Here is a 72,089-nt window from a genome sequence, read left to right as displayed (position 1 = left end):
CAGACCTTATTAGGCATCACTTTTTTTAATGTAAAAAATAATAATATTAAAACAAATTGTAATATATTTCCCACAAAATTAAGAGTTACATTACAGCTTTGTCCACCGCCATAACACCACACTAAACAATCACTAAAATCCTCAATCCCCCATCACTCTCATGTTAGCTTGCAAAATACCCTCAATAGACACCTAACTACCTATTTGGTTTTGGTTTTCAGTCAATATATCCCATCCACAGACACATCTGCGATGATCACATTAAAATATCCTGTTCTTCAATAAAACAGAAAAAAGAGACGAAATTACGTCAAGTGTGTGTGTGTGTGTGTATGATTCCTTTGATTATTCGCCAATGGTATGTGAGGTGTTGTTAACCCAAGCCTCTATTGGTATATTCCTTCCTTCCTTCCTTCCTTCCTTCCTTCCTTCCTTCCTTCCTTCCTTCCTTCCTTATTATGCACCAGTGAGATCCAGCAGAGTGATCAACAGGCCAGTGTAACAAACTGATTTGCTCAGCTTCTCCCAGTTGGGTTATCATTTCAACGTCAGCCTCAAACTGTCGACCAAGCAGGATGAGTTTGCAAATGTATGCAAATCAGATCCTCCTAACTGAGGGTCCATGTTGCGTGTGGGCTCAAGGCACCCCCCCCCAACCTTAAGGGGGTGGTGGATTGAGCCCGGCCCATGCGATGGCCCCACGATCACACCACAGCCTATTGGCCAATCAGATTGGTGGTGAGATCGTGGGGGCATATAAAAGGCGGTGGCGCTTGACTGGGGCCTCATCTAGTTTTGTGCTGCCGAACACCCTCCCTCCCGCCCTGTATTTTATGTGCTTGCTTTGGCCTTGCTCTGGACTTTGATTGGTTGCCTGTTTTGGAACAGGGGCCAAATTGGCACTGGCCATTTGGTTTTCGCCTACCTCTTAGCAATCGTCACAACTTTTGTAAGGTTTGGTGGTTAGGCATTGGCTTATTGTGGTGTGGGGGAGGGGAGGTGTGGCCATCACCTGCCCCTCCAGGTACAAGGGTATTTCGGTAAGGGAATCCGCGGGTCTGGATCTTGTCTGAAGTCCACTTGAGTGCCTGGGGCCATGACAGGATCCAGCGGGAACCCCGGGGTGAGCTTCAGTTGGTTGCCATCGATCCTTCATTTGGTTGTTTACCCTTCCAGACTTCCTGCAAGGCAGGCAGGAGTCAGATATAGCTATTGCCAATGCCTAAGCCAATACCACTCACATTGCTGTAATCAATAAAGTTGTGGCCTAAATTTTTGCCCTTTAAACTAAATTTCTGTGTCAGTGTGTATTTATTTATCCTTGGGGGTGCACCAGTGTCTTGACTCGCAAGTATTCTTTAATTGGAAAGCAGGAGAGAATACCATATTTTTCGCTCTATAGGACACACTTTTCCCCCTCCAAAAATGAAGGGGAAATGTGTGTGCGTCCTATGGAGCGAATGCAGGCTTTCCCTGAAGCCTGGAGAGCGAGAGGGGTCAGTGCGCACCAACCTCTCTTGCTCTCCAGGCTTCAGGCAGCTATACGCAAGCCTTCGGAGTGCTCCGAAGGCTTGCGGATAGCAGCCTGCAGCCCAGGGAGCGCAGCGCCAACTCCCACTGCGCTCCCTGGGCTTCGGGCAGCTATCCGCAAGCCTTCGGAGCCCGGCGGGAGTTCCTGTCGGGCTCCGAAGGCTTGCGGATAGCAGCCTGTTCTGGGGTCTGGGGAAGTCAGGCTTCCCCCGCCCACAGCCCCGCAAGCTCCGGGAGCAGCAGCGAGGTTGCGCGCAATCTTGCCGCCGCTCCTGGACCTGTTCTGGGGGCTGGGGTCGGGGGAAGCTCGGGTTTCCCCCACCCCAGCCCCGTGGCTAAAAACGAAGCCAAGACAGCCAGCGGGATGGATCCCACTCACTGTCTTGGCTTCTTTACTCTTTGGGGCTGGGAGGGGGAATAATAAAAAATGTCTTTATTCCCCCCCCCAAAAAAACTGGGTGCGCCCTATGGTCCGGTGCGCCCTATGGAGCGAAAAATACGGTACTTCATTTTAAATGTCTTTCAAACTAGTTTAGTGTTTTTGGTGTGAGGGAATCCTAGATGTGGCACTTAGCTCATAGCCATGTACAGCCCCTAAGTTTCCTGGTGATTCTGTTTCCAGGGGAGGGTGAATCATGTGATAAAAAGTGTACAATCAAACGTCTGAGCTGCTGCTACTAAGCCCCACATTTTCCAGTTGAACCTTTTCATGAAGGCAATGATGCAGTTTTGTAACGCTTCCGACTATGCCCATTTGAAGTTGGTGAGATTTGCTTCTGAATAAGCGTTGTGTTCACATTTATATATTTATTTTTGAGGCAATTATCTGCTGGAAAATCTCCAAACCAATTATGACATAATAAAATAAACAATATACATAGGACTATGCGTATTAAAACAGAGATACTAAAGCAGGGGGGGAAATCCACACTAAAAAACAAAAACCCACATGAAATCAAAGGAATAATTAAAACTGCAAACCAGGAGAACATAAGAAAACAGAAATAATCCAAACCAAAGAGGCAATAAAACAACATGGTTTTAACTGATTGTCAGAAAGTCAATAAAGGGGGGGTGGTCAGACTGGTCTCTCAGGTAAGAGACTCCAGAGCAGGGCTCAGCAAACTTTTTCAGCAGGGGGCCAGTCCACTGTCCCTCAGACCTTGTGGGGGGCCGGACTATATTTCGAAAAAATGATAATGAATGAATTCCTATGCCCCACAAATAACCCAGAGATGCATTTTAAATAAAAGGACACATTCTACTCATGTAAAAACATGCTGATTCCCAGACCATCCGTGGGATTGAGAAGGCTATTGGGACGGATCTGGCCCCCGGGCCTTAGTTTGCCTACCCATGCTCCAGAGTCTATTAACCACAACCGAAAAGGCCCCATCTTGTGTCCTCACCAAGCACAAATATAATAGACTGGATCCAGGGCTGGTCTTCTGATAGGATTAGTTTGTGTATGTGCTAAATACCGTATCAAGTGTTTTGTGGCTAATGCTATGTATAATAGAAACAACAGATGACAGGCTTTTCATGGTGGTATTGCTGAAGGTTCATTTCTTTTAATCTCTGTTTATTTGTTCAGCTGCATAAATATGGATTTGGGAGGTTGAATTTCATCAACTTCTTTGTCCATATGTTTATGTGGCTCAGAGATCAAAGCTAACTAAGATGGTCCATTAAATCCATGTCTGGGTCACAACAATCTGAAATTAATATGCTGCATTAATTAAAAATAACAATGTAACTGAAAACCTTCACAAATTTAGCATTTTATAGGTGGTACTACTGTACCAGTTCATTCATTATATTTTTATGTGAAATAGCATGCACCCATTTTTTTAAAAGTCCCAAGTATTTTGTACATTTTCAGAAGCAGTAACAAAAATGTAGTTAATCCCTACAAATATGTTACATTTCACTCACTTATAGCCTTGTATAGAAAAAAAAATAGTTGTGGAGTAATAGTCAAAGCATAGTGCAATTTCAAATTAGTGTGAATTTAATACAATAAAGAACCATCGCTGAAAGGTACAGACACCTTCCATTTCCAGGGACATAGAGATGCTATTTAAAAAATGTGTGAGTGGGGGGGTATATATATTAAAATATAATATTTGCTGCAAGAAAGAGCCAAAATCATTCCTCTCATTTTTTTTGAGATGATACTTTATTTCTGTTCTGCATTGTGATATATCCTTTGTTGAGGGGGGATTATTTGATGCTAAGTAAATGCTAATCTTTAAAGTTTTTACTCTCTTGGTTTGCATTCAGGGTCATTTCACGTGTCAGCCCTTTCCATTTCCACCCTACCCCGTTCCGGGACTGAAAGTCACACACACACGTGTCAGTTGCGCGTCAATTGGACACGCACAAAATGGTCTCCACCGTGTGTGTGTGTGTGTGTGTGTATTATATAACACAAAAAACAAGAAATATGAATGTTTGCAGAAATGTCTCAGAATATTCTCTACTGGGAATAATGCTAGGTCTATAGAACTGATGGAGAAATGTTGACCAGGCTATCAACACAACTGTAGTTGCTATGATTTCAGTGGAAGGAAGGAAGGAAGGAAGGAAGGAAGGAAGGAAGGAAGGAAGGAAGGAAGGAAAAGAAAGCTGTGCTACTCTCACTATTAACAATAAGCTCATCTCAAGAAAGTGCAGGAGAATTTCTCCTGCCTCTGGAGAAATTCAGTGAAATGGCCTCTTTAGTTTCACTGTTCAAGAATAGGGTGAAGAATTTCAAGAAGTCATTTGTGCACAGCTGTATTCCCCAAAGCTGAAACGAATCAGGTTCGCCAAGATGCTGCCCAGCACCAGAAGCATGGAGACCACCATGCTTATTGCTCACAGCTCCACATCCCTTACTAGAGAGACATAAGATTTGTCAAGGCCCAGGAAATACAGAGGAATGACTTGAGCAGAGAGCATGGTTTTAGCACAAGAGCATCAGTGTCAAATCAGGTCCTGTATATGTGTGTGTATATATTGATATATGTATCTATATCTCAACAAACATCAATCAATCAATCAATCAATCAATCAATGCCTACTAATGAAATCAGGTTTTAGAGAATGTGCATAGGTTTAGGAATGGTAAGAAAATCATTTCCCCCCCCAGGAAATCGGGTGCTACCATTGGAATGCAAGGTGGGTGTCTGTTTGAATGAGCTATTGCCCCTCTTTCCCTCCATATTACCTTGCCAATATTTTGTTGTGATCTTGCAGCCTTTTCCCCAAGCCCAGTTTCTTGCCACCAAGAGTTCTGTTGGCCTTTCAGAAAGGATATTGGTCTGGGCAGAACTTGGGACTTTATGTTTTGTTTACTGAGATGGAGACATCTGTGTAAGTTTGGGAAAACCTGTTTTATAACGGGACTTTCATTTGCCAGGATGTTTTGTAGAACTTGGAAACGGTGTGGACTTCTGTGGGAAAGAAGAAATAGCCCTTTTGGTAGTTTGTTTTGAATGTATACAGCACACAGTGCTCTGCAGTGTTTGCTTCTTCCTCACTATTTAGAAAGGAAGAAAGTGAGCATTAATGTTTCATGTTGGGGTGTCTCCTTCTATTTTATTTTTGAGCTGCCACCTAATTGCATCTAAAGGGCCTTGTCTTCCAGAACAGAGAGTTCCAGAACTGGTTACCATCATAGAGAAGACCTTGTCCTATGTCCTAATCCTCTGAATCTTACAAGACAGGAGAAAACTGAGTAGGACATCCTCCTCTTATGTCCACCTTCTGCAGTCAGGGTCCCTCAGATATCTTAGTTCCTACTGTCTATACACACACACACACACACACACACACACACGAATGCATGTGTGAGTGTCTGTATACTCCAACTAAGGTCAACATTGATGAAGTAGTCTCTAGTCCTCAAGAGTGTATGCCAGAATGAATACATTAAAGATGCCATAAGATTCTGTTTTCTTTTGCTGTGGTAAACTAACATGACCCCCTTCTTGCACTGAAATAGCTTTCCAGAACCACTTGTATTTACTTCTCAGGAAATGGAACTTATTTGCACAGGCAAAGTCCCGATTTTTACAGAAATGATTTTTACAGTGTCAGGAAAAAAGGCTAACCTGGGTGAAATAGACTCTTGCCCTTCATAAGCTCAATTATTGTTAAGTCTTCCTTCCCATCTTGTTTTCCTCTGTTTCTGGACCTGGAAAGATATTTCTACTTTGGTGCTTGAGCAGAAGATCTGTACAAAGGAAAACAATACACACTTCACATTCAAGGTTGTATTGACCCTTACGGAACACACACCGGATAAGATGACTGCACAATGCCATTTAAGTGCCAATCCTAAGGCTGTAGAAAACCTACTGGTAATTGGCAGGTCTCTGTATTTCACTCCCTTCTGCTATGCATCACTTTTATCTTCATCTGCATACAGCTGTTAAGAAAAGATTTCCCAGCGTTCTGTTTAGGTATTAACATATGAAAGGGCTGACATACATTCTGTTCTCACAAACCTCGCCTCCCCTACAGAGATACTATGGTTTTATAATTTTTAGCTATTCCAACTGAAAGCATTCAGGCACTAAAACAAAAACTTCAGTACATAACAAAAACAAGTAAAGCCATCGTCCTGTACTGAAAACAAATGCAATTTTAAAACACCCAACCAAGCTGGTACTTAACTTCAGTAAACTGGAACCTGGGCTGTATCCTTTGGGAAAATTGCAATAACTTGCCTGCTCCACTGTATTGGAATGTTATTATGTACTATGTGGATCATCAAAATAAATGCATCATCCTTAGGCACTCTCTATATAATGCATACCTAAAAGAAGCAAAAAAGGTTTTGCAGAGCGTTATTGTAAACAAGCATTTAAGCAAACTGGTAAATCCATAATTGCAGAATTTTTTTTAGATGCTTGAAATGTGAAAGAAAATTTGAATCTCTCATTCACTGAATGGCAGTGACGGGGGAGGGAATGCCTTTATAATTTTTCTGTTCCTTCCTTGCCCAACGCTGATATTTTTCTTGTAATGGTGTTCAGTGAGTGGCCAGTTTAGGAGTGTTTTGCCATGGGGTAGTCTACTTATTCTCCCTGAAACCAGCACATGGGATAGAAATCCATGGGAACTGTTATGTACTGAAGTTCTCACCCTGGGCCAGCAGGGGGATACTGTAGATAGTTTTCACTCAGGTCCACATATGCAAATAAGGGATTGAAAGTGACATTCAGTGATTGGATAGTTACAGAAAGCTGTTACAGTTGTGTGGTTCTGGAGCTCTATATAAGCAGGCTGGCTGAACCCTTCAGTTCAGTTCTGTTCTGGCCTGTGAATAAACAAGAGCTGTTTGAAGAATCGCTGTGTCGTCTGATATGTTCACCCACAACTTAACAGGAACATTTTTAGCGATGGGACATCAGCTCCGCCCAAGGCATGACAGATAACAGCAACAACCGGGGGAAAGAAAGACATAATATCTTACAAGGACAGGAAGAAACACCACAGACAGAATAATTGCCACACACAGGAAGAACAAGGATATAGTTTGAGTTCCTCACTTGTAGCTTTAGAAATCATTTCATGTGTCAACACGAATAGAAGTTATTAATATTGCAGTTGTATAAGGGATTATTATTATGACTGGATTGTAATGGAAATTAATAAGATTTTGGAATGCAGAAATAAAGAAAATATCCAATCTCGCATGCGGGGGCAACTTTATCTAAATTATATAATTTGGTATTTGAACGATTGGTATTAATAACTGTATTGTTATAATGAGCCTATTATTGGATTGTAATTGAAAACTGATAAAAATTATTATATATATAAATAAAAGAATTCCCTGGGAACATTTAAAACCCTTTCAGTCCAACTTTAGCTGTCATGCCAATGGACAGGGAAGAATTCATTTGTAAACAATCTTTTTGACACCATTTACTCTGAATTATTCCTAACTATGTGGTTTAGACTGCAGCCCTATATTCCTATAGTAAATTGCCATCTCTTGCCAACAACTGTCGGCCAACTGAACTCAGCGGTATTTCTGAGTAGATATTATAGGATTGTACTGTTAAAGTCCTAAATGCATTTATCTAGATTCTAGAAGTAGGTTCCAGGGCTGCTTCCAGGTAAATATATTTAAGATCACGGTGTGAGGCACTTTTAACAGTTTCCAGCTGCCAATAAATAAACTATGTGAGCTATACTTTTCTCTCAGTAGATTTCTACTGGACTTTTGTATTAACATCCTTACTTTGCTCAGTAGACTGCTTATAATTATATTAACTGTTAAAATAATTGGTGGGAGTTCATTGTATGTTGTCTATTAGTTAAAGGAGAAGAAGGCTGTATGACTTCTCTAATTACCGTTACCCAAAATGCCATGTATTATTGCAGTGCAAATCTATGGCTACGTTAGGGCTGCCATATGGCTGCCAGAAATAACTGGGATTCGGCCGCTGAAAACAGTGTCCCTGGCAGAAAATGCTCCAATGTCAGGGAAAATCCAGCCATATAGCAACCCATGTCGGAAGATTTTGGTAGCTCAAAAACTTCCCCTTTTTTAGATGTAGCAAAAAGAAGGGGGAAAAGCAAGCCTTATAACTTTGGGCAACAACTTTTGTGTCCGGATTTTCGCTTTTTGAAATATGACAACCCTAGGTGATGCAGACATTTGTCGATTAAAACTCAGCAAGGTCAATTTCTCCTATTGCATTTCAAGGCGTATTTGCACGTTGTTGTACACACCAAAGAGAGGGTAGGGCTTTAAAGGTAAAGGGACCCCTGACCATTAAGTCCAGTCATGGCTGACTCTGGGGTTGCGGTGCTCATCTCGCTTTATTGGTCAAGGGAGCTGGCATACAGCTTCCAGGTCATGTGGCCAGCATGACTAAGCCGCTTCTGGCAAACCAGAGCAGAGCACGGAAACGCCGTTTACCTTCCCGCCAGAGTGGTACCTATTTATCTACTTGCACTACGACGTGCTTTCAAACTGCTAGGTTGGCAGGAGCAGGGACTGAGCAACGGGAGCTCACCCCGTTGTGGAGATTCGAACCGCTGACCTTCTGATCGGCAAGTCCTAGGCTCTGTAGTTTAACCCACAGTGCTACTCATGTCCCTTCAGGGGTCTCTTTACCTGATGCATATTCCTCTTTGATTTCTGTGCATTTGCAACCCCCCTGAGCCCCTATTCATGAAGTTGTAGTCTGCACAAGCACTGTCATCTGTGTACTCACAATAGCTCAAAGGTTCACACCTCAGCTCAATTCTGAAGCGAATGTGGCTTATGTTTTCAATTTGCATAGAAGCTGGTTTGAGAGAACACACATCAAACAGAAGTAGTTCTCAAGAAACTACAGCGTTGATATGGATTGTGGCTACCGTCATGTGTCCATGGCTTCAAACACCAGCAGTGGGAGAACACTGAAGCCAGAGTAAATAGGAATGTGTGCACAGCCTAAATCGCTTTGAATCAGATTCACACAACTGAAAATATACTACATATGGAACACCAAACTTTATTGGTCCAAAGATGTGCCATTCTAATGCTTTGTTTACCCTACCAGTGAATATTAGTTTTATTCCACTTTAAATATCAGGGCCCCCCAAAGAATGCTGGGAACTGTAATTTGGAGAAATGCTGAGGGATTTCTCTGTTACTTGTTCCTAGCAGACAATCCCACCTATCACAAATGTTCCCAGATCTTCCTGCGAAGATGGAAAGACTATTAAACACATTTTAATCTATTGTTATGTACTGAGTTGAATAGGATTCAAAATGCAGCAGTCTGATTGGACCTAGAACAATAGGATCCAAAATGCAGCAGTCTGATTGGACCTAGAACAATAGGATTCAGAATGCAGCAGTCTGATTGGTCCTAGAACAATAGGATCCAAAATGCAGCAGTCTGATTGGTCCTAGAACAATAGGATCCAAAATGCAGCAGTCTGATTGGACCTAGAACAATAGGATTCAGAATGCAGTAGTCTGATTGGTCCTAGAACAATAGGATCCAAAATGCAGCAGTCTGATTGGTCCTAGAACAATGCAGGAGTATGATTGGTCTGCAGGAGCCACCCAATCCAGCTCCAGATGGAAGTGAATCCACAACCTGATTGGCCTACAGGAGAATTCCGGAATTAGCCAATCACATGCAGCCCATTGAGTAAATAATGAATATAAAGCAGATACTTTGGGGGGACTTTCATTCCTCCTCACCACCATGAGCTGAATAAAGAGCATGAAATCCATTCTCAACTCTGAGTATATTTAATCTATAGTGTAACTATACTCTTAAGCTTGCTTAGAAAGAAGCACAGTGTCTTCTTACACAGTAAAATGTGCACAAGCTTGTCCCAGCAGTGACATATGCAAAGAAGGCACTATGGAAAATTTAATTCTCAAGTGTAAAAGGTGAAATCACCACCACCATTTTCTCACCTTAATTTGACTGCCTAAAAGAGGTACAAGGGCTGGAGGCTTTTGCAATTCTAGGAGGAAATCTGGTAAATATACAGTAATTAAAAAGGAGATTATGGTATTTTAGAAACTTGCTTGCCAAGCTGTTAATGAAAAGTCAGGCTTCCCACACCTAAGGCATCTGCCAGTATAATCAGTGTAAGAATGCAGTTCCTGATTGCAATGCTTCCATATTGGTTAGACCTAGTAATATCTAGCTGGATCTGAACTTTAGGCTAGAAACATAGAATGCAGAAAACCATACCAGTGGCGGTAAAATAAGGAAATGGGTGTTATGCTCAAGAGACAAACATCTTTTAAATCCTACTAAGCTGGATTTAAAAATGATGTACTCCCTGTAATTACCAGGACTTTCAAAAAGAATTCATCACTCCTTATTGCATTTTATCTTGAAAATTGTCAATAAAAATATTTTAAAAAGAACTCATCACTTTAAGCACAAGGTCATGTTTCAAAATTGACATCGTTTGGCTCATTTCCCTTTTGCCTGCTAATAAGAAGGGACGTTTTGTTAAAGGCTTTTCTGTCTCTATAAAGCAGCCAGCTTCCAAAATATTCTTGCAAGTGCCTGTTGTTTTTGTTGTTGCATATTTTCACAAGAAGAAGTTGAGTCATAGGCAGGTTATACAACTGTGTCCAGTAGGGGAAAGCTAGTGACTTCTTCAAGGGTATTCAAGAAGGAAGTGGTAGAATTTGCTTTAGATCCCATGCCTTTGGCTGGCTCCCAGTTTCATGCTAAGTCAAAACTCCGACACTGCCCTTCTGGCAAACACAGAAGTGCCTTGTTCAACCTATAGGTGTTTCCTTTTACTTGTCAAGAGAACAAATACAGTATTCAATGTAAGAGAGACATGAAGTATTTGGAAAGGGTAATATTTCACTAACAAAAGCCGGTACAATTACATAGCACATCTTCTATAAATCAACCAGCATTGCAACAGTTTTGTAGTTGTGCATTGCAAAGATAATGGGACTTTTTAGGTTTCTTCAGTTCTATCACTATAACCTGTGCTTATATACAGTAAGTTGGAGCTAATTCTTTATTAGCAAAAGCAGGATCTGCACAAGAGTGTCAGGCCTAATGAGCTCAGCAACTCATCTCCAGTTGGTCTTGCCTCCATGAAGCAGTTGCTGAGACTGAGGACACTGAGGTCCAGCTCTGAGGGCATTCTGGTGGTTCCCTCACTCTGAGAAGTGACGTTACAGGGAACCAGGCACAGGGCCTTCTCGGTAGTGGCTCCCGCCCTGTGGAATGCCCTCCCATCAAATGTCAAGGAAATAAACAACTATCTGACTTTTAGAAGATATCTGAAGGCAGCCCTGTTTAAAAGGTAAAGGTAAAGGGACCCCTGACCATTAGGTCCAGTCGTGGCCGACTCTGGGGTTGTGGCGCTCATCTTGCTTTACTGGCTGAGGGAGCAAGCGTACAGCTTCCGGGTCATGTGGCCAGCATGACTAAGCCGCTTCTGGCAAACCAGAGCAGCGCACGGAAACACTGTTTACCTTCCCGCCGGAGCGGTACCTATTTATCTACTTGCACTTTGACATGCTTTCGAACTGCTAGGTTGGCAGGAACCGGGACCCAGCAATCGGAGCTCACACCGTTGCGGGGATTTGAACCGCTGACCTTCTGATCGGCAAGTCCTAGGCTCTATGGTTTAACCCACAGCGAAGTTTTTAATGTTTGATGTTTTATCGCATTTTTAATATTCTGTTGGAAGCCACCCAGTCTGTTGGGAAACCTAGTCAGATGGGAGGGGTATAAATAAATAAATTATTATTATTATTATTATTGGTTCCCGTCTCTCTACGGCTGCCTAAATCTTTTCTTTTCCAGGATTTCCCCCAAGCAATACAAGACTGTGCCCGTGCGGGTATCCTTCTGTTCTCATAAAGCAACTTAAGGGACACTGGTGGCGCTGTGGTCTAAACCACTGAGGCTCTTGGACTTGCTGATCAGAAGGTCGGTGGTTTGAATCCCCACAACGGAGTGAGCTCCCATTGCTCTGTCCCAGCTCCTGCCAATCTAGCAGTTCAAAAGCATGCCAATGCAAGTAGATAAATAGGTACTACTGCGACGGGAAGATAAACGGCGTTTCTGTGCGCTCTGGCTTCCATCATGGTATCCCGTTGCCAGAAGTGGTTCAGTCGTACTGGCCACATGACCCGGAAAGCTGTCTGTGGGGAAACGCCGGCTCCCTTAGTCTGAAAGCGAGATGAGTGCTGCAACCCCATAGTTGCCTTTGACTGTACTTAGCCATCCAGGGGTCCTTTTCCTTTTCCTTTACCTGAAAGCAACTTACTCAGGCTGATTCCTCTCAATATGAGCAACTTGCTCAGTTATGGACTAAGTTGCTCTTGAACCAAACTTGCTTAACTCCTCTAGACTACCAGCCTTGATGGTGATATTGCAAACCAATCCTTAAAAGCATTACACAAATTAACGCTATATGTAGTAAAGAATGAATTGAATTCCTCTTGTTACATTCTGTGGTTTCACTCTTCCCTATGTTCCATTGCCTTTCCTTTTTCTGCTGTGTGTCATCATCAATATGTACACACGCTTGTGTGCACCAGGAAAAGACACAAATGAACAGAAGGAACTGAACACTGCAGCAAAAAGAGAATACACCAACTGAAAATAATTTTAGCTTTTCCCAGTCTTAGCCAGAACCATGATAGACCCATTGAAATTAATGGACATAATTTAGTTGAATTCATTCATTTACTCTGTGTTGTACTTAGTTAGCTATTAGTTATTAATGGGAAAATGTAGAACCCTAATGTCTATTAAATTAATGGTGCACGGGGGAGTTACTATCATCTGATCAATTTGTGTAAATTTATCATCAGATAGATAAATCATTGCATGCAAATTGTGCAATGAAGTTGGGGAATGAGCTGTATAGGTATTTAAAAACAACGTATGAAGCTGAGCAAACAGAAAGGGGCTACCATTTGATCCAGTGCTGGGCCTGTAAAAGCATTTAAATAGAAGCTCGGTGCATCTTATTGAAGTGACATGACTGAAGATCTCTGCCCTGAAAAAAGCTCATTTGGAGCGTGGTGGTGAAAAGTTAAAAAGGAAGCAGCAGAAGAAACTAGAGAGCCAGTGTGGTGTAGTGGTTAAGAGCGGTACACTCATAATCTGGTGAACCAGGTTCGCTTCCTCGGTCCTCCACATGCAGCTGCTGGGTGACCTTGGGCCAGTCACACTTCTCTGAAGTCTCTCAGCCTCACTCACCTCACAGAGTGTTTGTTGTGGGGGAGGAAGGGAAAGGAGAATGTTAGCCGCTTTGAGACTCCTTTAGGTAGTGATAAAGCTGGATATCAAATCCAAACTCTTCTTCTTCTTCTAATCTGCAAACATTAATATTTGCCTTCGCGCTATTCCTCTCACTAAAATGGGGCTCATCTCTTTTGTGTGTGCGCTTCTGCTGAGCTTAACAAACCTTTTATTTTATAATGTAAACCATTTAAAAGGAGAACATTATATCAAATTCAGTCATACCTCGGGTTGAATGTGCTTCGAGATGAGCACGTTCGAGTTGCGCTCCGCAGCAACCTGGAAGTAACAGAGTGCGTTACTTCCAGGTTTTGCCGCTTGCGCATGCGCAGACACTCAAAATGACATCACACGCATGCGCAGAAGTGCCGAATCGTGACCCGCGCACGCACAGACGCACGGACATGGGTTACGTTTGCTTCCAGATGCGAACGGGGCTCCGGAACAGATCCCGTTCGCATCTAGAGGTACCACTGTAACAATTTTATTAGGTGTGTTGTCAGCGTCTGGTCTTTAATGGTGAGAAAGGCAGTACTACCCTTGACTTTTTTAAGATGACGCCGTTGGAATAAAAGATGGCACAACTTGTTCTCTGTCCACCCTCAAAAACGGGGGAATCATTTGAACAGTTAATCCTGCTACAACTGATTATACTTTCATCAGAGGAACCCAAAGTACAGTCGTACCTTGGTTCTTGAATTTAATTCGTTCCGGGAGTCCATTCGACTCCCGAAACGGTTTGAAAACCAAGGCGTGGTTTCCGATTGGTTGCAGGAGCTTCCTGCAGCCAATCGGAAGCCACATTGGACGTTCGGCTTCCAAAAAAGGTTCTTAAGCCAGAACACCCACTTCCGGGTTTGTGACATTTGGGAGCCGATTTGTTCGACAACTAAGGCATTTGACTACCAAGGTTCGACTGTATAGGAAGCCAGCTGAACTTACACTGACTTAAATACAACTTAAGTTGGTGTAAGTTACATTTTCCCTGCTCCCCCCCCCCTGCCCCGTGAGCAGGGCTGCTGTCAGCTAAGACTGCCTAAGCTTGACAGAGAGAAAATAAGCTTATCAAAAAGAGTTTGATTTACACCATCCTTTTTTGCTGGTGTATTTTCCACTGCGTTGTCAGGTCCCGTGACATGACTGAGCCGAAACAGATTTGGAATAGGTATAAGTCTCAGCTTGTCCCACCACTGCCACACCCTTTTGGGGGACTTAAGATTCCACCAGCTGAGTCAGTTCAGTCTCATTTGGACCCCATTATGTTTGTTTAAAAAAAGGGCTATCCAAGGTATCTAACTGTTGGAGATGCAATAGGGATAATGCTTCTCTAAAACATGTTTTTTCATTGTCCTGTATTGAAAGATTTTTGGCAGAAGGTAACTGAAACTATCAACAGAACTGTACGGAACAACCTTACAGTTTCAGAGCAAAATATCCTCTTGAACTATATACCCAGCACATGGAACCTTACTAAAGGACAATATGAGTGGACTCTCCGTGCCCCTTCCACAGCAAAAAGACTGATACTGATGAATTGGAAAAATTAAAATGCAGCTCCCGTCTACAATTGGATTGAAGACTTATACAAACTCACAACATATGAACAACTTGCATGTAAACACAGACTTGCCATGGACAAATTCAATGATATTTGGAATCCATTCTTACAAATACTGTAATAGGTTAAGATCTGGTGAAGTACAAGGATAACCTTGTAAAATAAACAGTTTTGGGTTCCCCCCTCCCCCCTTAATTGTCCCTTCTACATGGATTCTTTATCTCTTTTTCTTTCTCTCTCTTTTATACAGATAATGACCACACTGTAAGAAAGGTAGTTTTATTTTTTTTAAAATCCTTGTTGAAAATACTCTAGTAAACCAAGCAAAAATGATGATTCTGTATTATAACCTAAAAATATGGCATTGCAAACACCAGGACAATTTCAGATTATACAGCTAATGCAAAGTCAGAAACAGTAACTGCTGGGACAATACATGAAAGGTGCTGGGAGGTCAGTGCAGATGTGCATCATTCGAAACGGGTTAATTTTTCGCACTGTGCATGGGAGAATCTGGATAATAGCCAGGATGATTCAGCCTTCGTCTGGCTTCAGCAAGCTAGCGACAACTCAAGTGACATAAATGTGAATGATAATTGGGACAAACAAAACAGTTCTTCACTCATCCAGTGCTCCTCTTTGCAGAGATCTCCCCACCGACTCAGGTTTACATAACCCATTAGAATGACTCTGTTAAATGTGGTCTTTTGCACTGAATAATTAGAGATGATGGTCCTATGTAAGCAAATCTATCTCGTTCTACTTCCACAATTTCTCCCAAACTTCCCCAGCATTGTGTGTTTCCTTGCTATAAATTAACATTTTCTCAGAATTGTTATGAGTACTGGTTTAAATTTTGTCTTCATCTTGTTTAGATTTTTAACAATGAAAAATGTACTGCTAATGAGCTTTTCTTGTATTTTATTTTTTGCCGTAATCATTACAGTGGTACCTCAGGTTACAAACACTTCGGGTTACAGACTCCGCTAACCCGGAAGTAGTACCTTGGGTTAAGAACTTTACCTCAGGATGAGAACAGAAATTGTGCAGCGGCGGCAGCGGGAGGCCCCATTAGCTAAAGTGGTACCTCAGGTTAAGAATGGTTTCAGGTTAAGAACCGACCTCCGGAACGAATTAAGTACGTAACCAGAGGTACCACTGTATATGGAATCTAATATTTGTTTTTGGAATTCAAAGTTCTGTGAGCTAATAGCAAAATGAACTGGAGTTTTCTCACGTGCTATGCTACAGAGGTTGAATCACCTGATCTGGGCCTTTAGCTGCTGGCTTGAGCTGGAACAGTTTAAGAAGATGTCTTTCCTTAACGTTGCATTGAGGGCAAAGTTGCACTTCATCCATCTATGACTTACCAGAGATGCAATAGCACTGAACTAGCAGCCAGCTTCAGAATAGTCCCATTGGCAATGGGAAGCAACGTGTGGCTAAGGAGGGAAGCAAGAACTATGTGATGCCAGGGGCGCGGGTTGCGCTGTGGTCTAAACCACTGAGCCTCTTGGGCTTGCCAATTGGAAGGTCGGCAGAAATGACTGGCAGAATCCGTGACCAGGGGGAAGAATTGATGGAAGAGGATTGGAAAAAGTTTAAGAACTATCTACAAAAATATTGTAAAATGTTTGAGTGTTAAAATGATGTGGGAGGTGAAGGCAACACGGCATTTGGGACATGGTTAAAAGAGTTCTGAAAAGAGGAATTTTAACAAGGAGGGGGTATGACTAGAATAATATTATGTCAAAGTATATAAGGTGGTGTAAAGGTTCAAGATAGGGGAAATTAGAGACATAATAACTGGAAATATATAATTTTAAACGAGTTTGGAAAAAGGGTTAGAATTTGCTGAATTGGACGGGAAAAAGAGGAATACAAAAAAGGGGGATGTGAGGAGGTCAGGAAAGAGGGATATGGATTTTTGAAATTTAAAAAGTGGAATTTTTCTTTCTTTCTTTCTTCTTTTCTTTTTTTTTGTTAAGTGTGTATTTTTTTGTTCGTTGTTGATGTTTTCGTTTTGTTATATGTGATATATGTTTTGTAAAACTTTAATAAATATTTTATATAAAAAAAAAATATGGAAGGTCGGCAGTTTGAATTCCCGTGATGGAGTGAGCTCCCATTGCTCTGTCCCAGCTCCTGCCAACCTAGCAGTTCAAAAGCACACCAGTGCAAGTAGATAAATAGGTACCGCTGCAGCAGGAAGGTGAACGGTGTTTCCGTGCGCTCTGGTTTCCATCACGGTGTTCCGTTGCACCAGAAGTAGTTCAGTCATGCTGGCCACATGACCCAGAAAGCTGTCTGTGGACAAACGCCAGCTCCCTCGGCCTGAAAGCAAGATGAGCACCACAACTCCATAGTCAGCTTTGACTGGACTTAACTGTCCAAGGGACCTTTACCTTTACCTTTTACCTTCTTGTTAGTGGCTAGTGTTGTAAAACCCTAGTTTGTTCCATTTCTACTGATAATCAGGGCTGGGTCTTCCAATAAACAGACTGAAAGCCTCAGGTGGCAGATCTTGTAGTGTCATTAAAGGGCAGCAAATTATCTGTTGTTTAGTTTATTATATATTTAGCATCATGAGTGGCACTATTTATATTTTCTACCTTGGGCAGCATAAGACATAGTGAACTTTTGTTTCACCCTGATCCCAGTATCCCCTTTTGTCTTCTGATTTCTTCCTACTTTCCTTCCTGAGAGAGCCACATGTTAAGCTTTGTACATCCATGCCTATTTACTCTACACCTAGTCCTCTCCCACCACTGCTTTGGGAACTAGTAGATACACAGTGCTGGCCTGAATCCATATCTATGCTGTTTCTTATGAAATACTATGTTTTAGTGCATTTCCCTCGCAAACCAGCTTCAAGCCGAATTGAAAAAAAGAATGACCAACTGTATTCTAAACCACAGAGCCTAGGGCTTGCCGTTCAGAAGGTCAGCAGTTCGAATCCCCGCAACGGGGTGAGCTCCCGTTGCTCGGTCCCAGCTCCTGCCAACCTAGCAGCTCGAAAGCAAGTCAAAGTGCAAGTAGATAATAGGTACCGCTCCGGCGGGAATGTAAACGGTGTTTCCGTGTGCTGCTCTGGTTCTCCAGAAGCGGTTTAGTCATGCTGGCCACTTGACCCGGAAAAACTGTCTGTGGACAAACGCTGGCTCCCTCGGCCTGAAAGCGAGATGAGTGCCATAACCCCAGAGTCGCCTTTGACTGGACTTTACCGTCCAGGAGTCCTTTACCTTTTTACCTTTTCCCTGCTTAAATGCCCGTATTCTATGGAAGCTGAACAATCCATGGTGATATGAACATCTAAAAATATGCATCTTCCTAGTACATCTCATTATAAAGTTAATCAAATCCTGGACTGAATCTAGAGAAACAAATAACTTGCCTGAGACATCAGAAATGGGCCTGCCATTGCTGACATCCAGAAAAATGAAAGGCATTGTCTTTATGGTCAATACAGTGATGGACCCACAACAGAGGGTTATATAAATATATAAAATGTCTCTAACTCCCAAGCCATCTAAACACTTAAATATGGTCCAGCTGATATAATAGGTAAGTTTGTTTGTTTGTTTGTTTATTCTTTCCTCTTGGCAATTGAACAGTATGAAGCATGGTAGCTAACTCCAACTGAAAACTTGAAAATTAGAGAGTTCTCTTTACTCGGAATACTAGTTTCTCTGCTTAGGAACTTTCCTGTAAAACTGACACAATGAAAAGCCCTGCTTCAGGGGATTAGCCAGGGCTGAAACGAACGTCAACCCTAATTGCAAGGCTATGCACACATTAAAGGTAAAGGGACTTTAGCCATGAAAAAGAGGACTTGTCCTGGAAAAAGAGGACATATGGCAACCCTAATTAAGCATCTCCCTTTGAATGGCCCTAATTGTTCATCAGATCTGCAATGGTTCCAGATGGCACAAATGCTAAGGGCAAATCTATCCAGTAGGCTGTGTGCAGGGGCAAGCTTGACCCTTACACTGGAAGTTCACTGTAAGAACCAGAGCTTTTTATTGATTATTTTGAAAGAGGCGACTAGCACCGTGTCTCAGAAGTGCTGAGGACAACCATCAACAAGACATTTTGAAAGGATGTTTCCATGAACAGGCAAAGATGCTCATCTAAAGTTCCTTGATTGAGAGTTCCCATTAGGTCTGGTCACCTGATAAAATAAGGGTGAAGGTTACTTGCAAACATTTGCACATGCAGTTGGCATCCCAGTGACCCCAAAAAACAGGTTTGAAAGTTTTGCACAAACTGATAGCTGTAATGAAAGAAAACAGGTTTTTTGGGTGGGGGAGGGATCACAAGGAAAGTTCCAATTGAGGGAAAGTGTTTTTAAACTTCAGGTTTCTAAAAGTGGGTTGTAAACCTGTTGATACTTGATACTGTTTGCGATGTTGTTAAGAGTGTCTATTATGAAAACAGATTTTTTTTTTAAAAAAAAAACCTCTCTACACTCTTTTCTCACATGAAATGGAGAGAAAGGGTTTTGGGCTAAGCGTCTGTTGACATGATGAGTAGCTACGAACTTCAAATAGCATTTTGTGGGGTCACTTTGAACCTAACAACAGCTACTCCTCCTCCTCCTTCTCTTTCACGTTTACTTAGCGTCAGATCACCAACATCCATAGAGGTAAACACCAGGTCCAAGGCATGTCCGCCGCTATGGGTTGGGCCAGACATATTCAGGGACAGCCCCATGGAGGCCATGCTTTCCATGAAGTCCCGAGCGGCCCTTTGTAAGGCCGTGTCATCATGGGTGTTAAAATCCCCCAGGACGACCAAACTAGGTGTTTCCAGGAGAACATCCTGGAAGCAGCTTGGGCAGGAATCTTTGGTGCAGCGGGGAGGTCGGTACACCAAAAGGAGTCCTGTACTGCCCCTATTACCAACTTCCAGAACATGCACTCATAGAACTGGGTTATCCCAATTGGACTTCTGGTGTAAGCTAATGACTTCCTAAAAACCACTGCAACCCCCCCTCCCCCCATATGACCTGGGTTGCTGTGCGTAAGAGAAACCTGGTGGACAAGCAACAGCAAGAACAGGCCCATCTGCTTCATCCAACTAAGTCTCTGTTACACATCCCAAGTCAAGTCCTCCATCCACGATCAAGTCATGTACCTTATGTACATGACTTTCCGGTTTTCTCAGTCATTGCAATAGGGCAGATGTGGGGAGCTGGATGTCCTCCACAGGCCTCATTAGGTGAGTAGTGTCACTCACCTGCCAATCACTTGACACGAACATGATGTCAGGTGAAGCATTTTCCTTTACTGGACACCTGCAAGTCAAGCCAGTCCCTAAACTAAAAATGCTCCTTTGTTCACTTGGTTGAGCTCTATTTTTATTACACCCACAATCCACAAAATTTTGACAAGGACTATTTATAGCTTAGAAAGTTGTCAGGCACACTCAGTTTTCATGCAAGATGTGTATGGGGGCTTTGTTGGAAAGCTTCAGGTTTCATTAGATAGATAGGCTTGCCATATTTAAAAAAGTAAAAACCAGGACACTCTGAAAGTTGTTGAGCTTCTTTTAGGAAACCCCCCAAAATGTTGAGCTTGACTCACCTAAGATCCAGGACAAAGCGCCACCTTTCGGAAATTCCCCCCGGCTGTCAATTCCACCTTTGAAATCCCAGTAATGTCCAGGAAAATCCAGATGTTTGGCAGCCCTAAGATAGATGTACATCTTGGAGTGGATAAAGTGACAAGAAAAAGTTGGAGGAATAGTCATATGGTGCCATGCTTACTGTCCTTGTATTCTGTTAACACTTGCCTTCATTCTTAGTTACCGTATTTTTCGCTCTATAAGACGCACCAGACCACAAGACGCACCTAGTTTTTGGAGGAGGAAAACAAGAAAAAAATTATTCTGAATCTCAGAAGCCAGAACAGCAAGAGGGATCGCTGCGCAGCGAAAGCAGCCATCCCTCTTGCTGTTCTGGCTTCTGGGATAGCTGCGCAGCCTGCATTCGCTCCATAAGACGCACACACATTTCCCCTTACTTTTTAGGAGGGAAAAAGAGAGTCTTACAGAGCAAAAAATACGGTACTTATTTACGTTCTTACTTCTTTTACTGTCATTCTTCATTTAATCTACAGTGGTACCTCAGGTTAAGTACTTAATTTGTTCTGGAGGTCCATACTTAACCTGAAACTGTTCTTAACCTGAAGCACCACTTTAGCTAATGGGGCCTCCTGCTGCCGCTGCGCCGCCAGAGCACAATTTCTGTTCTCATCCTGAAGCAAAGTTCTTAACCTGAAGCACTATTTCTGGGTTAGCGGAGTCTGTAACCTGAAGTGTATGTAACCTGAAGCGTAGTAACCTGAGGTACCACTGTATTTCCAAGTTTACCATTAGTCATTTTCGGACACGGGCTTGGTTAAAAGTGTGGGACTTGGTGTGTATGTGCCTACTTCCTTGTTATATCCACCAGATCTGAGATGAAAAGCCCCCCCACCCCCACCCCCCGGTGTGTATTTAATCTGAGTGAACAGCTGCCTGGGTGAATTTCACTCAGCAACATACAATCCATTGTGCGCCCTGTAATAAAATCACGGTGCTGATATTTGGAAAGTTGATACGGCAGAATAGTGAAGCCATTGATTCTCATCCAAGAAGTAAATTAACAGGACAACATTTTCTTCAAAGATTCATGAATTAATTAATGCAACTCAAGAATTTTTTGGCACCGGAGACATCTCTTGTTATTCTCTGAGCTGGACACAAACATCTCTAAACCCAAGGAGATGATTTGCTCTGCTAACTTAGGGCAGGTTAAACTCGTGGAGAAGCACGGAAGCGGCCACATTTCTTAATCGGTTGCTTTGTAGGGGGTCAAAAGGAACGAAGCACTTTCTCTTTCAAGTTGAGAACATCTTAATTTCAAAAGAACAATGGCTCCTGTCTGTGCAGATCTCTGTTCCCAGGATAAGATGACGGGCCAACAAAGCATGAGGCGGGCTGTTGTTTGTAAATCATGGGGGCAACTAATTTATTCCCTTCAACTGTGGGAAATTCATGTTACAGGTTTAGATGGATGTGCACCCCCCCTCCCATAAAGGAACAGCATAGACCAGCAGTTGGCAACCTAAGGCCCATGGGCCAGTAGCAGCCCACGAGGCTTGTCTAACCAGCCCATGGTGACCCCTGCCTCCCCCGCTCTTATTGGTGCTGCGCTGCATGGGGACCAACTTCCGGGTTGATGGCGCCTGTGCAGATGCGCATGGGTGTTCCTCTGACCCGGATGTGCGCCGGAAATAGCGTGTGCACACGTGTGCAGGACGGAGAATTGTGCATGCGCACACACTATTTCCGGCACACTTCTGGGTCGGAGGAGCGCCAGAAATAGCATGTGCATTGAGACCCTAAGAGCAGTGGAGCTTTTACAGAATTGGGATTTAAAGTTCATGGCATGTTATACGTTGAAAGAAAATTATATGAAAATAATGTACCAATGGTATTTAACTCCTAGTAAATTAGCAAAAATGTATAAAACATGCTCAAATGTATGCTGGAAATGTAGGGAAAAAGAAGGCACCTTTTATCATATGTGGTGGAATTATAAGGAAGTAAAAGGATTTTGGGAAATGATGTATAATGAGTTGAAAAAAATGTTTAAAATAACCTTTGTTAAAAAGCCTAAAGCCTTCCTTTTAGGAATTTTAGGTGCTGAAATCCCAAAGGAGCAGAAAAGACTATTTCTGTATGTGACCACGGCTGCATGGATGTAACTGGCTCAGAGATGGAAAGAAGATAAAGTTCCTACCAGAAAAGAATGGCAGATGAAGTTAATGGACTATGCTGAAATGGCTAAAATGAACGGAAGAGTCAGAAATCAGGAAGACCAAAATTTTAATAAGGAATGGGGAAAGTTTATAACTTTTCTTAAAGACCATTGTAAACAGTTAAAATTGTTAGTAGGATTGGAACACCACTTGTAGTTTAATGGTGAATTTTGGACATAATGGAAGAGGTAAAGGGTTTGGATTATCATAAAAGATGCGGGAGGAATTGATTAATAATAGGATCCACAAAGGGGAGGATGGAAGTCCAGGAGATTCCTTGGATTTTTTTTTTTTGGGGGGGGTCATTTACTTAGAAACATTTAACTCCAAAGCATATTGCAGGCACAATGCTTCCCATCCAAATTGTAAGTGCAACAGGTAGCAGAGGGTTAACATTGTTTCTGTCCAGGTCAGTATTATGATCCGGACTGGGTGCCCCGGTGGGCAATTTGTGAAAGAAAAAGCTTGCACTCAACTGCAAACATTGTGATAAGTCTCACACGTATTTTAGCCCTTAGAAGCAGCTACTGATCGATTGTATCAAAAGCTGATGACAGATCAAAGAGAGTAAGAATAGAAAGAGCTTTTTCCTTGGAAAAAAAGCACCTCTAGTTATAATATGTAAATGCAGATGGAATGCTTCATCGGAGGGAAAGACCAGTCTATGACGCACAATGTTGCTCACTTCTTGGGCAAATAATTCCTGCTGCTTTTAGGAAAGTATAAGCAAATTCTCTATCATATCTTGTCATGACAAGACACTGTGGTTTGTTAGAGCTTAATGGATACACGTTTGTTTTGTTTCAGTCTGTCAGATGTCTCTGCAGTTTTGATTTTTTTTTTAATGGCTAGTCACCAGTAAAAAAAACAAAAAAGACAAATGGTACAGATTTATTCATTAGTTAAAAGACACCTAATCAATTTTTTTTTAAAAACCCGCAAAACTTTAAGTGCCTCACGGCACAAATGCTCCGACATGGAAGTGATCTGTTGGAGTGCTGGCATGGACCCCATCCAACATAAAAGATTAATGCGTGCCTAATTCTGGATTGGATTGTGGTCTGGGCCCATGCTGTAATGTGGAGGGAAGCCTTCAATAGCTCCCTCGGATAAGTTCAAATGATTTCTAGGGTAAAAGCATAAAAAGGAAAGGATCAATAGGAACTGCAGGCAAAGCCATTAGTGTCAGAGATAATTTTTGTTTGCCTTTTCTACAAAACCCATGACATCATTCAAAGGGGGGTGGGAAAATCTTTGTGGGACAATAAAACAACGCTAGAATAATGTAAATCTAAGCAAGGAGCATTTACGTCTGTGTGTGATTGTGCTGCTGCTGGTTTTGTTTCCCAAGCGTGGTATCCAATAAAATCTTAGTACAAAAGGTTAAAGTACAAAGTTGCCTGTGTCACCAAGTGTCTTATTTAGGCGCTCTCATGGCAGTGTTATTTTAGTGCAGAGAAAATGCATTGTTCTCTCAACCCAGGAATGCCCTTTGTGCTGAGTGCTCCAGCTACTGACATGTATGCACTGCAGAATTTCAATGGACATGAATTATCGGAGCACAGGGGCAGAAAGGGCCCTACAAATATGAAACCATCACAGCAACATCCTCTTTCAGATCATCACCTGCCTCACGCCGTAGTCACCCAAGCACCTTTGCCTCCACCTGTCTTGGGTGGTGTTGCATTTCAGAAGAACAATTAATATTTCAAAGTGCATGCCGTGTCAAGGACAGGGCTTAGGAACCAGTGGGTGGGTGACTGTATCTTTTTTTTTTTAAGTGCTTGAAAAAAGCAGGGAACACAGAGTTTAGATTGATCTTGCTCCCTCTCTCTAAATCCCCTCATACCCTTTGAAATAATCTTTCATTTTAAACATTCAGCAGCCAGCCATTTCAAAGATGGGAAGATGAACTCTTTATTTCTTTGTGTTTTCGTCGTCTTTTCAAATTAAGGAGTCCTTGAAACATAGAATGCTATTCTGGTGGATGCCATTGGAGAGGCTGTTTCTTGTTCACATTCCCTCCTTTCTCTCTCTGCAGCAGTCAGGACTTTTGTATACAAACCTAGGTTCATCCATTAATCTATTCTTTCTTTCATCACCAACAACTTTTTAATCCACTAATAGCCCTGTCAGCCATTGCATGTGCCCCAGAAGACAAATGTGAAGGGTGTTATAAGAAAATCCTTGGGCTCGCTTGGTGAAATATACTCAGAGTCGAGTAGTAATTTCATGCTCTTTATTTCAGCTCATAGGAACAGTGATTGAATTTCCCCCCAAACCTCAGGCTTTATATACATTATTTACACAATGAGTACCGTCTGATTGGTTGATTATGTTTCCCTCCTGGAGCCTGATTGGGCTGCTGCTGCAGGCCAATCAGTTGTTGCATACTAGTATCCTACTGGCCTATTAGGTTGATTAACTTCCTCCAGGGATCTGATTGGGCTGCTCCTGTAAGCCAATCAGGTTGTTGCATTCTAGGATCCTACTTGCCTTCTTCTAGGATCCAAGCTTAGTACATGGTACCTGGATTGCCAAAGACACCAGCCAGGAGTATAGGAGCAAAACATCAGTCTGTAGGCCTGATCTTTATTCAAAGACTGCAGCAACAGGACTTCCACCCACCACATGGAAGAAGCAGAAAGAAGCCCAGAACAAGAGGATGTTCTTACTTTTATAAGTTTCCCCTTTTCCCCACAACACCTTTGGTGAAGCATCATGCATACATCATAGATACATCATACACATGTCACAAACAGGGAGGGGTTTTCTGGCAGAAACCTGTTCATCAGGTTTGCCCCCAACCCTCCCTTGCCCCCCACCTTACACCCATCAAGTGTTACAATAGAAATATTTACAAGTTCCTGATTTTCCGGTCAGGTAAACACACTTCTTTGTCCTGCCCAGGAGTACAATCCATTCCTGGAGGGTCTGTGGGATGGCTACCTGTCTGACACCCATCTGTCAGGATGCCAGTGATTATCTCTTGTGCAAGAGTGTACATGATCTCAGGTTTCAGGGATTATGGCTGCCCACATCCCAGACTCCACACCTTGGTAGCCATTCCTTTCCTGAGCTGAACAATGCTGGAATGATGCAAATCCATACTGGAGTGATTTCATATCACTTTCGAAAATTGTGGGGACATTTGCAGGAGTGATTGTGTTGATTTTGGTGGTGGTGGGGGGTTATGATGTCTGCTGGAGGGGCACCCCCCAACCTTTACATAAATTCCGGTAACAAGGGGAAAGTGAGCAGACGCTCCAAGTGTCCTTATTTTCCAGGGACACCCCCAATTTAGAGAAGCCATCCCAGTTTCTGATTTGATCCTGGAATGTCCCACTTTTCCTTAGGTAAAGGTAAAGGGACCCTGACCATTAGGTCCAGTCATAACCGACTCTGGGGTTGTGGCGCTCATCTTGCTTTATTGACTGAGGGAGCCAGCGTACAGCTTCTGGGTCATGTGGCCAGCATGACTAAGCCACTTCTGGCGAACCAGAGCAGCGCATGGAAATGCCGTTTACCTTCCTGCCAGAGCAGTACCTATTTATCTATTTGCACCTTGACGTCCTTTCGAACTGCTAGGTTGGCAGGAGCTGGGACAGAGCAACGGGAGCTCACCCCGTCGCGGGGATTCGAACCGCCGACCTTCTGATTGGCAAGTCCTAGGCTCTGTGGTTTAACCCACAGTGCCACCCGCGTCCCACTTTTCCTTAGGATGTCTTTATTTTCATTGGAGAAGTGTCAGAGGGTATGGAGTTATCCGACCCCCAAGCCATCTGAAGGCAGTCCTGTATAGGGAAGTTTTTTAAATGCTTAATGCTTTATTATGGTTTTTATATGTTGGAAGCTGCCCAGAGTGGCTGGGGCAACCCAGTAACATGTGTGGGCTATAATTAGTTCAATTATCATGATGGAATGGGACGTCGGAGAAATGTTGGAGGGTATGAAGAAAGCAGTTCACTGATTTTAAAAACATGTATGGCTGAGAGCCCCTTTCTTCCCCCATACCCTCAGATCTTTAAGATAAAACATATGTAGCTAATGCGGTTATTTCCCAACCCGTGATACAAAAATACAGTTGCTCCTTATTTTTTCAAGCCGGTGCTGTTTTTCTTCACAAGCCCTTGCCACAGAATCTAGTTCTCAGGTTCTTGTCCTAAAGGATTTCTGAAGTAGGGCAAAGCGGCCAGTTGAAAATCTGACAGAATATTTACTGCACCAAGAAAAACTCGAGCCCATCAACTCCTCCCTTCGCACTTCCCTCCATTTTAAGGACTTTCCTCGTCTTTCCCCCTCAGCAATACCTGACATAGCTTAGAGAGAATGCCAGAAAGAATGACTATATGAAGAAGGAATTCTTGGTGCCTTGCAGCTCCCACCAACATATTTCCTGTTTCTTTGTCTGACTAGATTTTTTTTTAAAAGGGGGGGGCACAATGCCTTAAATGTCAAGAGGAGTTTGCCTGTGATTTTCTGACTCATTTCCTAGTTTCCTGTCCTCACATTCTTCCAAAGAATGTGAGTTGTCACCTTAAGCACACAGAGCCTTGACGCTTAACAGATCGATATTTTTAATGTAAAATAGCAGTGCAGAGAGACTCCAGGCCCTTTCAGTGACTGGCTCATGCCCAGACGGTCATTGGATATTCAGAGACTCATTCTTTGCAGAACTCTGAATTCTAAAAATAGTCCCCAAACAAAATGATGCACTCATTTGAGCTTTACATCATGGCAGGAATTTTCTCTCGGCTTGTGTAGTTCCCTACCAACGAAGTGAGGAAAGGAATCGGGGAGGGGAGAGATAGCAGCTAAACTAAAGGTTTACTTTCAAAGGTTTCAGTAAGGTCAGAGCCTCATTTGAGAACACATATCAAGTGATTTTCCATGTAGCAAGATGACTACTGACTGACACCTTCCCTTCTATGTGGGTTCACTGCTTGCAAACATTAAAAATACACACATTTGTAGCCAAATATGTTTGTGTTTGATAAAGTGATTTGTACATGTGTGAGAGATGAGCGGTGCTAATTTTCTATGAACCCTTGATCTCCAGTGAGTTCCCACTGGAGCCCTGGAGATTAGATGTGTATGAATGCTACAAGTATGTGTAATAGTAATAATAATAATAATAATAATAATAATAATAATAATAATAATAATAATTTTATTTGTACCCCACCCATCTGACTGGGTTGCCCCAGTCAATCTGGGTGACTTCCAACAAATATAAAAGCATAATAAAACATCAAACATTAAAAACTTCCCTATACAGGGCTGCCTTCAGATGTCTTCTGTATAGTCATTTATCTCATTGACATCTGATGAGAGGGTGTTTCACAGGGTGGGTGCCACTACCCAGAAGGCCCTCTGCCTGATGGATGTCCTTTGGCCTCACCTACATGCATCCCCTGACCACTTTCCACCAAGGGAATGCATTCCAGACCTTCCATCTCCCAGAACCCGGCGAGCCTTAAAAGTAGGAGAGCAAAGAGCTCAAAGACAGAGGCCACTTAGTGGCACCTGTAGAAGTGATGAATGAGGAATTGGGAGAGACGGGTGTGTGTGGAAATTCACTTGGAACAATGCCATTATCCATGAAGAAGAAGAAGAAGAGGAGTTTGGATTTGATATCCTGCTTTATCACTACCCTAAGGAGTCTCAAAGCGGCTAACATTCTCCTTTCCTTTCCTCCCCCACAACAAACACTCTGTGAGGTGAGTGGGGCTGAGAGACTTCAGAGAAGTGTGACTAGCCCAAGGTCACCCAGCAGCTGCATGTGGAGGAGCGGAGACGTGAACCCGGTTCACCAGATTACGAGACTACCACACTTAACCACTACACCACACTGGCTCTCAGTGTGGCTGGGTTCTATAGCGTCTCTCTATAAAGACTGGAATAAAAAAGGATGGTAAGAAACTTTCCCTTGTCTTTATAATTTCCTGGGCAACCAGCTGGGAGCTGAGGACAGCATCCTGACACACAGTAGACAAGGTGGTAAGGACCCCTTGCACTCAAACACACCTGAACTAATTAGGATCGGCCCCTGTGTGGACCAAAAAGCTCTTTTGACCTCCCCACGGTAGTCCCTCTGACCAACCCATCAGTTCTATTTTGCCTGATAGCCCAGCTCTCCCGGGTAGCATCACAGCATCCCTCGTTACTGCTCCCCCTCCTGCCCCCAGCTGAGTGCCTGGTACCCCTTGGCAACCGTATCCATTCCTTACAGCCCAGAAAAGCCGAGTGAGGAGGGAGAGGAAGGGCCATTGCCCTGAAGCCTGGCAAGCTCTCTGTCCCCTGCCACATCCTGACTCCAGTCAAAGCCACATCATACTAGGATGTGAGAAAGCGATTCCTACCTGCCACTCCCTAGCAACAAAGAAGCAATGCAAGTGTAAATATCAAAGATTTTGTTGAGCATCGTCCAGGATGAAATAGCTTCCTAAATGGATATATATGTGTGTGGGGCTGACAGCCAGTCATTCTAGCAGGGCCTTGCTGCGTAGCTACACAGAACTTGCCAGGATTGAACAGCCTGTCTGAAACAAGAGTGTTTTCAATTCCACGAAGGAGCAGCCAGGTCACTGTGGGTGGTTATGGGATGGGCATCCCTCCCGGCTGTACAGAACAGGGTGTGGAAGGCATCCTATAGCTGCCTGAAAGCAGCCCATTGAGAAGAAGGGGAGACGTACAGAAAGAATAATGTTCAATAGTCAGCAGCTGGAACACATTGTTTGTGAACCTGTAGGTACAGCAAGCATTTGTGAGGGAGAAGAGGGACTGGTTCCACCTGAATGCTTGGCCAGTGATCCCAACAGAACTTTTCTGGGGGACGGGTGGGGAGGAAAGGAGCACTTGAGTTTGCTTTCAAGTGTTTTGATATGTAATGTATGACATTCAGTGCAAGTTGATCAATAGGTACCGTGGTGGCAGGAAGGCAAACAGCATTTCCATGCGCTCTGGTTTCCATCACAGTGTTCCGTTGCACCAGAAGTCATGCTGACCACACGACCTGGAAAGCTGTCTGTGGACAAACGCCGGCTCCCTCGGCCTGAAAGCGAGATGAGTGCCACAACCCCATAGTCGCCTTTGACTGGACTTAACTGTCCAGGGGTCCTTTACCTTTTTCCTTTACCTTATCATCTTTCTAAGCAAAGCTATCCCTAGTTGGAGTATGCGCCTTCATAGAAAACAGGTATCCAAACACCATTCCTACATTCCCTAGCCTCACTTCCATGTTTAGGAGGTATAAAGCAGGGTTCCACACCAGATCTGGGTTGAAAAACCTTGATGACACATACAGTTGTTCTGCCAGAACTCACCACGAACGTCTCCCTTGTTCTCATATAATGGCAATGGCGCCCAACTGAGAGGTGCTGGAACTGAGTTCTGATGAGTTCCAGCTGGAAAAAAAAAGCCCTGGTCGTGAGGGGTGGGGAGAATTAGAGGCATGAATCCTTCTGCTCCACCTCCCCCCATTTGTGCAATCTTGAATTGGTTCAGGGCCCAATCCGGGTCGACCCTCGATCATCCAGGGGTGCTCCAAAGTGCTGGATTAAGCCTCAAATCAGATTGGGATGGGCATGCACAGCCACAGTATAAAGGATGAGTGCAAATTCAGATCCCTGCTGAGGTGGGCAGGTTACTTTGTACTTCATTCATAAAGAGTGACTGGCTGTGTATCACAAAACCCCCACAGCTGGCTTTGCACTTTAGCTCTTCCTTCCTAGATAGTGGAGGGAGCTCAAGCCATACATAGAATCTTTGCATACAGACCTTGTTACATCTGCATGGCAAGTGGGGCAGTAATCTATAGAGATGTTCTAGAACAGGGATAAGGGGCGCGGGTGGCACTGTGGTCTAAACCACAGAGCCTAGGGCTTGCCGATCGGAAGATCGACAGTTCGAATCCCCACGACGGGGGTGAGCTCCCGTTGTTCGGTCCCAGCTCCTGCCCACCTAGCAGTTCAAAAGCACAGCAAGTGCAAGTAGATAAATAGGTACCACTTTGGCGGGAAGGTAAACAGCGTTTCCATGTGCTGCTCTGGTTCACCAGAAGCGGCTTAGTCATGCTGGCCACATGACCTGGAAGCTGTCTGTGGACAAACGCCAGCAACCTCGGCCTACAGAGCAAGATGAGCGCACAACCCAGAGTTCTCTGCGACTGGACCTAATGGTCAGGGGTACCTTTACCTTTACCTAGAACAGGGATATGGAATCTGGGGACCTCCAGATGTTGTTTGACACCAACTTCCCTCGGCCCCAGTCAGCATAGCCAATGTTCTGGCATGATGGATGTTGTAATCTTGCCATTTTAGGAAAAAAGAAGGTTCTCAGACAGCTAATGTGGTTTAGAAGAGAAACGGGCAGAGATCTGCAAGCTACTAGAATAGATACTTGTGTAGCTACTTCAATAAAGTTACATTTCAATTTGAAGAAACTAAAGATGCCCGAATATAGCATAAACAACAGGTTCAGCTGTTGATGGATGATCTATGGTGTGATTGTACTGAAATGGTGCTGTCCTGGTCAACATTTTACTTTCTTTTTGCCCAATTGTTTCTTCCTAATTCTTCCAATTTGCTGGTAACACACCTGTGAAGGTCTCCTGCCCTCACATGCATATCAAATTAGCCTCAGCACACCCCAAATTCCTTGATCATCAGGCTCCCAAAACGTGTCAGTGACTCTGAGTTGAAACTAAGGAAAAGATCTTTACTCAGGTTAATAGCAGTACAGGCTCAGCATCAAGCACAAAATTCAGAAGATTCAAAGGTATCTACAATTCTGCTGCCTGGACACACATGAACACTCCATCTCTGAATCCAACTACGAAGGCAGCAATAGGTTCTAGGTGTCCTGTCCTTTGCCTCCAGCTCCATTGCTATCTCCTCCTGCTAAGTCCATCCCTCTGGCTGGCTGAGCTCCTCTTCCCTCCTTGATGAGCCTCAGTGCTCTGCAGGAGAGGCAGGGGAGAGGACCAGCAAATCAGCTTCCTCCTCTGTAACATCTGGAGACAGAAGGAAAGGAACCTCTCCTCTCCATCTCTGGTTGTCTGCCTTCCAGCCTTCCATCTGCTTCTTCTTCTCCTCCTCTTCTTGTATCTGGGGCCACCAAAGAATGCCAGGTTCTGACAGAGTCGAGCAGCCCATGTTTGGGGTGGAAATATTTGGGATGGAAAATAGGTTATTCCGTTAAATTGCAAATTCCTTTTATGCTCTCGACCTCGTGGTACCCATGCTGTTGACTCTCCTCGTGACATGTCACTGCTGAATGCGAAGGAAGTTCACATATGAAACCGTATCTCTTGACTGAGAAAGCCACACTTTGAAATACATCTCTGTCACACATCCCAGATTATAGCGGCTGCAGAGTTCTTCTGTCTGAGATTTAGGAGGATAAAAATTAGCCAGATTTCTCAAGTAGCTCAGGAAGGGTGCTTATTTATGCCATCGACTTTGGAAAATGACTTCTGATGCCTTACAACAAACCTGCTTAATGCACAAACGAAACCTAATTACATAAATTACAAATCCACATATCTTGGCAATGGTGCCCCTTAACAAAGAAATATGCAGGGCTCATTTCTCTAATGAATTAGCCATTGCACAAGCACATTAATCCTGTATATGTCAGCCCGTTCCAAATTAGCCACATTCATCCATAGCCGGCTGTCAGGAATTTTCAAAGACAGGGCAATGCCCTAATCTCCTTCTCTCCCTCTCTGTGTAATAATAATGGAAAGGAAGTAAAGCTGGGACCCTGAATGTGCTCTGACACAGCCCAGGGTGGCTTCTGTCCTGTGGAAGAGGTACAATTTCATCAGGAAGAAAGAGATGCAATCCTCTTTGGGCTTGTTTATACCTGAATTAGTTTTAAGCCTGCGCTTCATTTATGTTCCAAACACGATTTAATTTTACACATGCGCAACAGCTGTCAGTTTCAAAAGCAGAGGATGGGCTTAGTGCTTCAGCATCATAAGAAATAATGACCTTGGTTTCCATCCAGTAGCTATGGCAGCAACGAAAAGGACATTTCGTGCATCGAGATAGGGGTGGGGCTTAGCCTCGCTCTCCTGTGATTGGGTAATGCAACAATCTTACGCATGTGGGCAGTGAGGAAGGAATATTCCTAGGAGATCAGTTTCTGTTATTGTGATGGGATATCCACAAACTATAGGCTTTCCCAGATGATAACAACACATGCTATCCCTTTTTCCTGCCAGTGCTATATCGCTAGGGCACAACACACAGCACAATGACAGTCGAGCATTAGTAAGTGTCTCGCAGTGCAAGCTTATGGATGTCTACGCAGAAGTAAAGCCCACTGAGGTCAGTGGGACAAATTTCTAAGTAAGCCTGCAGCACAATTCTGAATAAACAGCCAATTCTCCCTTCATAGCAGTGGGGCTTTGTAGAGCAGAGAAGCAACCGCTGCCTCTGCAGCTAGGGAAAATCGCTTTGCAAATCTGTGTATATTAGGCAAAGTTGCACAGATACGTGTAAATGAGAACTTTACAAAAGATGCTGATAATTTTTCATTTTAAAAAAGACGAGGTGGAAATAGTTTCATCGCTATCCATTTCAGAACATTCAAAATATTTTATGAGATGGAACTGCAACTCTACAAGTCTCATATTTTGACATCTTTATGGTTGTTCTGGCATTTATTTTGAAGTACGATTAATTTATTAGGGGTGTCAGCTGTTTGAACGGTATTAATTATTGGCATTGTTTATTTGAATTCCAGCTTTCTGGACTTTTTTGTTTTTTTAAAAAGTTTTTATTTATACTTTTCAAGTTTATACATTTCATTAGTTTTACAATCAATTTAACATTTCAAAATTTGACTTCCTTCCCCCTCTTTCTGCGGTTCCTTAAATTTATTTTTTAAAATATCTTCCGCATATCCAAATTCATTTCATTTGCTCATTTAATTATCTACTGCAAATATATACTCTTGTGAAAGTGCAGCTTATTATACCTGCTAATGTTTTTATCTGTTTACAATTTATCTGTAAACATTCAATAAACCATTTCCATTCTTTTATAAAAGTTGTTAACTTGATTTCTTAGTCTGTTAAAAAAAACAACCAAAAAAACGGTAAGATATATCATCTTGTGTCTCAGACGATAAAATGGTGTAGGATTTTAGCCATTGTGCAAAGAAAACATAATTTGAATTTATGGTGTTTCCTGTGAACATGGCTGTTCCACATATAGAAATCAGGACTTGACATTGCAGTCACTGCAGTCATATAACATATTCTAGCCAAAAGCAAGTCCACTGAATTCAATGGCATTTACCGTATTTTTTGCCCTATAGGACGCACTTTTTTCCCTCCAAAAATGAAGGGGAAATGTGTGTGCATCCTATGGGGCGAATACAGGCTTTCGCTGAAGCCTGGAGAGCGAGAAGGGTCGGCTGACGCGAAGCCGCGCCGGGCTCCCGAAGGTTGCGCAGAGCTATCTGCACCCCCGGGCTCGGCGCAGCTCCGCGCAACCCTCCGGAACCCAGCGCAAAGCTGTGCTGGGCTCCCAAGGGTTGTGCAGAGCTGCCTGCGCTCCCGGGCTCGGCACAGCTCCGCGCAACCCTCCGGAGCCCAGCGCGAAGCCGCGCCAGGCTCCCGAAGGTTGCGCAGAGCTGCCTGCGCTCCCAGGTGCGCAGCCAGAGCGATGCCGAAGCTGCCCGCAGCTTCGGCATCGCTCTGGGACCCGTTCTGGGGGCTGGGGTCGGGGGAAGCCCCGCCCCCAGCCCTGCAAGCTCCCAGAGCGATGCCGAAGCTGCACACAGCTTCGGCATCGCTCTGGCACCCCCGCCCCAGCCCCGCGCCTGTGGGGGGGGAATAATTTTTTCCCCTTTATTCCCCCCCCCCAAATCTAGGTGCGTCCTATGGGCCGGAGCATCCAATAGGGCGAAAATACGGTACTCCCAAGTAAGTGCATATAGGATTGCAATGTAAATGATAAATGTCCATGTATGAACTCACTTTCAATTAACCTAATTGGCTGGGATACATTTTTTATGTATGGTGCCTCCTGATCTTCAATTAAAATATAATAATAAATTATATAAATGCCCGTTTGATGCCGTTTGATGGCAGCCGAAGTGTGAATTTTCCATATAAACTCATTTTTGTATGTACTTTTGATTAATGTATATGTTTTTGCAAGCAATTTATCTTAGCACAATGCGTTTTATGTTGTTTTCATTAGTAACAAATATTTACTATAGCATTACTTAATATAATATATGCTATATTTAATACAGAATAATATAGCATCAATATTTATATATTAATGTACATTTTCCCCTAATATATGGATTTTTTGTTAACATTGGTGGGTTTGAGAACAGAATCCTAAAATTCAGATAAGTGCGAATTTTGAAGACGGCCTCTATTTTTCTTCTTTCATTGTTTCAAAAGTGCGAATTTGACAAATTCGGCTTATAATGTGAATTGAACTGAATTCCTCCACTGTCCCTACCTGCTACTAGATTCCTTTAACTGGAAATATTTACGATTGACGTGGGGCTTTTTGCTCTATAATTAGTATAAGAGTATTCAGATTTCAAAAAAAAAAAAAAATCAAGATCAGTTGGGGCAATTCTTTGTTATTAATGTGGAAACTACCAGGGTATGAAGATGCATGCCTTTTTATTGTCTCTGGTTAAATAAATCTTCAGCAATTTGTTAATTGTGTGAGTTTTAGGTGTTTAATAAACGGATCAAAAGATTTCTGCTGGTAGTGCTTTCCATAACAGCACTGGATGAAAAGACCATGCAGATGTATAGTGTAACAGTAACATTTTGGTCAGCTCAGCTATGCTGGGATTTATGCCACATGGAGACTTCTTCCTGTGGAAGAGAGTTCCACAGTTTAACTATGGACTGCATGAAGACGTTCTTTCTTTTGCTTGTTCTGAAAATAAGGGCATGGGAAGAGCCTGGCTGTTCTTTATTTCTTTTTAAAATTTGCAATTAAACAAACAATCCCCCCCCAATACCATGATGTTGATGATGATTTCAATTCTTATATCATTGCTACTCGTGCATGTGGATAGCATATCAATATTTGAGAGTCAGAATCTCGAACTGAATGGTCAGTGGGTCTCTAAAGGTGACTGACTAATTTGAGCAAGCTAAATCTTAAAAGATGGGATGCGGGTGGCGCTGTGGGTTAAACCACAGAGCCTAGGACTTGCCGATCAGAACGTCGGTGGTTTGAATCCCCACGACGGGGTGAGCTCCCGTTGCTCAGTCCCTGCTCCTGCCAACCTAGCAGTATGAAAGCACATCAAAGTGCAAGTAGATAAATAGGTGCCGCTCCAGCGGGAAGGTAAACGGCGTTTCCGTGCGCTGTTCTGGTTCGCCAGAAGTGGCTTAGTCATGCTGGCCACATGACCCGGCTGTACGCTGGCTCCCTTGGCCAATAAAGCGAGATGAGCGCCGCAACCCCAGAGTCAGCCACGTCTGGACCTAATGGTCAGGGGTCCCTTTACCTTTACCTTTTAAATCTTAAAAGAGTGACCCTCAAGAAGGGCTTTTTTGGGTTATTTTAATGTAGATTGCATTTTAAACAGAGGATCCATTCATCTGTGTTTCAAGAGGGATTTTGCCCTCCTTGCAGTAACCTCTGGGCTACCAGCAATTGATTGGCTGGAGAAAGACACCCAATGAATTTAACAAAATATAACAGCAACAATTATGCCCTTTCAAAATGTGTGGGTTTGGTTTTTTTTGGGGTGGGTGGGGTTATTGGGTTGTTATTTTCATTTTGATTATATATTTTGTGGTTTCATATTCTGATTTTATTCTGTGAACCCCCCTGAGACTTTCGGGTTTAGGGCAGTATATAAGTTCAATAAATAAAGAAAATAAATGGAGTAGATGTTGTTATGAAGGCTATAGGCGAACTTGGATACATGCAGCCAAACATCCAAACAATTCTTCCCCCGCCTTCAGGACAACACTAAAGTACTAATTGTTGTCATCCTTTCTGGGTGGGCAAATGGGAGCTATATGGGAAATCCTATCTTTGAGACAAAGGAGGGAAGCGAAAGGGAGAGGCTTTTGTGCCTCCTCATGGTCCTAGCCAATAGGGTGTGTACTCTAAATATAGTTTATGATTCATGTAATTCTAAAACACCGTCTTTCCTTGGGCTATTTACGATTTATTTGGTTGGTTGGTTAATAGATTTCTAGTTCACTTTTTGGGGTAAACGCATAGAATGGATTACAAACAAAAAACGTGATTCAATACACGATTTTACTGCTCCCCCCCCATAAACTACACTCCCAGAAACAATATTTAAAACAGGCTGTATTCCTGACCCTCTCGTGTTTTTGCTGGGGGGGGGGGCAGCTAGAATGGTGCACCCTCCAGTGGAAAGAAGCACCCCTGGTGGTGCTGGAAGGCTTCATCATCACACAAAAACTGTAGTTGCACCTAGCAGATGTTAACCCTTCATTGGCACAAAGCAGCGCAAAGGCTGAAAACAAGATGTTTTTTCATTTATTTTTTCATTTGCATTTTTCAAAAACAGGAACAGAGGGCATATTTAACCCCCCTCCCCCTGTCCCACTTACAGCTTCATACCAAATACAGCATGTTTACATATACCATATGACTACTCTTGCACCCTTTTCCGGTTCCTTTGCTTTTCTACTACTCCACGTAATCCACAACTTTTTAATCACCCAGTTTGTTATCTATTAAAAACTTGTACCTATTTCGACTTGCTCGAGACCTGCTAAGCTATGTATTTGTTTATACTGATTCTTAAAATATTCAATGAACATTATCCTTTCCTCCTTGTATTCCTTATCTTTGCTTTCTCTTATCCTGTTTGTCAGACCAGCCAGTTCAGCATATTCAAACATTATACACTGCCATTCTTCCTTGGTGGGTACTATACTGGTTCTCCACCTTTGTGCCAATGAGGTTCTAGCTGTAGCAAAGGTGTACAGCAGGCACATCCAACTCCCAAGAGACTGTGATCTACTCACAGTATATAAAAAGACTGGCTGTGATTTTTTAGGGGAGGGTTGACCAAAGTTGTTGAGCTTTTTTTAGGGCAGGCAAAACTTTTTTTTGGGGGGGAGGAATGATTAACATCGCTCACACAATAGTCTGCTCCTCTCCGCTCCCTACTTCCCCCACAATGCCGCTATAAACAATGCTATAAAACAAGCGGCGGCCATTGGACAGAGCACAATGATCAGTCAGGAGCACCAAGGTGATAACTTATTATCAGTAGATCGCGATCGATCGTGATTGATCAGTTGGACATCTCTGGCGTACAGTAATAAACTCTTTGGGTTTTTTGGGACCTTCGTTGTTTCCATCCCCAAGAGGAAAATCTCAGGTGTTGGGGGGGGGTTTTAAAAAATATCTTTTAAAATTCATTATACAGTGGTACCTCAGGTTACAGACACTTTGGGTTACAGACGCTTCAGGTTACAGACTCTGCTAACCCAGAAATAGTACCTCAGGTTAAGAACTTTGCTTCAGGATGAGAACAGAAATCGTGCTCCGGCAGCGCGGCAGCAGCAGGAGGCTCCATTAGCTAAAGTGGTGCTTCAGGTTAAGAACAGTTTCAGGTTAAGAACAGACCTTCAGAATGAATTAAGTTCTTAACCCGAGGTACCACTGTATATAGTTTCCCAATATTCCTTAATTACTTTACAGGGCCACCACATGTGGAAAAAGGATCCCTCATTTTCATTACACTTCCAACATACGTATACCTTGAAAACAAGATGTTTTGAGGTGGGGTTCCACAGATTTCAGAACTGGTGTTCTAAACATTCCTGTGACTAAAAAAACACCAAAATGAAACATAGCTGCCCAAACAAAGGTGATTTAAAAGTGTAGATGGGTTGCTTGTGCTATTGGTTTCTCTTGTTGAGTGGAGAGATTGTCTACAATTGTTTTATTGTATTTTTAATATTCTGCTGGGAGTTGCCCAGAGTGGCTGGAGAGACCCGGCTAGATGAACAGGGTATAAGTAATAAATGATGATGATGATGATGACTGATACAATCACCTCCCTGCCCTGAAGCCTGGCTCTCGCCCCAACATTCAGCCCTGCAAAAAGGAGCAAAAATTTTTGAGTAAGCAGAGAAACTCTTAGAACATTGCAAGTAACACTTTGAGCAATTAGAAAGTATGCAAAGCAGAAATGCCATGGAGATGTCTGCCCTTTATTTCAAGCAGGGTTAATATGCACAGAGAAGGTGAATCATCTCACAAAGAACTACTATTTAGAAGTACAAATTCCTGAAATGAAAGATTACCTCAAAGGAATGAGGATTCCTTATCCCACGCAAAGCATTCCAGAATTAGGTACTCCATAATCTTAAATTATTAACATAAGATCACTGGCAAAGGTGAAGAATGAAAAAGTATTATTTCATGTCCATTGGGTGAGTAGTAGGCAGTAGTAGGCAGTCCCAGGGTCAGTCAGACAGCAGACTTGAATATTTTGGGGTTGTTGTGTGTGCAGTATGTTGGTTTACAGATATATAGGATTTGCTCTGCTGGTGTGTTTGCACTGCGCCAGAATCCTCGCTGCTCCACCTCTTCCCCTCTCCCCTCCAGTAAAGAATAGTTACCTACCTGCTGTGAAGCTTAGCACAGCAGCACCTCCTGACGCAGCAAGCCACTTCTGGACAGAGCGACCCCCCCCCAAGCAAACACAGTTGAATCCCCAACTCCCCCCCCATGAAAACGCCACCTATCCTGTATTATTATTATCCGGACGTGGGTGGCGCTGTGGTCTAAACCACTGAGCCTCTTGGGCTTGGCGATCAGAAGGTTGGCGGTTCGAATCCCTGTGACGGGGTGAGCTCCTGTTGCTCTGTCCCAGCTCCTGCCAACCTAGCAGTTCGAAAGCATACCACTGCAAGTAGATAAGTAGGTACTGTTGCTGCGGGAAGGTAAATAGCGATTCTGTGCGCTCTGGTTTCTGTCACGGTGTTCCATTGTGCCAAAAGAGGTTTAGCCATGCTGGCCACATGACCAGGAAAGCTGTCAGTGGACAGACGCTGGCTCCCTCAGCCTGAAAGCAAGATGAGCGCTGCAAACCCATAGTCACCTTTGACTGGCCCTTACCGTCCAGGGGTCCTTTACCTTTTTTTCTTTTACCTATTATTATTTAAATACTACACAAACAATTTGTCCAAGCGTACAAGCAACTATTTGTACAACTGTTTGTCCTTGGCAAACGGTCTAGCCTGAATATCCATTAAAGACTATTAAGGAAGCATCTCTTGTAGACGTTCGGGTGCCAGGCTACACAGAGATCTGGAGTGAAGGGAGAGTATTTTGTAGAAAAGAAAAATGAGGTCCATAACCTTTTAGTCTTCTCAGGTCGAATAAAAGTCCATTTTAGAAAAAGATTACAAAATAAAAAATGCCTATGTTGCCTTTTAAAAATGTTAAGAGGGTGGCACCAATCCAAAGGGTTGATTAATTTTGAAAAGTTGAAGTAGTAAGTCTCTGACTAGCGCTGTCAGCTCCCGATACCACCCACACCATTAAAGATGCAGTAACCTATCCATGCATTAATTTGGAGCTGGGTTTGCTCTGCCCACACTACTGCTTGGTCTTCCAACTCTTCCACTGCCAAGCCAGCAACTTTCAGAAGCACTAAATTAACTTTTAAAAACAACAACAGAAAATAAGGAAGGACACTGACAAACTGGAATGTGTCCAGAGGAGGGCAACCAAAATGGTCAAAGGCCTGGAAACGATGCCTTATGAGGAACGGCTAAGGGAGCTGGGCATGTTTAGCCTGGAGAAGAGGAGGTTAAGGGGTGATATGATAGCCATGTTCAAATATATAAAAGGATGTCACATAGAGGAGGGAGAAAGGTTGTTTTCTGCTGCTCCAGAGAAGCGGACACGGAGCAATGGATCCAAACTACAAGAAAGAAGATTCCACCTAAACATTAGGAAGAACTTCCTGACAGTAAGAGCTGTTCGACAGTGGAATTTGCTGCCAAGGAGTGTGGTGGAGTCTCCTTCTTTGGAGGTCTTTAAGCAGAGGCTTGACAACCATATGTCAGGAGTGCTCTGATGGTGTTTCCTGCTTGGCAGGGGGTTGGACTCGATGGCCCTTGTGGTCTCTTCCAACTCTATGATTCTATGATTCTATGATTCTAAGCCTAGATAGTGTGTCTTCCCTCTCCTCACCCACTCGCCCTTCTTGTAGTAATGTTTTTGTCCTCATCCAGGCCAAGGCAAACAAGCAAGATCAATGATTCACTCTGTTTTACAGCTGCGATTTTGTATTTGCCTCTAACGATAGAGCAGTAAAAGAAAAACGCATTGATGTAAGCAATGTGCTTGAACGCATTGAATTTCATCACCGGGATGCTGTGAAACAGCATCGAGAAATTCAGACCTGGGTAAATTTACCTCTGCAGCAAATACAGATGAGATTCCGGGTTAAGTAACGGATAGAAGCCCGGCTAGAAAAGTACATTTTTCATGCAAACCCTGAGGTAAAATCTGAACGTCTCTGGATTTAAAGTTCTCTCTGGGGCGTGTGTTGGAAGAATCAGTGTACTCACAACTAGGAATGAGTGAATGTCTCAGCTTAATTTTCTCTCAGTTTCTCATTTTTTCCCTAATATTCAGTACTCCACATCAGTTTGTGGTTTTTTAAAGGAGGGGAACAGTTCTCATGAAAATTCTTAAGCATTCTGATGTGATTCCCCCCCCCCCAATTTACACATTTTTGTGCTCAATTTTGTCGAATTAATTTTTTGTATGTTATCTCCATTAATATGCAGGTTTATATGCACTCTTTACCCTGATATATGCATTTTTGTACACAATGCTTGGCTGGTGAACTGCGTTGCAAAAGTCAGAAAAGTTTGAAGTTTGAAGAATGGCTTTTGATGTGAAAATTAGGTCAACTTGGCTTTAGATGTGAACTAAATTAAATTTGTCCCTCATACCGTCATACCTAAGTATTAAGAATGCTGATTTCACTTCAAAAACCCAAACTGATGCTGAAAGAAATAACTGAAGACACCAACTAAAAGGAATTTTATCATCCAAAAATATGTATATCTCAATGCATTTACTAGGTTGTCAAGTGGTTCTTACATCACAGCAATGTTTCTAGTTGTTTACACAACTTAAACTGGTATCCAAACTGGTATTAATGGTCAGTATGGTTAATATTTTATCCAATGATGAAGAGACATCCTTTGTTCCCATTTTACAAGAGGGGAAGTGAGACACAGACACCACAGTCCAAAACTCATTATTGGGAAGTTAAGAAACAATCATTCATCTGGAACTTACATCCAAAAAAAAAATAAGTGCAAATATTCTTGGACTACAAGTCCCACAATTCCATGCTGGCTGGGGACTTGTAGTCGAACATCTAGGGCTTGCCCAGCTCTACTTGAGCATATTAAATACTTGGAAATAAAATATCCTTCTGGATAAACGAGGTACAGGAGGTAACTCATTCACTCTGTCCAGTCATGGGCCATTTTATAATTCATTCCACAAATACTGATACTAATCTTCATTATCTCTGGGAAGACTATATTCATCCTTCATTTTATAGCTTCTATATACGCCACTTCTTTATGAAGAACAAAAGACGTGATCATAAAAAAAGTTGTCGTGATGGGCTGTCATTAGTTTCCTTGAGTGTTTTTTTTTCTTTTGGTTTTCCAAAAGAGTGATTTATTTATTTAAGGTTGAGTAAAAGTTTAATCATTTACTTTCTCTACAGTCTTTACGTACATCTGGAAAGCTGTTATTCTCATGATTGTGCACCTGCAGTTGTCCTGAGTCATGTCTTCTAGCATTTGGATGTTCCACTGTGATAACAATTTCACATTGTTAGTACTGTGAAATGAAACTCCACTCCTTGCCTGCCATACTTGTCCTAGTGACTTTCCTACCACTGTGTGTTGTTTACCTACCTGGTCTTGTGAGAAATGGCTTTTATTATCTTCCAGAAACCCGAAATATTCAGCAGGTGCATTCTAATTTATTTCCCAAGTCCCTGTTAAAACTAATGTCCTAGTTTCCAGCCCTGTATGAAAAATAAAGGTGAACTTTCCCCCCCCCTGAAAAGAAAGAGTGCTAATCTTCATCCAAATGCTGAAGTCAAGCCAATCATTTCAAAATTTCCATTCTAGTTCTATTACTGTAATTAACTACCAAGTGAATAAACTTTAGAAAGAACTGAGATAACTCTATTGTATTTGGGCACAGAGTTCACCTATGATTTGCCTTCCTCCACCCAAGAAACCACTTATTAGCGAGTCTGCACGTATTGTGTGACCTCATGTCCCATTGCACATTTCAGAAGCAATGAGACGTTGCCGAAAAAGTAAATTGCTGATATAGCTCTGAGGCTGAATCAGAACCATTGCTTATCCTAGAGAAAGTTAGAATTAACACACCTTACGGAATAGTTTACGTATGTGAAATAACACAGGAAGTGTTGCATTTTGGGTAGAATGAAAGTGTAACTAAAGTCGGTATCTATCCCAACAATAAGCCATTTCTATAAACAATGCACAGGGATAGGAGTGACCAGAGGGGCCTTTGCAGACATAACAGGATCCCACCCAATACAAGAACAATATACTGGTCTCAAAGTAGGACTGTCCTTAATAGTGATGGTCTGAAAACAACATGAATGTTACCTTGGTCCACCCTGGTTTTGAGCTCCTCACAGCTGTAATGCCACTTTTAAAGGTTACTACGTGGTGGCGCTGTGGGTTAAACCACAGAGCCTAGGACTTGCCGATCAGAAGGTCGGCTGTTCGAATCCCCGCGACGGGGTGAGCTCCCATTGCTCGGTCCCTGCTCCTGCCAGCCTAGCAGTTCGATAGCATGTCAAAGTACAGGTAGATAAATAGGTACCGCTCCAGCGGGAAGGTAAACGGTGTTTCCGTGTGCTGCTCTGGTTCGTCAGAAGCGGCTTAGTCATGCTGGCCACATGACCCGGAAGCTGTACGCTGGCTCCCTCAGCCAATAAAGCAAGATGAGCGCCGCAACCCCAGAGTCGGTCACGACTGGACCTAATGGTCAGGGATCCCTTTACCTTTACTGAATACCAGCCATGCAACATGCTGTGCATGAGGATCAGAAGATAAAAATCAGCTTGAAAGTTGTTGGTGTGTGGGCTGTTTTTTCCAGACAAAAATATAAAAGCTACTGCTACTGATCTGTTGCCTTCTTCTCTGGATTGCGTTTTGGGTGCAAGGCCACCCAAGGCATCCTTGGGTGATATTTCTCTGTTGATAGCTTTCTCTCCATGTGACCACTTCCTACAACCCAGAAGAAGAAGAAGAAGAAGAGTTTGGATTTGATATCCCGCCTTTCACTCCCTTTTAAGGAGTCTCAAAGCGGCTAACATTCTCCTTTCCCTTCCTCCCCCACAACAAACACTCTGTGAGGTGAGTGGGGCTGAGAGACTTCAGAGAAGTGTGACTGACCCAAGGTCACCCAGCAGCTGCATGTGGAGGAGCGGAGACGCGAACCCGGTTCCCCAGATTACAAGACTACCGCTCTTAACCACTACACCATACTGGCTCTCACAGCAACCCAGTGCTGTCCTTGCCCATTCAGCTGTCCTTGCCCTACATTTGTAGGTCAAGACCTACAAATGCTACAAATGCTTAGAGGAAGCACGCAAGACAGTTGGAAGATGTGGTTCCAGCTCCCTTACTTTTATTTATATACTTACAGTGGTACAGTGGTACCTCGGGTTAAGTACTTAATTCGTTCTGGAGGTCCGTTCTTAACCTGAAACTGTTCTTAACCTGAAGCACCACTTTAGCTAATGGGGCCTCTCACTGCCGCCATGCCGCCAGAGCACGATATCTGTTCTCCTCCTGAAGCAAAGTTCTTAACCCGAGGTACTATTTCTGGGTTAGCGGAGTCTGTAACCTGAAGTGTATGTAACCCAAGGTACCACTGTACCTTGGTTTTTGAACGTCTCCGTTGACGAACGTTTCGGTTTTCGAACGCCATAAACCCGGAAGTAAATGCTTCAGTTTTTGAACGCTGAGTGCAAGATCCTGTCAGCTGTTTTTTTAAAAAAATATTTATTGCAATTTTACAGAGAAAAGAGAATTACAGAATAAGAAAAAAAAAATAATAAAAAAGATACAAAAATGCAAAGAAAAATACAAAATACACGAGGAAATAAAAAACAATTAAAAAACAAATCAATCTTTCCGTATCTTATATTTCAATTACTTGTTTCCTGACCTCCTCACACCTCCCTTTTTTGTATTCCAATTCACATGGTTAATTCAGCAAATCCTTTCCCTCTTTGTATTTATCTTAATTCTATATCTTAACATATTATAACTTTATATTTTCATCTAATTATCAGTCCATTTTTACATATTCTTTTTAACCTTATTGCTAAAGCCACTTCATTTCAATCCAACATCATTTTAGCATTCATTAATTTTACAATGTTTCTGCAAATAGTCTTTAAACTTCTTCCAGTCTTCTTCCACCAACTCTTCTCCCTGGTCTCGGATTCTGCCAGTCATTTCCGCCAATTCCATATAGTCTATCACTTTCATCTGCCATTCTTCCAAGGTGGGTAGATCTTGTGTCTTCCAATACTTTGCGATGAGAATTCTTGCTGCTGTTGTTGCATACATAAAGAAAGTTCTGTCCTTCTTTGGCACCAATTGGCCGACCATGCCCAGGAGAAAGGCCTCTGGTTTCTTCAGGAAGGTATATTTAAATACCTTTTTCATTTCATTATAGATCATCTCCCAGAAAGCCTTAATCTTTGGGCACGTCCACCAAAGGTGAAAGAATGTACCTTCATTTTCTTTACATTTCCAACACTTATTATCAGGCAAATGATATATTTTTGCAAGCTTGACTGGTGTCATGTACCACCTATATATCATTTTCATAATATTCTCTCTTAAGGCATTACATGCCGTAAATTTCATACCGGTGGTCCACAACTGTTCCCAGTCAGCAAACATAATGTTATGACCAATATCTTGTGCCCATTTGATCATTGCAGATTTAACCGTTTCATCCTGTGTGTTCCATTTTAACAGCAAGTTATACATTCTTGAAAGTATCTTAGTTTTGGGATCTAACAGTTCTGTTTCCAATTTTGATTTTTCCACCTGGAAGCCAATTTTTTTGTCCAAATTATAGGCCTCTCTTATTTGATAATAATGAAGCCAGCCTCGCACTTTATCTTTTAATTTCTCAAAACTCTGCAATTTCATTTTGTCTCCTTCTTGTTCCAATATTTCCCAATATTTCGGCCATTTGGCCCCCGTATTGAGCTTTTTCTGAGCCTTCGCTTCCATTGGTGACAACCACCTTGGGGTTTTATTTTCCAATAAGTCTTTGTATCTTATCCAGACATTGAACAATGCTTTCCTGACAATATGGTTTTTAAATGCTTTATGTGCTTTAACCTTGATCCTGTCAGCTGTTGAGTCCTGTCAGCTGGGAAACCGCGCCTCGGTTTTCAAACTTTTCAGAACTCGAACGGTCTTCTGGAACAAAAACCAAGGTACCACTGTATTTTTAATATTTTTTAGGCTGCCTTTCAAAGTAAACCCTCTCAAGCAGCTTAAGGAGTAAAAGAAAGCACACCAGCCACCACAGTTAATTGACAAAAGCCGGCAATCATAACAAGATAAAGTATCTGGCTCAAAAATATTAAAAGCTGCCAGCAGTCCTGCTCATGAAATGAAGCAACAACGCATGAAAAAGCCAAAGGAAACAAATGGAAGGACTCTCCTAAAGATTGGCAGTGACTGACTCCAGATGGTAATCTGTTCCAGAGATGTGGGGCTGCTTCAGAAAAGGCCTTCTCCCTACACGTGGTATCTGACTCCTAGTACGGTAAGTTAGCAAAAATGTAGAGGTAAGGTAAGGGACCCCTGACCATTAGGTCCAGTCGTGGCCGACTCTGGGGTTGCGGCGCTCATCTCGCTTTATTGGCTGAGGGAGCCGGCGTACAGCTTCCGGGTCATGTGGCCAGCAGGACTAAGCCGCTTCTGGTGAACCAGAGCAGCGCACAGAAACACCATTTACCTTCCCGCTGGAGCGGTACCTATTTATCTACTTGCACTTTGACGTGCTTTCGAACTGCTATGGACAGGGGACCGAGCAACGGGAGCTCACGCCGTCGCAGGGATTCGAACCGCCAACCTTCTGACTGGCAAGTCCTAGGCTCTGTGGTTTAACCCACAGCGCCACCCGCTTCCCTAAATGTAGAAGACAAGAACAAATACCTGCTGGAAATGTAAAGAAAAAGAAGGTACCTTTTATCATTTGTGGTGGTTATGTAAAGTAATAAAAGCATTCTGGGAAATGATATATAATGAAATGGAAAAAAAGTTTCAAAATAACTCTTATTAAAAAACCAGAAGCTTTTTTTACTAGGAATTGTAGGTACGTATATTCCAAAGGATCAGAAAAGACTTTTTATGTATCAAACAACAACCACGCGGATGTTACTAGGCCAGAGATGGAAAGAAGATAAAGTCCCATCCAGAGAGGAATGGCAAACCAAGCTGATGGACTACGCCGAAATGGCAAAACTGACCGGAAAGCTCAGGAACCAAGAAGACAATAACTTTAAGAAAGAATGGGAAAAATTTACAATTTATTTAGGAGACCACTGTAAGCAGATGAAAACATTAAAGGTAAAGGGACCCCTGACCATTAGGTCCAGTCGTGACTGACTCTGGGGTTGCGGCACTCATCTAGCTTTATTGGCTGAGGGAGCTGGCGTACAGCTTCCAGGTCATGTGGCCAGCATGACTAAGCCGCTTCTGGCGAACCAGAGCAGCGCATGGAAACGCCGTTTACCTTCCTGCCAGAGCGGTACCTATTTATCTACTTGCACTACGACGTGCTTTCAAACTGCTAGGTTGGCAGGAGCAGGGACTGAGCAACGGGAGCTCACCCCGTTGTGGGGATTCGAACCGCCGACCTTCTGATCGGCAAGTCCTAGGCTCTGTGGTTTAACCCACAGCGCTACTCGTGTCCCTTCAGGGGTCTCTTTACCTGATGCATATTCCTCTTTGATTTCTGTGCATTTGCAACCCCCCTGAGCCCCTATTCATGAAGTTGTAGTCTGCACAAGCACTGTCATCTGTGTACTCACAATAGCTCAAAGGTTCACACCTCAGCTCAATTCTGAAGCAATGGGAGCTCACCCCGTTGTGGGGATTCGAACTGCCGACCTTCTGATCGGCAAGCCCCAGGCTCTGTGGTTTAACCCACAGCGCCACCCGCGTCCCTTCATGAAAACATTAGAAGGATTTTAATAACACTTGTAATGTAACAAGTACAATGGACAATATGGACATGCTAATTGGGGTTGATGGGAGTTGCAGTCCAACTACGTTGGAAAGGCCCCAGGGCCCCACTCCTGCCATATAAGTATGGGTTTCTACATGATCATCTGCTTGCATGCGTGGTGCCCTAGTGCAGTTTCGGTGCTTCTTTCTAAGCACACAATGCAAACCCTCTGCTCCGTTGCATTGGTTAAAACCAGGGGTCAGCAAACTTTTTCAGCAGGGGGCCGGTCCACTGTCCCTCAGACCTTGTGGGGGGCCAGACTATATTTCGAAGGGGGGAAAAGAACGAATTCCTATGCCCCACAAATAACCCAGAGGTGCATTTTAAATAAAAGGACACGTTCTACTCATGTAAAAACACCTACCCATGGTTAAAACAGTCCAAACTACATCAGTCGCACAAAGGGATTGCCTCGCACAATCATGTCCACATGTTTGTGTTTGAAGTGGTAATCCAGGCAAGTGTCTGCCATATGGACAGAGCTTTGGAGTGATGGCAATATGGTTCTAATAACACCAAACCGTGTGGCAGCCTCAACATGTGCTCCATTTATGAAGTTTAGCTGATGAAGCAGCTGCTACACCATGTAAGAAATGCATCTTTCAGGAACACTGCCTCAGTCGACTTGGCTGTTAGGCAGGGATGACTAACCTGTATCCAACTGAGGATCTGTTTGGTATTTATATGTGATGGCAATATATTTCTATTTCTGTTTCCCACAAAACAACAGATGTACAATTCCCCATTCTCTTAGGGGCCCCCTGATCCATTCAAGTTCAGAATGTACCATGCTAATTTTCAGTTGACAGCCACAAACTTCCGTTCCTTGCATTTCATTGGAAAGATTCTTAATTTTTTTGATATTGGGGTGTTTTATGGCTGTTTAAGTGGAACACCGTTTAGTTCTACTGCTGCACCCTATTGAAATAATGGAGCTGAATGTAGCGGGTGGGAAGCCAACTATTTGGTGACTAGTTATAATGACAAATCTCTACAAATGAGAGAGGAATGGAACTCCCCGCAAGAGACTTCCTTATCAGATTGAAAAGTGTCTTTTAGGGCAGCTTTTGCCAATAGTCCCAGGAGCTGGGCATTTTGATTTAACACCATTAGGTCTGTGCCCTGTGCCCTGAAGATTTTTTAAAAAAGATTATTATTCCTCCGTAGATCTCAGGGCAGTTCACAACATAAAATTACAATATAAAAACCACAAAATACATAATAAAAATAATAACCAACCCCCCCCCCAATAACCCCCCCTCTTATTTAAACCGAATTACATGGGCACGTCCTTCACTTGATGACTGCAATATCAGTTGGGGAAATGTATGTGTGAATGAACCAAAAGAGTGCACATTTTAGTGCATTGCCAGACTGAGAACTGAGTCACAAGAATCAAACAATGTACATGCCTATAGGAGGTGGCCCTAAGAATCAGGCTGCCTATTGGGTTTGGAGGGACTGTGGAAAAATTGGAATATGATGTTTTAATTGCTGCACTTAAGTTTCTCAACATTTCCAGAACAGAGCCAGCCCGTTTTAGAGAAGCACTTGAACATCTGTACTGCTGTGGGCTTTGCTGAAATGTCCTTCCAGCTCAGAATATAGTGCCTGTTTTGTCATCAGAGGGATTACGTATCACATGGATATGCAAATGGCTAACATCATGTTGCACGAGTAGCATGGGAGATTTCAGAGGCAAAAGAGCCATGTTGGACGAGAGAATGTGAAGGGGACTTTGTACATATACTTGCACTTAATCTCTCTCGCTGAAATCAATGGGGTTTAAAAGTTCTTAACTTTGGCTGGATTTCTCACTGATGAGGAAAGGGTTTGGCCCAAAGCCTGTGGAAATCTACAAAGCCATGCATTGTCCTTAAGTTTACACTTGCATCTTAAGTGCTTTAATGGAACCATGCCAAGGTAATAAATCATTACATTGGGATTAAAAAAATAACCATTCATAACTCACATTGTTATAGTTTTGTTTTGTACATATATGTGTGCAGCATATAAAATCTAGATGGAGAACCATCTCACTTGACCTTTATTCCTGCCATTATTGGTTTCTTAGTTATGTATTCTGTTCCTGATCCTTGCCTGTGACTTAGGTAGGATGTGTACACAACAGTATTCTCATTTCCTTTTTCTTTCCGTTTCACCCTCCAATCCATTTCATTTTCTTTCTGCCATCTTGTCTGGAAATAACCTCTGCACACTTCCATTCGAATGTTCCCACCCTCCCAAAATTGGACCTGTAATTTCAACTATTAAAAAATATGCTGAATTTTGAACTTAGTTTAAAAAGTTCAAAATAATAGTAGTAGTCATAGTAATTAGGATTGTACAACTGATTTTGTCAAATCCCAAACTAAATGAGAGTTATTTAAACAGAATCCAAATCAAATTGAAATGCCTCCAAAGTGATCTGAATTGAATTGGATCAATTTGGACTGATCCAGAGCTAAAGTCACACACTAAGAAAGTAAGAAAGACTGTCTCCAAAGTATTGCAGAAGCGCAAAACACACCATATAAGGAGAACAGCAGGGAGGGGGATGAGGGAATGTGGAATTTGCTTATTGACAGCTCTAGTTTCCAATCAGGGCCAGAATCTTGCCCAACATTATCCAATCATAGTGCCTTTCATTGTTTTGTAAGTTCTCTGAAGGTAAGAAAGAGTTTGGTGACATTTGTTCAGGTTTTATTATTATTATTTCTCAGGTTCTGTTTGTTTTCCAATCTTTTCCATCATTTCCCAATCAATCCTGGTCCCATCCTTAACCTAAAATGAAATAATTTGCTTTCTGTATCTTAGTCTTGAATTACTTGGGCAGTGTCACTTATTCTTCCACCACCCAAAACTCAGTTGTTTCTGGCCAACTCATTCTAAATGTTATGGGAGTGGTCAAGGTTGTGGTTGGAAACTTGGCCAAATCAAGTTTTACTAACTTGGAAAAGTGCTGTAGCATCTCTGGTTGGCAGGAAGTGGGCAGATGAAGACATGGAATGTTGGGTGGTTCAATGTTTTCTATTTATATGAATATATTTTAACATCTTTGGTGAAATCCATTATATACACAATCCATCTTCAGGCTCTTAAGGAGAACCACAGCAGGATGACCAAGGGAAGTCAACGACCACTACCCTTTTGTGTTTTTCCTTCTTTGAATAAGTTTTTATTTTAGACAGTTTTTGGAGTGTTAGGGTGATCTGGTCAGGTCTGGCGTAAGCACTTGGTATCCTTTTTGGGCAGTGACCAGGGCGCAAAGACCTTGGCAGGACCCACTACAGATGGCCTCCCATTGGCTGAATACAACTTTCAGGAGAAGCTGTGATAGCGCTCTGATGTTCGCTGATTGACTGTCAGCTCGGGGAGGTGGGGAATGGTGCTCCAATGAGCATTGAGCACCTACTGAAAGCAGTGTGGTGTTAATCAGAGCACTACTGCAGGCTCTACTGGCATGAAAGACGCCTGTATTTCTGGTAAACCTCTTGGGAATGGAACAACATGTCAGGCCCTTTGCCCAGGCATCCCTCAACCCTGGAGAAAATTCTGGATCTGGCTGGGTTTCCTCCCTCATCTTACATTCTCTTGCTGCTATTGATAATTACTCATGAATATATGTATACTTTTAAATATGGGCTTTATTCTATAAGGTTCTGTCAGTGCAAGGATTTTTTTCCCCTTGCATGAGAGAACCTTCTCTCCCTCTCCTGCCTCTGTGTGCCTCTCAAATATCTTCTGCAGGTTTCCTCAGCTCTCTGGACCAGATCTGGGGATAATAATAATAATAATTTATTATTTGTACCCTGCCCATCTGGCTGGGTTTCCGCAGCCACTCTGGGCTGCTTCCAACAAAGATTAAAAATACATTAAAATGCCACACATTAAAAGCTTCCCTAAACAGGGCTGCCTTCAGATGTTTTCTAAATGTCAGTAGTTGTTTATCTATTTGACATCTGATGGGAGGGCGTTCCACAGGGCGGGCACCACTACCGAGAAGGACCTCTGCCTCGTTCCCCGTAACCTCACTTCTCACAGTGAGGGAACCGCCAGAAGGCCCTCGGAGCTGGACCTCAGTGTCCAGGCAGAACGATGGGGGTGGAGACGCTCCTTCAGGATGGTGCAGGATGCACATCAGAAGGGGGGGGGACCACATGTACTAGCACAATCCTCGAATGCTGCCTGATGTTTTAATCTTTCAATGGAAGTTTATTGTAAGTATCATTTAAGGAGTAAGGCGGTTGTTTTGTGCTGAGTAAGACCATTGGTCCATTCTGCTCAATTTTGTCTGCCCTGACTGATATGCTCTCCAGGGATTTTGCCATACTTGAAGCAGCTCAGGACCAGGCCTGGGACCTTCTGAAACCAAAGCTGGTGTCACAGCTCTTCCTTCTAATGATCATGGGGAGCATTTTTCAAGGTTTTACGATGGAAAATAAGTACAAACAATATTAATTCAAAGAATGTGTTTCAGCCACAGTTAAGCACTTCTAAGTCCCACTGGTTTCAGCCAGAGCGATTCAGGCACATCCTTAATTCTCTCACTGAAATCAACGTGAACTGGAAGTGCTTAACTTTGGCTGAATTGTACCCATAAACTGCCATAAATTTACGTCAGTACGATGTGTACTCGTCACTCTTAGGCAGGTGGCAATGCATTCCTTTACAAATATTATGACAGTTGCCATAAAGACATATCCTTGCCTTTGGAGAGGATTATCTTTGGTCAGTCAGCCCTTTATTTTTCTAATTTGCTGTAATTACTTTATTACATTCTGGCAAGAATTATTGGTCCTTAATCTGTGAGTCACAAAACCAAACATTTCCCTGGCTTACAAAACCTTAAAAATGCTTTGTTGGGTTAACCCAAGGTGCACAAATCCCCGCGGGTGTGGTCTTGAAATGTGAGCAGCACATTCCTCTGCCTCTGAAACCGGCCGATGTCGGTCACTTTTGTCACAAGAAAACTCATGTACAGTGGTACCTCGGGTTAAGAACTTAATTTGTTCTGGATGTCCGTTCTTAACCTGAAACTGTTCTTAACCTGAGGTACCACTTTAGCTAATGGGCCCTCCCGCTGCCGCCGTGCCGCCATCGTGTGATTTCTGTTCTCATCCTGAAGCAAAGTTCTTAACCCGAGGTACTATTTCTGGGTTAGCAGAGTCTGTAACCTGAAGCGTCTGTAACCTGAGGTACCACTGTACTGACATAACACAGCAAAGGAGGAAGTGAAGAGCTCCTTTTTCTCTCACTCTCACTGCAGATACTCTGAATGTCAGTTGCTAGAGGACCGCGGTGGAAGAGGTTATTGCTATCACACCTTGCTTCCCATCAGCATCTGGTTGTGGACAAGAGGATGCTGAAGTAGACAGGCCTTTAGTCAGATCCAGCCGGGCTAAGAGGATGTTGAAGTAGACAGACCTTTAGTCAGATCCAGCCAGGTTTTTCTTATCATTTTCAAACATTTGTGTACAATGTTTGGTAGCCACATTTCCACAGTGCCTCATTACGCAGGTTTTCCACTTCGGTTTCATTTTGTGACTCCTAAAAGTCCTTGGCCCAGACCTAGCTGTTGCCTCACACAGCTAATCTTGAACAATTAGAGGCTCCATTCGGGAATATTCATTCATGTGACAATTCACATCTAGCCAATACAATGAGGGTCTGGTAAAAAGGTAAAGGTAAAGGACCCCTGGACGGTTAAGTCCAGTCAAAAGCGGCTATGGGGTTGCGGTGCTCACCTCGCTTTCAGGCCAAGGGAGCCGGCATTTGTCTGTAGGCAGCTTTCTGGGTCATGTGGCCAGCACGATGGAACCGCTTCTGGTGCAACAGAAGACCGTGACGGAAGCCAGAGCGCATGGAAACACTGTTTACCTTCCCGCCACAGCAATACCTATTTATCTACTTGCACTGGCGGGTGGCGCTGTGGTCTAAACCACTGAGTCTCTTGGGCTTGCTGATTGGAAAGGCAGCGGTTTGAATCCCCACGATGGAGTGAGCTCCCTTTGTTCTGTCCCAGCTCCTGCCAATGGGTGTCTAGAGAAGCACTGCAAGATGCCTGCAGAGGTGTAGCCACATATGCACCAGTTGTATATCAAAACCTCCCATGACTCTTCCTTGCTGGACCAGGAAAATTGCTTTTACCCACATGGTTGCTATCTTGGGGCAGTGACCACCAAGGACCAATTTATTGCTTGTCACACTGATTGCTCTGTTGTGCTTGATTTCTACAAAATAAATAGCTGAAGGGGGAGGGCTAGATCAGAATGGTGACATGGCAGGAAGGGGTCTTTAACCCTTATCCTGCTGTGGCCCTGATTACCTCTTGCACCTGCAATGATATGAAAGCTCCCCGGCATCAGCTGTCTATTTTTGAAACTCAAGGATGCCACACGGTGAATGTCTCATCTAGTTGAGCCCTGAGTACTTATCTGGAGCAAGCTATAGAGAAAAAAATAATGCAGGATGTGCTTGGCAGCACAAACCATTAATGTGCAAAATGAATTTTTCCTTCTAAGCTCTTAGAAGTCCAGAGTGTGTTGGTGTGATTGTCTTTTAGTAAGTGTGTAAATGTTTGCTTTTTATATATATAAATAATAGGGTTGGGTGGAGGCCTTAATTTCAAAATTGAGATCACATGCTAGTTTATTGATTAGCAATAGTGCAGCAGACTTTAGTACTGACTATAAGAATTTCCTGTTAGGATTCCCACAGGGCCTGACATTTCTGCTTTCAACAGGCAGCTGCCTAGTAACAGAGAGTGTAATATTTCCTTTCCCCCTCCCCATCCGTTTGAATTTGCAGCACATTCTGTTGTGTGTGTCGGTCCTGTTCTGTGTCTCTCTCATCCAAGGTCATTTGTTTCCTTGTTGATTATACATGCTTAAGTCTAGGATTGAACTTGGAATGATGTTTGTTAGCCCAAATGAAACACGGAGAACATAAAGGGGGAACATATACCATAGATGCTTAAAAGGAGACTCTCCTAGTGTACAGTTTTGTTCTGAGCTTCATTTTGCTAGCCTATAGCACATAATTTTGTTGATATGATGCATACTGGATGCCTGTGGAACTCAGAACCTAGAACATTGCATTGTTGGTCAGAGAGACATACAAACCACTCACTGTAAAGATAGGGAGAGTCAGTTGGATTCTATGTAGTCTCTTACATGAAACAGGTTTACTGGACTCTGTTGGGTCCGATGTTGACCCACTGTGATTGATTAAAGGCCTGTATAAAACTTCCTGGTGCGTTCAATCAATTGACCTAGACCACTTGTTTATGTCCTAAGTCATAGTGTCCCATATACCGAGACCTAGATGACTGCTACACCTCCTTCCTGCTAATGATTCTGTACCTACTGCTAGATATTTCTTTCTCTTTAGCAATCACTCTTAGCCAAGTAAGATTGTCTTCCACAGACACGGTTTTAACAGTGGGTCTGTAAGTGACTGTGGAGGCCAATTCTGGATCCACACATCCTTCCACAGTGGGGACATAGGTTTCCGGGCGGGAGTTGATAATGGTGAGGGTTTGCCAAACTTGCCTTCCTCTTAGCACATTTCTCCCTTTCGTCCTGAGTTCAAGTGTCTTCAAAGCCCATGACACGTTTGGTAAAGGCTGTTCTCCAATTGGAGCACTCCAATTGGAGCACTCGCAGGCCAGTGTTTCCCAGTTGTCGGTGTTCTCAGCCAGTGTGGTGTAGTGATTAAGAGCGGTAGTCTCGTAATCTGGGGAATCGGGTTCGCGTCTCCACTCCTCCACATGCAGCTGCTGGGTGACCTTGGGCCAGTCACACTTCTTTTAAGTCTCTCAGCCCCACTCACCTCACAGAGTGTTTGTTGTGGGGGAGGAAGGGAAAGGAGAATGTTAGCTGCTTTGAGACTCCTTAAAGGGAGTGAAAGGCGGGATATCAAATCCAAACTCTTCTTCTTCTTCTATACTACATTTTTTTCAGAATAGAGTAGTTGCTTTGGAAGATGATGATCAGACATACAAACAACATGACCAGTCCAACGAAGCTGATGTTGAAGAATCATTGCTTCAACACTGGTGATCTTTGCTTCTTCCAGTACACTGGCATTAGTTTGCCTATCTTCCCAAGTGATGAGTAAAATTTTTCGGAGACATCGTTTATGGAATCTTTCAAGGAGTTGGAGATGGCATACTGCTAAATATATGGGCTGAATTCATGCTTGGCCCCAGATTGAACTCCAGATTCAAAATATAGGCTGAATTCATGCTTGGCCACCTATGTGTACCAGACCAGGGAGCCTGACTTAAGCCATGTCTCCAGTTCTCAGCAAAACTCCTCCAGCCTTTATCTGTACAGCTCCTTCACTGGGTCCTTTTCATTATGTTTATTAGGACTTTTAGTACCCAAAATAGTTCAAGACTGAAGTGCTGCTGCCAGCTGCATCATCTTCATTTCATGTCGTGTTATAGAGTTTTCCAGCTGCTTTATCCTCTTTCGCGGCAGTGAAACTCGAGTCGACAACTCTCGAATCAAACAAAGCCTCTGTCTCTGTCCCCCACTGGTGCGAGACCTCGGCCGGTCTTCACTGCTGAGCGTTCCTCTAAAATAAGCAAACAGAAGAAAAAGGAGTCTGATCAATTTTAATTTGATTTGGCATTGCTGAAAAGTCTCCTTTATATCTCAATCTACTGTATATCCCACTTTCATATTTTTTACCTTTTGAAGAAAGTTCAAAGTGTCTCCAACGGACAGTGAACTGTGTCGTCTACAGGGATGCCAAGAAAGTAATATGAAGAGACACCAGTATGAAAACAAAGGAGTCCTCAGAAGGTGAATTGAGAGCAAAATATTTGGCTCAAGGCTTTTCAAGTCATAAGATTCTTCTTCAGGGATGACTTAATCCAAGGGTAGCTAATGTAGTATCCTCCAGATTTTGTTGGACTACAACTCCCATTATTCTGGACCATTGGCCATGCTGTCTGCAATTAATCTGAACAAACAAAGTATGGTTTATCCTTGCCCTTGAAGCCAATGTTTTTGAAGTGCTATGTGTATGTTGTATGGGCTTTGGGCTGGGAAGGAGAAATTGAAGGGCAGGAACCAGAAGGTTGGAAAAGAAAGAAACAGTAACTAGACATTGTTATAAGTATATTCCACAATGGGCACAGTTTGCTTCATAAAACTCTGAAGAAAATCAGCCTCTCATGTTTTTCTACACACACACACACACACACACACACACACACACAGGGGTGGGTGGGTGGGTGGGTGGGTTATTTGGTTTCACAAAGCTTATCAGGTAGATAAGAATCTCATAAAGAGTGTCAGCATTGTTTTTTGTACTGCTTGTGTAAAATATTCATAAAGGAATGGGCATAATGCAACATGCAGATCTATCACTGAGAATAAAATATGGGAAACATTTAAAAAAGTTATTTTAAGTGCTTTAAAAAAAGAGTAATCCAGAAGCTGTTTCTACTGAACTGTTTCTGCTGCTTCGCTATTTTTGCTGTGAAATAAACAGTTATGAATTTCTAAATCCAAAATGTGGCATTAGTTGGCAGCTACTTTGGGGAAGAGTTGTAGCTCCGTGGTAATGTTCATGCCTTGCTTCTGGGTGGTCCCTCTTCCATTCCAAGCTTCTCTAGGAGCTGAGAGAGGCTCCTAGAGAGCCATCGCTAAGTAGTGTCAACAATTTAAAGTATATGGTCCTATAGTCTGACTAAGTACAGTGGTACCTCAGGTTACAGACGCTTCACGTTACAGACGCTTCAGGTTACAGACTCCTCTAACCCAGAAATAGTACCTCGGGTTAAGAACTTTGCTTCAGGATGAGAACAGAAATCGCATGGTGGCGGCGCAGTGGCAGTGGGAGGCCCCATTAGCTAAAGTGGTACCTCAGGTTAAGAGCAGTTTCAGGTTAAGAACGGACTTCCAGAATGAATTAAGTTCGTAACCAGAGGTACCACTGTATAAGGCAGCTTCCTAAATAAGTAGATGGGGGGGGTTGAACTATTGGGTAGAAGACTGTTGACCCCAAGGAAGCATTCCTCAGAAATGCCTGCTAAAGTATTTGAGGATTCCAAGTGTATCATGTGAGACTATATATGAAGTCCATGGACAAGTCCCAAATGTAAACCAAAGTCATTTTCCACATAGCATGTTGGTACAACGTCGCCATTTTCCTGCAGCTTTAATACTCATACTCTATTTATTCATAAAGACGTCCCGCCACTTATGTGGGGGTTACATCCTGGGGCCCCGCATGCATAAGTGAAAATCACTTAAAGTGGGGAGCACCCCATTTTAACAGGAAGGGCACCTGGGTGTCAGGATACTGTCATTGGCTCCCGGCTGGTTGCCCAGGAAAGTATAAAGACAAGGAAAGGTTTCTTACTGTCTTTTTTTATTTCAAACTTTACAGAGAGAGGCTATCAAACCCAGCCCCTTGGATAATGGCATTTCCCTGAGTGAATCTCCACTCCCTGTCTCTCCGACTTTCTCATTTGTCACTTCCACGGGTGCCACTAAGGGCCATCTGTCTTGGGGCTACTTTTAAGGCTCGCCGGTTTCTGGGAGATGGAGGGTCTGGGATGCTTTCTAATGACAATATGTCAACCGGCTGCTGCTCCAGCTCTGCCTTTCCTCCTCCTCTCCCATGATTTCCCAACTTTCCCCCTCATGTGTGATCTCCTACAAACTGCTGTTGTAAATCTATACTGTCTTCCTCTTCCTCCTCCCTGGAAGGGTCGGGATAGGGAGGTGGTCTTCACCATTCCTCCTCTGCCCAGTTCCTGATAGTGTGGAGGAAAGAGAGAGAGATTCACCCTGGAAATCACTCGGGGCTGCTGCCCAGCCTGTCCTGAGTCTGCCTGCCTGCCCCCTTGGGGGAGCCAGAGTGTGTGGCTACGGCAGCTGACCACAGAGGGTGAGGGCTGAGAAGGTTACCCAGAAGAACAGGTACTTGGAGAGGAGCATGGACACCCAGTGGAGCAGCAGAGGCAGGGAGAAGGTGCCCCCCACCATGTTGATCTATCAAAGTCTGCCTTCCTTCGCTTGGGCAGCAGCCCCGAGGGACTTCTGGGCAGTAACCCCGAGTGAGGGAAGGCCTGTTTGTTTATTTTGTGGTGACCCTCATAAACATGGTTGCACACAAGTGGGAAGCATATAGGGTGTGTGCCTATATTCCTTATGACCATTTCACTTTTAAAAGCAACCTTTAGCCAATTCAACTGTTATCATTTTCCCTCAAGGAATGCCAGGAACTGCAATTCTTTAAGGAGGCTATCCAACACTGATTTTGCAGTACTTTTGCAAACGGATAAGGTTCCGAAGTGCCAGACAAAATGAACAAAATGCTAGGAGCTCTTTACATACTCCTGGCTAGCTGAACAAGTCTATTGTCTTCTGGGTAAAAATACAAAACAAAATACCCCCCCCCCAAAAAAAAACTCCAAAGAGCTTTGTAGCACCTTAAAGATTTAACATATTTATTAGGACATTAGCTTTTGCAGACTACAGGTGCATTAAGTATAATCTTGAGTTGCAGGTATATATTATTAGAAATAAGCAATATTAGTAATATTCATAGCAGGCTCATTGAAATTGGTCCATTTTGAATATGGCGAATTCACTCATAGTAGTGAATTGTACGCAATGCAGAAATGTACAGTAATGATTACATTAGCATTGGTCATTCACAAATGTCAGGTTACTGGTTTTTTTACAGCATCCCAAATAACAAAAAAAAATAAAAGAAAACTCCATACCCACCTTCAGCAACAATTAATAATGCTCACTGGGTTTATGATTACATCTGTCACCTGCCTAATATGTTTCTGCAGAGACACAGTTCTCCAGGCACATGTTCCTTGCACAATATCATTTCTAGCAAGACTGCTGTGCAAGATGTATTTGAGGATATTATGCAAGGGCCTTCTGAATCTTTCATCACAGCCTGCTCGACAAGAGAAATAACAGGACATGTAGAGGTCACTCTTATTTCTGGTAGCAGCACAAACTCTTTCTAATCTCCCTTCCAGTAGTTCAGTACTAAATTTATTTCTAATAAGCACATGAGGGAATTTTGTGACATTAGGCATTTCTAAAGTGTTGCTCAAATACACTCTTTACTTTCTTAAAATCAGATTAGCCTTAAGAGGCTCAGTCTTCCCGCTGGGCTCTTTTGCGAAAATGACTCATTTCTATGGTGCAAAATTACAAGCTTCTCAGAGCATTAAGCATTTTCTGCTATTCATACCATAAGGATTGTAGCCACACACTATTTAGGCACCTAGGAAACCACACTGAAGAGAGTGTGTGTATTAAATTAAACAGCATACTTTCCACTGCATTTTAAAAGCAAACATTCTGACTCACTGTTCCCCGGGGGCCTTTGTTTCATTAATGCAGAGCTTCTCACAGACAGTTTTCATGTGTGAATAATATAGATAGAAAACTCTTTTTCTTGGTAATGAGAGGTTGTAACGTTCAAAGTATGCAAGGCATATTCAGCTACATGACCTCCCTTAAACTGGAAGCGAGTGCTTGAAAATATCCCTTTGTATCTGATTTTTTTTCCCAATCAGTGCGTCTATACAACCTTTATTACACCTTCAGTATCCTTAAATTACTCTGCACTAGACAAGGTCCTGCTTATATAAGAATCAGATTAGAAGCTGTGCTCAAATACTACAAAGCACCTTTCAAAGATGACCTCTGCTGTATAATATACGCAGAGCTGCAGCCAGAATTATTTATTTCTTAAAGTTGATTGTTTACACCAGGCAGGCCCCACAAATAACCCAGAGATGCATTTTAAATAAAAGGACACATTCTACTCCTGTAAAAACACGCTGATTCCTGGACTGCCCGCAGGCCGGATTTAGAAGGCGTTTGGGCCGGATCCGGCCCCTGGGCCTTAGTTTGCCTGCCCATGCATTACACAAACCTGAAGCTCTTTGTAAAGTGCCCCAACTCACCTGATTGTGAGTCTTTGCGTTTGGCTTCTGTTATATCACCTGGAGAATTATGGGGTCTTGCTTTCTACTTCTTCCCAAGATTATTGACCCTGTCAAGAGGCATTTTTCTCAGGTATGCATTGATACTCTCTCTCTCTCCCTCTAATTTTTATTAATTTTTTCTAATTTACATTTCAAAATATTCATTTAAACAACCTTAAATCAATGACTACCCTTCTTCTCTTTCCATGGCTCATTTTGCATATCATACATCTCCGCATATTTTACATGAACTAAACCATTCAGTTATTCATCGTTACTTCCATCAAAACTTATTTACACTGTTGATTTTATCTTAATGCTACCAGCATTTTTAAATGAACACAATTTTCACCCATATATTCAGTAAACATTTTCTAGTCTTCCTTAAATGTACATTCTTCTTGTTCTCTTATTCTGTATGTTAAATCTGCAAGCTGTGCGTATTCCATCAGTTTAAGTTGCCACTCTTCTTTAGTTGGGACTTCGCTCGTTTTCCATTTTTGGGCTAACAACACACGAGCAGCAGTAGTAGCATACACAAATAGTCTTTTTTAACACCTGATAATTTCCTTCTGAATTATCCCCAACAAAAAGGACTCTGGTTTTTTTTTGGAAAGGTACTTTCATACATTTTTAAAATTCATTATATATCATCTCCCAATACTCTTTTAGCCTTTTACAAGTCTACCACATATGACAAAATATACCCTCAACCTCGTTACATCTCCAGCACTTACCTGATTTGGACTTACACATTCGAGCAATTCCGAGTAGGTATGCATTGATACTCAGCCCCCAAAGCTCTGAGTAGGTTATTGTATTCTTAGAAAGGGATAAAGGCTACTACATTAAATTAATAAATTAGATAAAAGAAGCACCAGCCTGGCAAGCTTTAACTCCTAAGTGCCCACCCCAAGAGAAAAACTACACCTCCTGAAATTCCCTCTTCTGTCTAGCTATCAAAGGTGCATTAGACACAGCCTCTTTTGTACCTGATCACTCCACATGCTGAGTAATGTAAGGACTAGTTGCGGAGGCCCAATGCTACACCTCTACAAAGTGTGTGTAAATGGGATGCTGGAATGACGTTACATGGTTTTAGCAGAAATGTTATAAAGAACTAAGTAAAAATGGATTGTTAATGGGCCAAAGTGTAAAATTTAAGGTCAGATTGTGTTAAGATAAATTATAGAACAAAAATTGAGAAAGATGGAAAGGATTTGCTGAAATAGCTAATTGAACTAGAATACAAAAAAGGGAGGTGTGAGGAGGTCGATGAAACAAGTAAATGAAAGATAAAGATACGGAAATACTGGATGTGTTTTTAAATGTTTTTGTTTTTCTTATTGTCCTGTTGTATTGTTTTTTGCCTTTCTTTTTCCCCTCTTTGATGTATTGTAAGGTATTGTTTTGTTTTGTTTAACTTTTTATTGTTTCTTTCCCCCCCCTGTAACTATTAAATTTCTAATAAATATCATTTTTTAAAAAATAAAATACAAAGTGTGTGTAAATGCTTGGGAATGACCACCTCTGTCTTTGCAAAACTACCAGCATCCTGCCCTGGCTGAGGACAACAGCAGAGTGAACAAGACACATGCAGCCAATGGAACAGAAAAAGCGAATGAAATAAAACTGCCAAACGGTGGAGTCTTTCAGAAAGAGGGAGGACAGGATGGAAAGTCATATTGCTATAATTTATTATTTTTTTCTGGAAGGGGAAAAGGAGTCGCAGGAAGGAGGAGTGTGAGAGTTTTGTCAACTGTAAACATCCTGAGTTGAGGAGATCTCTGGAGCCAGGGGACATGCAGCTCAAATTAGATCTCCTCATCAGAAGGCATTGCTTTCCTCCTTTTCAATCCCACTCATTTTCTCTGAGAGTCGTCAGAGATTTTGGCCTCAGCTAATAAAAGCCTCCGTTTAATCAGATTAGTGGGAAACGGGGAATGTTGCTCCCAAATCTTGCCTGTTAAACTGTTTTGGGTTAGGAATTCATAATGCAAGCAGCTCTCATAGTAACTCATCAAACACTCACTGTTACAGCCAGGAAATAAACAAATCCCAGTTTTGCCAGATATAGCAACTCCTTGAGCCTTCCAGTTTGAGGCAGCTCAAGTTATTCCTTGCCACAAAAGAAGTGCAAGTACTAAAGAACGGCTTGGCCCTCAGGCCTTTCTGTTTGCTTCCTCTGAAGAAGCTGTTGACAATGGATCTATTGTTATGAACTGGCCCCAGGGTCTACAATAGCTTTGAGAAAACATCTAGAATTGAGATAGTTGCAGTCATTGCAAAGTGCCTTCAAAACTTTATGTAAACTCTAGCTGGAGATAAGTCCAGTATCCAGGACCACACAAAGATGGTAAAGAATGCTGAGGGGTTAAGAAGCTACTGACAGGAATAGTGGTAATATTATGAAAAAATGTGTGCATTTAGTAAGTGACAACTGAACATGCATTGACTCCATAACTGAACATTCTTGGTTGGTCTATCTAATGTTAGCTAAAAATCTGGTGAAAAGGTTCTCATTGATAACAGAGGCCTGTTTCTTCATCATCATCATCATTGTACTGTATTTTTCGCTTTATAGGACACACTTTGTCCCCTCCAAAAATGAAGGGGAAATGTGTGTGCATCCTATGGAGTGAATGCAGGCTTTCGCTGAAGCCTGGAGAGCGAGAGGGGTTGGTGCGCACTGACCCCTCTCGCTCTCCAGGCTTCAGGAAGCTATCTGCAAGCCTTGGGAGCCCGGCAGGAGTTCCCGCTGGGCTCCCAAGGCTTGTGGATAGCAGCCTGCATCCCAAAGTCCAGAGAGCACAGAGCTGGGCTCTCCGGGGGCAACTATCCGCAAGCCTTCTGAGCCTGGTGGGAGTTCCTGCCGGACTCAGAAGGCTTGCGAATAGCAGCCTGTTCTGGGGACTGGGGTCGGGGGAAGCTCAGGCTTCGCCTGCCCCAGCCCCGTGCCTGGCGTGGGGGAAATAATTTTTTCCCCTTTATTCCCCCCCCCCAAAAAAAACTAGGTGCGCCCTATGGGCCGGTGCACCCTATAGAGTGAAAAATACGGTAATTATTTTATCCCACCTTTCCTCCAAGAAGCTCAAGCAGCACACAAGATGCCTCACATTTTATCTTCATGGTAACCACCTGGGAGAAAATAGTGACTGTCCCAAAACCACCAAATGAGCTTCATGGCTGACTGGGGATTTGAACTCACGACTTCAAAAATTTAGTCTAACGCTCTAAGCGCAACATCTCAATAGCTCTTGTTATCCTAGTAATATGATTGCTTCAAGGAACCTAAATCCCTCTCTAGGAACTTAGGTAACTGTGTAAACAGATGTTCAGAATAATTCTAACCATACTAAGGAAACCCCTCATTATGACTGGAGAATGTTTCTTGATGTGGTTGGAAAACTCGACTGAACCATATCAGTGCCATCTCATACGTGGCGATAGTATTTTAGGCCCAAGCCAGACATTCAGAAGCGAAGGTTGAAAACTGCAGGGTATGTTCATTTGGTAACTATGGTAAACACACCGAAAGCTCCAAACTTGGGTGAAAGCCACATTATTGGAAAATGGCAGATTGGTTTCTGTTTGCATCAAGTATACAGTGGTACCTCGGGTTAAGAACTTAATTCGTTCTGGAGGTCCGTTCTTAACCTGAAACTGTTCTTAACCTGAGGTACCACTTTAGCTAATGGGGCCTCCTGTTGCCGCTGCACGATTTCTGTTCTCCTCCTGAAGCAAAGTTCTTAACCCAAGGTATTATTTCTGGGTTAGCAGAGTCTGTAACCTGAAGCGTCTGTAACCCAAGGTACCGCTGTATCTCTGAAACTAACAAACTGAATTGCATGTTCTTACATTCAGAATGGTCATATGTGCTCAGAGAACAATTTTGGATAGGATTTTAATTTTCAAGATATGGCAGCAGTGGGCTTTCTATGTTTTTCAAAGCTCTCAACATAAACACACCCTGCAGTTTCAAGCTTTTTCTTCTAAATTTCTGAGGCAAATACTTATTTCACTGAACTTGTAAGATAACTGTACAAAGAAGCAGAGATACTCACACAGTTTTTGTTCCTGTTACACTGCTTGGATACTGTATGAATTAGATCTCAGTCTGCAAGACTTAGTATCCATTTGTTTTCAGTCCTCCTAATAAGTTGTATGTGGGTTTTATCCAAAGTTACTCATACTCAGAGTTAGACCCATTCAAATTAATGGACATGCCCAGTTTAGGTCCATTAATTTGAATGGGTTTAACCAGTGTTTTTTTTCTGGGGAGATGCAGGGGTACGCATACCCCTAAACATTTTGTGAATCTTTCTACTTTTGTCCATTTACTGTCTTTATTTTCCCCAATTTGAACTATAAAATGGTGATTTTCTTGAGTCAAAATGAGAGTACCCCTAAATATTTTTTTTTAGAAAAAAAGCACTGGGTCTAACTCTCAGTAAAACTTAGTTGTGTTCAACCTCATATTTTCCAACTGACTACTGTATTTTTACTGATCAGTTCACAAGCTTTTAGTTCTGAGCTGGTATCTGACACAAATTCACAAGGGAAACTGCCATTTGCAAATAGTTCAATCTCTCTCTCTCTGTTTCATTGTTATGCATCATCCCATTTATTAATTCCCAGTAGAAAGCGGGCTTTTAATGGAAGATTTCTGAAGCCAGTTTGATGTGACGTAACCCATGCTTTCTTCCTCCCCCAAATTCCATCTTAAAACATGTTCCTTTTCAACTGCTCTGCCTCTGATACTGAACTGGATGCTAAGAAACTGTTCACATAATGAGAAGAGGGAGGAAATCCATTATGAAGAGGCCACCCCAGACCCTAGTTCTTGTTTCCCAGAAGCAGCAATTAAGATATTTTAGTACGGTCAACCCTGAATAGTATTTAAGTTGTAGTTGGCAGTGTTTTGAGAAATAACCCACTACACTTTTAGTGTCCTGCCAGGCTCTAAAATGAATTTTTTTTTGGGAACAAATTAATGATAGGGAGAAGCACCCAGAGCTGGCTGGTCGTCCTTGAAGCTGATGCCCCTCCCTGGGATCCAATACGGGAAGCCATATTCTGACAAAAACTACAAAAGATTTATTTCTACCCTGATTGACAAGGAAGTGGAGTCAAGGAGCTAGTAGCATGATGTAGAAAAGGGGCCATCAAAGAAATTGTCACTAACCATCACCTAACTCTCCCCTGATATACCAGCTGTCTCAACAAGCCAGGGTCTGACCATGGAAGGCACAGAAGACACATCAGTAGGGAAAGTAAACAAGAACTCTTCATTTGTTTTAAAGCAAAGCAGCCAAAGGAAACTTCTCACTCTGTCCAGCTACAACTATGTCCAGTGCCACCTAGCGAACAGATTATACGATTTCTAAATACATAGAAACTGACCTTTGACAGTTCTCTGTTGAGGGACTTTTTCTGAAAAAAGGAAGCCTGCTTTTCCAATGGATCATGCTGGGTTCTTTAGAAGGCATCTAGCCTCACCCTGATGAATATGCATGAACAGTAATATAGGAAAGTCCTTAAGTGAAGGAAAGTATCTCATTGCAAGTAAATAAGAAATAAAGGAGACCTATCTACCCGTGAACCCATGGTCTTTTCCTAGAAGCTGCTGTTCCGGGGGGCCATGGATCCACCTGATCCCAGTCCTTACACATGTCTGTATCTCTGGAACTGCACAACCAATGATGTGGCTTTGAGCTCGATTTGTTGGGGAAGAGAGGCATCCATGGTAAATTACAGAAAGTTGTGGAACAGAGACAGCAGGGATCTAAAAGGTGTCGGTAGCATGCTGTGCTCTCATAGCAAGCAATATGGAAGCTCAAAACAGAGCTGTTCACTTGTTGCCTTTTAGAAGTCTTTTGGTGTCTCACCATTCAAGAAAAGACACTTCGGTGCAAAAAAGAAAACCGGATCATGTCGTGGGGGAAAGATAGGGTAGGATAGAACCCCTGTCTTTGGCATCAAGTAGGAGGAGTCTCTTGAGAGTGCCATGGACTGCAAGAAGATCAAACCTATCCATTCTGAAGGAAATCAGCCCTGAGTGCTCACTGGAAGGACAGATCTTGAAGCTGAGGCTTCAATACTTTGGCCTCCTCATGAGAAGAGATGACTCCCTGGAAAAGACCCTGATGCTGGGAAAGATTGAGGGTACAAGGAGAAGGGGAAGACAGAGGATGAGATGGTTGGACAGTGTTCTCGAAGCTACTAACATGAGTTTGACCAAACTGCGGGAGGTAGTGGAAGACAGGAGTGCCTGGCATGCTCTGGTCCATGGGGTCACGAAGAGTCGGACATGACTAAACAACTAAACAACAAAAAGTTTTCTACATGCCAGGAATATATACCAGGCACAAATTTATCACCTCAGTGAGAAGCAGGCCTTTGTCCCAGTGCTCGATAACCTGGGTGAAATTTGTTGCGCATTATTATCATCGGAATATGTAACTTCAGTAGCATAAGTTAATAAACTGAGATGAGAGGACTGACACAGAAAGCCCCCGTTCATCCTGCAAATACAAAGGCATGCCATAATAAACAAACACGTTGAGCACCATACTCAAACACTTCGAGTGTCATAATGTGTCCTCAGGTTTTGCCTTACTCTGGCCAGCCTTATGGGCTAGAGAGGAAATGGAAAGTTGCAGGATGAAGAGCTGTGTCTTTCTGAGGGAAAATGCTTCTAGTCTTACTTCTGAGATAATATCCTTCTGCTCTGCTTCTGACAGCAAGCTGTATCAACAACAGATGCCTGTAACTATGCCCACTTGGGCCCCCACACAGTGCACAATTATTGCTGGTCTTCAGACACAGTCCAGCTCTCAGTGCTTTGATTTTAATAATGATATCAGCAATGAAAAGGCTTGCAGTTTATGAAGAGTGTAGAAGATTCGCCATCTTTGTGCCATCTCACCCTACCAGTAGTTATATCTCCACCGATACGGAAAAACAAATGTGTCAGCATTGGCAAGTCTGGGATGGAGTGAGGCACCAGGGAGGTGTGGCATTCAGTCAAGGCCGACCCTACCATAAGGGAGATGAGGCAATTGCCTGATGAGAAAGAGGATGGAGAGCAGCATCCCCACACTGGCCATTCCTCCTAAGCATTCTGGCCATTCTCCTCTCTCGGAGTTCAGAACTGTGTGTGCCACAGCCCAGTAATGTACCCCAAACTAGCTCCTCAGGTGCATTGGGAATGATGACCCCTTTGTCATCGTTGAGGTAAAGTTTCTGCTGCCAGTTCAGTCAGCTGCTGTACATACAAATGGGAGCAGAGGCACCACCTCGTTCTTTTTTTTAAAAAAGATATTTATTAAAGTTTTCAATTTTTTATGCAAACAAAAAACAAACAAAAAAATTAAAAAAACATATAGTTCATAATACATAATTTTCAATAACATATTTCTCTGACCTCCTCATACCTCCCCTTCTTGTATTCCATTTCAAATTATTTGTTCAGCAAATCCTTAACTTAAAGCATTACAGCTTATAATAACACCTTATTTTCTATCCAATCATTTTTTTTCATATTTCTTTATACCATTACAGCTAGAAACCACTCAATTTCAATCCAGCATCATTCAACATTCCTTAATTTTACAATATTTCTGTAAGTAGTCCTTAATTTTTTTCCAATCTTCTTCTGCCGCCTCTTCTCCCTGGTCACGGATTCTGCCAGTCATTTCTGCCAATCCCATACAGTCAATCAGTTTCATCTGCCATTCTTCCAGAGTGGGTAAATCTTGCGTCTTCCAATACTTTGCGATGAGTATTCTTGCTGCTGTTGTGGCATACATAAAAAACGTTCTATCCTTCTTTGACACCAATTGGTCGACCATGCCCAGGAGAAAGGCCTCTGGTTTCTTCAAGAAGGTATATTTAAATACCTTGGCACCACCTCGTTCTTTGCCTCAGGTGGCAAAATGTCTTGGGTTGGCCCTGATTCCGGCAGCAGAAATGTGAACCTGGAAGGGAAAAGACTAGCCCAATGTGGTGTCTAGAATGCTATGTTTGCAGCTAGAGCATATTGTACAACATGTGCAAACCTAATTTATGTATAACATGCATAATGGTCGCAATAATGTGGATATAGCCCAAATAATCAGAGGTATATGGTGTATCCAAAAAGGGGGGCTGCAAAAACTCCTCCCTTCCCTACTTTTATTTTTGAAATCTTTTTTATTTGATTTTACAAATATAGAGTTAACACAATATCAAATACATATCCATATCTAGAGATTGCTCTGAAACTCGAGACTCCCCTCCATGGGTCCTGTTGTCAACATTTTCAACTGCATATTATTTCGTAATCTATATTTTGAATCAATCCATATTGTCCACAGTGTTTGTTACATTACAAGTGTTATTAAAATCCTGCTAATGGTTTCATTTGCTTATAGCGGTCTCCTAAATAAATTATGGGACGCAGGTGGCGCTGTGGGTTAAACCACAGAGCCTAGGGCTTGCCGATCAGAAGGTCAGCGGTTTGAATCCCCACGACAGGGTGAGCTCCCGTTGCTCGGTCCCTGCTCCTGCCAACCTAGCAGTTCAAAAGTACATCAAAGTGCAGGTAGATAAATAGGAACCGCTCTGGCGGAAAGGTAAACAGCATTTCCATGGTTCAACAGAAGCAGCTAAGTCATGCTGGCCACATGACCCGGAAGCTGTACGCCAGCTCCCTCGGATAAAGCGAGATGAGCGCTGCAACCCCAGAGTCGGTCACGACTGGACCTAATGGTCAGGGGTCCCTTTACCTTTAAATAAATTATAAATTTTTCCCATCCTTTCTTGAAGTTTTTGTCTTCCTGGTTCCTGAGCTTTCCAGTCAGTTTTGCCATTTCGGCATAGTCCAACAGCTTGATTTGCCATTCCTCTCTGGTGGGGACTTTGTCTTCTTTCATCTCTGGGCTAGTAGCATCCTTGCGGCTCTTGTCACCTCCCTTCCCTAATAAGCCACTCATAAACACAATGTTCCACTAACCTTCTGTATCCCAGCTCCACCCATGGAAGCTCCTCGTGTTAGCCATGACAGCTAAACTTCATCTCCAGATCCACCTCCAGGTTCTTATCTTGGGAACAAAGCAAAAAGGACCAATCTGTTGACCTTACACTCTGCTTGTAATCCCTTCAGAGGCGTTTGCCTGGCCACTGTGGGAAATAGAGGGTGATACTTAACTGCCACATCCCATCAGTGCAAGGATTTTTGCTTTCTCAATATAACTTCCAGTTATTTGTTACAACCCCACAAATAACTGGAAATCTACAGGCAGTGAGGTTTCGTACACCAGGATCTCTGTACGAGGCTCTCCAGTTCAAAGAGCTGCAAAAGTGTGGCTGAAATGCGGTGAGGCAAAATCTCACCAATGACGCAGTGAAACTAAACCGCTGTACAAGCTAAATCTTAAGTCTGAATCTTAAGTCAATGTTACTTTGGGTCGAGCGATACTTCGAGCTGACAGTCTGTTTCTGTGTACAAAGTTCAAGTATGCCGTTTGTGTAATGCTCTGTATTTTACCTTTCTTTTTGGTCCTAGCAAAGAAGTAATAACCCAGGCAAGCAAAATATCAGCCTGCAGTGCAGTGCCAGCTGTAATGCACATCATGCCGCAAATATATTTGCAGCACTGGCTCTGAGGTCACATAGTTCAGTGGAGCATCTGGAATGGGTCTGAACAAATTCTTGCATATTTTGCCATTGAAATAAAATACGTTGAAAGAAGCAGCTGGAGCTTCCACTCACCTCCAATCAGAGCTTGTCCAAGGGCTCATTGGAAACAACAGGCATCTTAGCATGAATGAAATATGTACCATTCTTATTCAACACTCAGGCCAGTGAGACAGTGAAAAAGGTATGCATGAATTATGGTATGTTTTGGTATAAACAACTAAGTGTTAGTCATGGAGGATATGAACATATAAAATTATTTCTTTCTTTGGCAATCACTTGTAGCCGAGTAAGATTGTCTTCCCTGAATCCTGATCATTTTGCTTAAACTTTTGCTCTGTAATCACCCTACTCCTAATTAAAACAGCTATACAGTGGTACCTCAGGTTACAGACGCTTCAGGTTACAGACTCCACTAACCCAGAAATAGTACCTCAGGTTAAGAACATTGCTTCAGGATGAGAACAGAAATCATGCTGTGGCGGTGCGGTGGTAGCAGGAGGCCCCATTAGCTAAAGTGGTACGTCAGGTTAAAAACAGTTTCAGGTTAAGAATGGACCTCCAGAACAAATTAAGTTCTTAACCCGAGGTACCACTGTACATGAAATATAACACACTTCTGGGAATTCCACAAGTATCTGTAACACCAACAGTGATAGTGTACACTGGTCTACTCAGAAACAAGTCCCCCCCCCCAAGTAAAAAGCAAAAGGGAGCGAGTGGCGTTGTAGTCTGAACCACTGAGCCTCTTGGGCTTGCCGATCAGAAGGTTGACGGTTTAAATCCCCATGGTGGAGAGAGCTCCCGTTACTCTGTCTCAACTTCTGCCAACCTAGCAGTTTGAAAGCACACCAGTGCAAGTAGACAAATAGGTATCACTGCGGAAGGAAAGTAAACGGCATTTTTGTGCACTCTGGTTTCCGTCACGGTGTTCCGTTGCGCCAGAAGCTACTGTTAGGTCCATCATGAGATGTCCGCCAGCTTCCAGCCACAGATACCAGCAGCCTTCAAGGAAGCAAACTAGCATCCCACTGCCAGAGGATTGCCTCCTTCCATTCACCAGTTTGCCTCCTCCAAGTGGAAGAAACCTGGGCAGTGCTGAATGTCACATCCATTGCCAGGTGTGTCCTGCTGGAAATAGAAAAGGGCTTTCCCCTTGGCTTGCCTTTATATCCTCTCAGTTGCCAAGTGCTTTTGTGACATCACAAGAAACCCACAGTCAATGGCAACAGCTGGGGAGGCATCATCTTCATTGCTTTGAGCCTCACAATGGCGGGTGGCCTATCAGTGATTGTGTGATTGTTTATTCGGGACACGGGTGGAGCTGTGGTCTAAACCACTGAGCCTCTTGAGCTTGCTAATCAGAAGGTCAATGGTTCAAATCTCTGTGATGGGGTGAGCTCATGTTGCTCTGTCCCAGCT

The sequence above is a fragment of the Podarcis raffonei genome, chromosome 11 (genome assembly GCF_027172205.1).
Source record: "Podarcis raffonei isolate rPodRaf1 chromosome 11, rPodRaf1.pri, whole genome shotgun sequence".
NCBI lineage: Eukaryota > Metazoa > Chordata > Lepidosauria > Squamata > Lacertidae > Podarcis > Podarcis raffonei.
Note: the sequence above shows the minus strand (reverse complement) of the source record.